The sequence below is a fragment of the Vicia villosa genome, linkage group LG6, assembly GCF_029867415.1.
Source record: "Vicia villosa cultivar HV-30 ecotype Madison, WI linkage group LG6, Vvil1.0, whole genome shotgun sequence".
In the NCBI taxonomy this organism is placed as follows: Eukaryota; Viridiplantae; Streptophyta; class Magnoliopsida; order Fabales; family Fabaceae; genus Vicia; species Vicia villosa.
This window is the reverse complement of record NC_081185.1, coordinates 136,535,980-136,608,068: the sequence shown is the minus strand read 5'-3', so window position 1 is coordinate 136,608,068 and position 72,089 is coordinate 136,535,980. Positions and strand designations below refer to the sequence as shown.

Sequence of the window (72,089 nt, the reverse complement as noted above, 5' to 3'; positions counted from 1 at the left end):
ACTTTTGCTGTCAGTCCGCTGAGCGGAGCTCCAGCGGAGCAAATCAGAGTCTGGATGTAATTTTGAATCTGCTGAACGGAGGGGGTCCGCTAAGCGGACCTGCTAAGACAGCAGCTCGTTAAAAGGGGGCAAAAATCACATTTTTAGGTAATGGGTTGGGTATTTTTGAGTCCAAACACCATCAACTTCATTCTTAGAGTAGAATTGGCTTAGAAAACAACTTCGGAGGTTGCATAAGGATGATCGGGGGTGGATTGAGCGTCGAACGGAGCTCACAAACCGGGAGATTTTCGGTTCATTTCTCTTCTTCTTTGTGTATTTCTCTTTGGTTGGGGTTTGTTTGTATATTTACTTGAATCTTATGTATATTTACCGATTATAATGTTATATTTAACTTGCTTTACAAATCTGTGTTGATGTTATCCTGGATTTTTGCTCTATGCTGGGGATTTGGGGTGCTTTAGAGATAAACTTCTTGAATCCTTATCTAGGATGATAATCTGTTGGTTTTGAACTCTAGAGATAGATTTAGAGCTAGCATTCACCGTTTGTATCTGTTCGTAATGCTTTCATGTTTGAGCGGCGCGCGAGAGATCGCCGACGCGAGAATATGGATGTTCTCGCGACTTCGCGTTAGAGATAACCTTAGTTGTGAGATGATCTCGTTTGTGCTCCAGAGATGGACGCTTATGTGAGAGATACGTGATGACATAGACGAGTATCGTGGGTTGAGTATAACGGGTTGGTAAGTGTATGTTTCTGAAGAGTGAATATATTTACATTCCTGATAAGTTATTTCTCTTCTAAGAATGTGTTTATTCTTTTCTTGTCTATATATTTGTTTACTTTTTGCTCATTCAAACCCGAGCTCGAAACCGTAGAAACTGTTGAATGGCATCTCTCCATCTCTGTGGACGATAATTCCCGGATCAATATTTCCAAATCTTGTTTGTTGCTTGCCCTATACTGCATTCAACAATACAACAATTATTATTTTTCTTAATACGCGTGAAAAGTTTAAAACGACTTATAATAGTAATAATTACAGTTTTTTAAATAAAATAAATGAATAAGAAGAGGCGAATGTATAGGTGGATAGAAGGGAAACAGATTCTTTTGTGGGATTGAGAATTGAAAATTTTAGTGTGGAATAGACATCTTTGAAAGCCGATTCAAACAAATTGGCTAAGCATAAGAAAATTTATTCTAACATTCAACATACTTTCATACAATTTATCGTTAACACTTTTGATTTTCTAGCACGCAGTAGATTTTGCATCTCTTAAGATAATAAGACAATGGATATACTTTTTAAGAGAATTGATTTTGTCATCTAAAAAACAAATTACTATTAGAACTGATTGTGAAGCAATAGTAAAATTTGCAGATACAAAAAATGAAAGAAAATTAACCTCTAATAGATGGCTTAAATTTAGAGAATTTGTCTTAAATAGAGGATTTAAGATAAAATGGGAACAAATTAAAGGAAAAGATAATAAAATACCAGATTTATTATCTAGAAAATTGTTACATAATTAACAATTGTGCCTGGATATTTCAGAAAAATACAGGAAATTCAGACATTACAAATGGCAGGCAAAGTCATTGACTTTGATGTAACCAAATTAAAGACATTTCCTGAAAAGGAGCAATTCAAAACATCTTTGAGAAATCAGCTCAAAGAAGAAGAAACATGTCTTTTAGACAACATTTGGAACTTATCCACCACCTCTCAAGGTAACAGCAAGAAAGTAGCAGTAATAAATGCATTAGCATCTTATTTTGCTACTGGAAGACATTTTAGCAAAAAACCATTTGTTTGCTATACATTATTCACAGGTCCAAAGGCTGGAGTTTATTTAGATTGGGAAGAAATGGCCCAATTAATTGAAGAAATTAAATTATTTCCAAGATATGGTCAACCCTTGTATAAAGGATTCTATGATATACAAGAGGCCATAGACACGGTAACTAAGAATTGTGGAAATGATATTATCATATCACCACGAGTTCTTAAATACCAAAATTATTTAAAACACTTGGAAACCTTTGGTGACCAAGAGTTTTTACACGAAATTCAAAACATTGTTCCTAAAGGCAAAGGAAAAGAAGTTTCCTTAAGACCACAAATTCCACTGAAAGAACAAAAAACTTTCAGTGAAACACTAAATTCTTCAAAAATTCCAAAAATCACCACAAGTTTGGTAAATTTGGGAAAACCATCAATTCAGACACCGCCCAAGACTTCTGTAGAAGAAATGGGAATAAAAACATTTATTTTGTTACAAGAAGCCTTGAGCCAAATTTGTAACAACCAAATTATTCACAACGGAATCTCTACTGAATGGAATTTTGTTCACAATAATTATAAACAATGCCAAAACATGTTTGAAGACTGCCCTGAAAATCAAGAGGGTGAATGTTACTGTCAACTAGATTCTGCCATTAGGAAGGCAAGAATTTCTTTGCCAACTTTTAAAACATTCAAATTCAGAGATTATCCTATATCATTAACTAATTTGCTTAAACATGGACTGGTAAGTGTAATTAATGTTCCACCATTATATGACTTCACTCCTTACTTACCAGCATTTCTAGCAGATACATTAGAAACTATAATTCCAGAATTTCCACAAAATGCAAAACTGGAAATAACATCGTTATATCCAGATTTTCACAATAATTGTCCAAGTCATCACTTAATCTGGCTATATTTCAAGAATTTGGACATTGAATTTGAAGAATTCCAAGTACAAAATTCTGGTCCAAAGACCTTACACTTGGAAGACCTCCCACAGCAGATAGAAATTGCTAGAGCCAAAATAATTTCCAAAGACTTTGGCTGGTCCAAATACAAAATGGACGAAAAGAATCTTCTAAGAGAAGATAAAACAGGGAAAATTTATTGTAATTCAGATATTACAAAAAATTTCTTTTTCCCTTTTGAAGTCAAACATTCAAGGCCGAAATTGGTAGAGGCATATAGGAGAAGAAGCACATCATGGGGAAAAAGATCAGCATCCTCAGAATCCTCACAGGATAATCCTCTAATTGTGTAAATTTCAAAAAGGATACGTCACTGATGACGTAAAATTGGGAGAAATTATTGCCGACAAGAAAAAGGCTAAAAAAGATAATTATTAAGGGAACAGTTACTTGACCCTTCAAAGATATGAAAGGGTAATTCTGACACAAAAGGCTACGAAAGGGGGCATGTCCCTTTCAACTTCTATCATGTACATTACTAATAAGTGAAGTTAGGTGTAAAGTTGTCTTGTTTGTATTAAAGTAAATAGTACTTTAGATAAGGCTAGATATTAGTATCTTATCTTTTCATAATGTACAAATAATAAAGTATTGTTCTCTAGAGACTTCCCCTTTACTTATAAAAGGAAGCTCTCACCATGTTTGTAAACACACCACTACGAATACTACTTCTCATAACTCTTCATATGCAATCAAATATAACCTATGTTTTTCAACATGCTTAGTTTCAATTTCCAGCACTAAATTCCTTATTCCTAATTCTTATTGCTCTCAAAAGGTATGAGTTTTTAAGCAATTAGTTTAACTTGTTTATGTATGTTTATCTTATTACTAGTATTAATTCATGTTTATTTTACAATCAAAAGACGTAAATCCTGTTTGAACCGAATGTGTTCTAGTCTAAAGAAATAATCCGATAGGGAAAATCCAGAGAGAAAAATAGTACCGCTAGGATGAAGTTCTTAGACGATAAGGAACATTGACACAGAGGTTGTCTCTGGAAGAAACTCTGTGGAAGTAGGTTAGGGATGAAAAGGTGAGATTCTTAGATAAACAAGGACTATTTACTATTAATATGAATAAACATACATAAATAAGTTAAACAAGTGTGAAGAACTTATACCTCAAGAGAAACAAGCAATAAGAAGAAGGAATATTTTCATAAAACAAAAACACCTTTTACTCAAAAGAAAATAAATTTACATTATGGAACTAGAAAATAAAAATTCTAATTTCAAAACACAGAGGTATTTTTCAAATTATTTTGGATTTGATTATTCTGAACTTAATTCCACCAAACAATTATCAGGACTCGTTTTTATCCAGAATTTTGATGAAAAAATAACATACTTACTTCAGGCATTCCCATACCCTGATCTAGTTAAAATTATTCTAAAGAAATTAAAATTTTCCTATTTTCAAGAAAAAATAACATTAGAGACATTACAAGACATAATAGAAAAAGATTTTGAAGAACATGAATTGAAATGTCTAGTTAGTAATCTAAATGAATTCACTTCCACTTCACTTCATTTAGACTTTTTTGAAGGACATTTTTATGGAGATCATTCACAGGTATTTTACAGAATGAGAAACCATAGAAAAATTCAACCAAGAGTAACTCTAAATTTTAGGAGGTTTAAACCTACAAATTCGGATGGTTCTATAAATTTTGATGAAGATGGATATGAGACAGACTAAATTATCTCAACATAACTCTGATCACATGTATCTAACATTTACATCACTTTACATTTACAATTTTACCTATCACACTATTTAAGATAATAAGACAATGGATATACTTTTTAAGAGAATTGATTTTGTCATCTAAAAAATTCAATAACATTAATATATATATATATATATATATATATATATATATATATATATATATATATATATATATATATATATATATATATATATATATATATATATATATATATATATATATATATATATATATATATAAATCTTAATTCCTTTAGATCAATTGCTATAGAAAAAAAAGAAGAATCATTCAATAGATCCCTAGCTAGTTGAAGACCCATATAAATTTAAAATAGGCCATGTAAAGTGGCGTGGAATGATTAAAGGAGATGGAATAATCAATAATGGTAAAAACTATGAGACAAAACATTGCTTTGAAATTCAGGTTAATTATATTCCTTATGCAGTGCTAATGTTACTGTTAGTGAAAAAGATTTGGATTTTTGCTGAAATTATGAATTGCTTTCCGGCCCCTACCTTCATGGTAATATATTTTCAATTACTTTTTGACAACAATGTTGGATTTTATGCGATTTGTTGAACGGGATGAATTTTAAAATTGAAACTGATGTTGAAAGCTTTGATCAAACTGTCACCCTAGCCTAGACTTCCGGCCCATGTGATGAAAACTTACAACTCATGAAGTCACTTGTCAAAATAAATTAATAACGATTTAGTTAGAAAATTTAGTGAACGAGAACCTATCAAATTAAAGTTTCAATCAAGTTCATACAAAAACATCAAAACATCACTTATTCTTTTTTTTTTTTTAACCAAACAAATATATTAATTCAAAAAAGTCTCAATACAATCAAGACAATCCAAATGATTCAGCCATAAAAAAAAACTTATATCATAGATTTGCAACGTGCAATCTAATTTTCCTATTCCTCCAATCTCTATAGACTATATTTTCAATAATTCTTTCCAAGGTATTATTTATGTAAGTATCATTGTTAAACACCAAAGCATTTCTAAACAACCATATCTCGTGCGCTGCTTTGGTAATCGCCATCTGAAAGAGACGAGCTCTCCACCCTTTGCCTTTAATTCTAGCCAATATCCACTGCAAATCAATGCTCCAAGCCTGGGGAGTATGACTAACATCAAGCCAATTCAAAACCCCTTGTCAAATTCCTGTAATCTTAACACATGAAAAGAAAATATGATCAACATTTTCCTTCTCCTTTTCACACATACTGCACACAGTTTCACCAATAATGCCAAATCTGAAAAGCATTTCTTTTGTAGGGAGATGCCCATGACATAATAACCACAAAGTAATTCTAGCCCTTGGTCTTGCTAGATTATGTCTCATCAAATTATGCCTCACAGTACCACTAACCTCAATCAATCTTTGGTAAACTTTCCTCATGGAGAACTTACCAGCTGCTATCATATGGTTCCAATCTTGCTACATACTATCCATCAACATCCTCCCCTTGAAGATTTTCTTCATTTTCCAAGTCCAGTTTTGCCCTATATCCATGTTCAGAATATTCCTCCCTTTAATGTAGACCATGTGAATCCATTAAATCCATAGACTATCACTTTTTTTTACAAATATTCCAGAGACATTTCAATAAAGCCACTTGATTTCAAATAGTAAGATTAATTACCCCTAATCCACCTTGGTTAAGAGGGTTGCAGACTTTACTCCAAGCCACAGGGTTTTTCCTGCTCATGTCAGATTTCCCAGTCCACAAAAAGACTCTACATATAGTGTCAATTCTCCTGATCACAACCTTAGGAAGAGGAAAATTCATCATCCAGTATTGAGTGATAGAACCTATAAAAGAATAGTAACACCCCAAAGAAAAAGTTAGATTTCACTTGAAAGAAACCACCATTAACATAAAAACTTGTTTTTAGACGAACCATCAAAAACTCAAACTTCATAAGGAAAAAACATACTCACCTATTTATCTATTCAGACAAAGAATAAGGTTCTCAAGGCAAATAGAGAAAGTACACAATTTTTCAGTGTGCCTTTCAAGATATCATTTGTATGATATAAATATGTTCTTATATTCAACATTCTTCACACTAGTAGAAAATCTAGAAAAACAGATATCAATCTAGGATTTCCAAATAGAACAAACAACAAAGTGTCAAATCATAACCAAACACCACCACACCATAGCCCTACCACATAACTATCTAATGAACAAGAAAATAGAACTAATATTTATAGGAAAAACAAAACTCCACATGGCCACCTAAGGCCACATACCTAACAGTTGCTATCTGATCACAAGTCACAACCAAATAAGTAACTGATTCTAGCCTCCCGCCACACAACAAAAAAATATCACTCTTAAAATATTCAATATTAATATATACTTTATTTAAAATAATAATGTTCTCGATATTACACAGTAATTTGAATGTGATTATATTTATATAGAATTTTGAATTTGGATTCTCATCTTCACTTTTTCCCGCAGCTTGATAAGCTCAATGTTTTCCCGCATTTTAACCAATTCCTACAGAGCTTCAGAAATCACCCGCTCAAGAGTCTCACACTTCTCTTTAGTTTATCCCGCTCCTTAGCAAGGTCACCAGAACCTAATACATCATCTTGGTCGACATCCACCATCGAAACTAAGGATCCTAAACATGGTGCAAGATGACTGCAAGAGATCCCACCTATCAACCGCAAACAGGTTCTGGACAAAAGCTAGGTCCTCAGCAGCCACAACGACGACAAATTTCTCTGGGGTGCTGGGTACTAGAGAGAGAAGAACGTAGGGAGCCAAAAGAAAGGAGTAAGAGCCTCCAACTCAGCATCTTTTGACAAACAAACGTGTTTAGAGGAAACCCCTCGACAGGACTAGATGGGTATTCACTTCGATTCCTATTGATAGGAGAAGAGGATGGTGAAGGCTCACAGACAAATTTTTTGGCTATTGTAGTAGCCAGTCCACCTCAAGAGTTATACCCGGGATGATAGTCGCAACTGTTTATGGGGGGAATAATAATAACTGGTATCTAAACCACCGAAGCAAGAGTAGCAATAGGAGCAACAAAAGTCCTCACCACCTAGCCCGATGAGTCGGTCGTAAGACCCTGATCCTCGGCGAGCACGAGAAATTTCTACAACTAATCCATATTATCTACAAGATAACTTGTTAAAAATGCCTTGTTAATCCATATATATATATATATATATATATATATATATATATATATATATATATATATATATATATATATATATATATATATATATATATATATATATATATATATATATATATATATATGAAACTCTTAGGTGAGGATGGAGAACCAAGGCATTTTTTTAACAAGTTATCTTGCAGATAGATATATCGATCATGCAATATACCAATAATTAAAATTAAATTACATAACCAAATTAATAAATAAATTAATATATCAAATAAAAGGTATATAAATTAAAAAGAGATAATATAAGCATGCTACAATATTATTTCGTTATTTGATTTTAATTATTATGAAAAAATATAAAGAATATTATCTCTATTTTTTATTACATATTATTTTGATATTTTCTCATGTTTCTAAAAGTTTAATTAATTTTATATAAAAAAAATTCCAAGTGATTTTATAAAGGGTTAAATATGTCTGGGGTCCTCATAATATTCTAATATTTAATTTTAGTCCCTCAAAAAATTCCCTCAAAGAATGGTCTTTTTAAAACATTTCCTCCACCGTCTTGGTGGGGTGTTTGCGGCTCGGTTTATGCAGTTTTGAGGTAAAAATCATCCGAACTGCAAGAGAAAAAGTGTGCGGTTCGGTTGGCTTTTAAAATAAAACCAAATCAAACTAACGCGGTTTGGATTGTTCGGTTGGTTCGGTTTTTTATAAAAAATTATTGAGCCATACATATGCATATAGATGACAACATAACTTTTTGTTTAGTCATTTATAAGTTATCAAATAAGATTTCGAAGCATAAAAAAATAAACCAATCCACTATGATATTAACAAGCATCTCCATCAACTATATTTTTTTTAGGATATTCTAACTTCACCCTCCAATGGATCTATTCCATTGCCTATATAAAGAGGATTTCAAAGCTTAGAAAGTGTAATGAATAACAAGAAGATTGAGAGGGAAAACCAGGAAGTGATTCATGCAAAGAGAAAGAGAAAATAGAAAGAAACACTTATCACTTTAATTCATATGTTTCTTAAGTGTAAAATTTGTTTATCAGCTTATTTTAGAAGCAATTTTGTAAACACAAATCTTGTATTGAATAATTGTTAAATTTTTTGAGAGACTGGGGCATAGTCAGGATTTTCAAAGTCTTTGACAAGTTGTCATTGAGGTTGTAACAAAAGCTTTGATTAGTGGATTAAGTCCTTATTAAGAAGGCAAAATCACCTTGGCGGGTGGACTAAAAGTAGCTTCATTAAGAGCAAAGTGAAATCCTTGTGTCTTTTATCATTGTTGAATCTTTATTATTTGTGTTCTTCAGTTACGAAAAAGTTTTAATCTAGAAACCTAATTCAAACCCCTCTTTCTTGTGTTTCTTTGGACCTTCACTCTTTTCTTCTAGTACAAAACTTAAATCCAGAATGTTATACCCATTAAATCTCCTAGTAATATAATCTGGTCCTTTTGCAAGCCAACTAATTTCAGCAGAAATATCAAGATTAACCTTTCTTGCAACCTATAATATTTTGAGAAGAATTATCTCACATGTATATATCATGAATATTTGAGATGAAAAGTTAAATGAAAATCATTACATATCCTTATATAGTCTTGAAATCACTCCTGAAAATGTTTGTGAACGTATTCTTCCATAATTTCAGAAGAGTTTATCTTGCCAAGATGCATCATAGAGACCTCAATTTTGTACTTTCTATATAGTATATTTTTTCATTTACAAATAAAGATGTTGAAGATGGTTAATATAAAAATTAACACAAGTGGGATTATAGAACTTACTCCCAAATTTTTTTTACTACTTCACAATCTTAATCTTAATCTTATATTTAAAGGTATATTTTGATCTAATATTATTTTTAAAATCTACAAATAATATTTTATGGTTAATATCAATAAATTTTTTAATAACTGTTTTACACATATTTTTAGAAAAATGTAGTAATTTAAAATTTATATAAATTAACAAACCATTATATTCTTACTCGATTTATTTTGTTGAAAAATGTATTTCAATAATAATTACTAATTTATATAATTTCTTCTTTTGTTTTTAATGTTATCATCATTGTATTTTAATTATAATTTATTTTTGGAACAATAATCAGCTATGATCATTATAATTATTGCAAAAATTAATAAAATGAATAGTTTTATGAAACAGCCAATAATAATATCATTTTATTATTTTGAAATCGATAAATTTGTCTCACTTTCTACCTTAAATAGATAAACTTTTGTCACTTTTTTCTCACACGTATATTTTAGAATTCGAAGCATAACCTGACAAAACATGGAATATACGTCTCTTGCAATCATCTACTATTCTAGGCCGATTCAAAAAAAAAAAAATGATTTTTGTATCTTTATCTAATATTCTAATCCAAAATCTCTTGGATGGTTTCATCTTTTTTACATCTATTCAAATCTATTTCATGTCCATGTTTTTCCGAATAAATTTTATTTTATCATTTTGATCATATTTAAATTTATTTCATATATATTTTTTGATCATATTCAAATTAATTTATACTCATTCATATTTTGTAATATAATTTCTAATTATAATTTTGCAGGTTTTACAATTTGAATGAGAGTCTAATCGACACAAGCTCCTACAAACAACAATCTTAGCATCAATTTTAAAATATATGTCTCTTGCAATCATCTAGAGAATTTAAATTCTAGAAACAATAATATATATGCTTATGTTAAGATGTTTTTATTTTTTGTATTGATTTTTAATTTTTTAAATTAAATTTTCTTTGTCTATTTTTATTTAAATCCTAGAAACAATAATATATACGCTTATGTTAATATAATTTCTAATTATAATTTTGCAGGTTTTACAGTTTGAATGAGAACCTAATCGGCACAAGCTCCTACAAACAACAATCTTAGAATCAATATTGAAATATACGTCTCTTACAATCATCTAGAGAATCTTAATTCTAGAAACAATAATTTATATGCATATTTTAATATGCTTTTTATTTTTTGTATTGATTTTTAATTTATTTTAATTTAATTTTCTTCCTCCTTCACAATTCTAGAAAGGTATTACTTATGTTTTCTTTAGAATATAAATATATGTTGTTCTTTATTCTTATAATAAAGATGCACATAAACTTATCAGCCTTCCAATTTAAAAGTTTGTAGGCTTCTGAATAACAATTTTTTAATGAATATTAAAATATACGATTTTTGCAATCATTTGGATAAACAAATTTCTATAACAATAATACACATAATTTCGTCCACATATAACCATACCAATTAGATTATTATTTTTGTTTAATTTTCGTCTTCCACTTATTATTTCTTTCGAATATAACCATACCAAATAGATTATGACTTCTTCCACTTATCATTTCTCATTGGATTAATTTCTTTAATCTTACTTTCAATGTTTTTGTGGTATAGCAACATCAAATGGTTGATGTTGTTATTCTTTATAAACAAATTATATTCGTTTATGACAAACTATTTTTAACAAACAAGATTCTTACGATTAGTACATATTGACAATATTTAATTATCATTTTAATTTTTATGAAGTTTTGTTTCTTATTTCTTTCTAACTGTAATACTAATCTACATTCCTATTAAACCATTAACGTCTTATTAAAAATATTAAAATATTTTTCTCACTATTTATGATTATTTATCATTTCAAAGCGTAACTCTAAAAAAAATGAAAACTCCATTTTACTATACTAATGACATTATCAATCAACGAAAACTCTCTATAATAATATTCGAATATTGTAATAAACTCATATATAAAGTAACTAGTGTGTATACCCGTGCGAGGCACGGGTTTAAATTTAGTATGATTGATTTCGATCACTATGACTATAACGAAATTCAAAATAACCATATAATGATTAGTTTGACTCAAGTTTTAAAATTAAGAATTGTTTTTTACAAAGGTACATAAGATTCATATAGTATGAATTTACATTTACATTTATTCATCTTTCTTATAAATATTTAATGCATAATAAAATAATAAAATAAATTAAATATATAATTATCCATTTGTTTTTTCATAAGAAAAAGTTGTGATTTCTATACATCATATTATCATACATTTTTTTGTTAAAACAAATATTATTTCAACTTTTAGTATAAATGTTACCATTTTAGAGGACTCATGCACCATAGAATCTCCACGTTATTTTTTAAATCTTTTTCTTTTGAGTTTGATTTTTTAATTATATTTTATTATAAATAATAATATGTAATATTGGTAATAAAGTAATTTACTATTACAATCATACTTATTTTATTAAATATATGGGTTAATCTGTCAATGTAACACAATTAAATTCAGATCTTTTTATATATAACTGGTAAACTTTAGTTTAAAATTTTTCTCAATTAGGCTAATAAAATAATTATTAATCTCTTTTTACTCATTTTTTTTGGTGTATCATAACAATCGTAAAAAAAATTATTCAATTTTTATTAAATAAAATGAGATCTTTTTGTATCATATATTTTTGATTCTATTAATCAGTATGTTTTTTGTTTAATACTAATTATAAAATTACTATTGTCAAATTTAATACAACATTAACATTAAAAATAATAATATATTTCCTTAAATAAGTGCATTATTTGTTTTTAATTTATATTGATTTATTTTTATGTTTTTTCATTCTATTATCTACTATTTAAATTAAAAAAATAAAATTAACTTCATAATTATTACTACCTTAATCGTTTTTTTATATGACCGCGCAAATAATTATGACTTTTACACGAAAAATGGTTAATCAAAAAAAAGTTTATTTCTTCTATTACCATAGCAAAAACTTTCTCTTAGGGTCCGTTTGGTTGGAAGTAGATGGAGGGGAGGGGAGGGGAGGGGATATTTATAAAAATATGTGTTTGGTTTATTTTTTATAAGGGGGGAGGGGAGGGGAGGAGAGGGGAGCAAAATCCCTCCTAGACTCACCACTTTTTGCTCCCTTCCAATTTGGAGGGATTTGGAGGGGAGGGAAGATTTAGTAATCATAATTATATTATTTTCCCTATTTTAACCTCAATTATTTTTTTAATTCCAAGATTGTCCTTATTGAATTATTAAAGACTAGATGTTTTCTCCGTATTATTTCACGTTTATTTTTTTCTATTGTGCGGTTTCTATTTGTGCGTTGTTCCTCTCAGGTGAGTTTTTTTCTTTTTATTTTGTTGAAATTCCCTTTTTAATATTATGTTATTATTTTTATAATAATAACATACTTATACTTATATCGGTTCTTATATATGATAACAATATACAATATATACAAATATCATATATTTATGTTATAAATAAAAAATTTAACTCTAATACTATTTATTTAATTTTTTTTAATATTCTAACCTTATTTTATTTATTTTTAACTATAGGCATTTTTTTATTAGGTTAGATGGATCATAAGATCAGATAATAGTTTGATTTGTGTTGAATATATATAGTTCAACTAATGTGTGTTATTGTTGTTTACGGTTATATTATGGTTTATGAATGAACAAGTTTTTATTATGAATTATTTTTACTAAGCACAAATAATAATATTTATAAGGATAAAAAGGTAAATTGATTTTAAAATCCCTCCCCTCCCCTTGTGAACCAAACATACTTATGGTTAAAAATCCCTCCCCTCCCCTCCCCTCCCCTTCTTTGAACCAAACATATATTTAGTTAAATTCCCTCCCCTCCCTTCCCCTCCCCTCGATTAAATTTCCTCCCCTCCCCTCCGTTGAACCAAACGGACCCTCCCCTCCCCTTCTTTGAACCAAACATATATTTAGTTAAATTCCCTCCCTTCCATTCCCCCCCCTCGATTAAATTCCCTCCCATCCCCTCCGTTGAACCAAACGGACCCTCCCATCCCCTTCTTTGCCATAAAAATAATTGTTAAATTAGAATTGTAGAAAAATCCTCTCTGTTTGTAACGTGTCGCGTGCCTATTTCCTCTGATTCTTTCCCTTTTTCTCTCTACGATTTAACAATAAAAGCATAAGTAAAATAAGACAACAAAATCGAAGGAAAAAATTTAGGTACGTCTTCTTAATTTCTCCATCTTCTTGATAGTGTTTTTGTGATTTTACCGTTGTTTTGTTGTGCGGATGCGATTGACGGTGTTGTGGTGAGGTTTCCTGCAACAACAAAAAGAGGATTTATGGTGAATGGTTGAGCGGATTTGAATTGGTTGATGGAGAATTTTGATAGAGGTTTGTTATGAGAATTGTAGATGACTTCAAAGAAGTGAAGGTAAGGTTTTATAGCATGAGGAGTGAGTGAATTTAGACAGCTTTGCATTGATTAATTTTTGGCCCAATAAATTTCAAACGTGAGAATCAAAACTGAATGAGCATGTTTGGTCTTCCCAATGTCCAACCACGTGAAAAATAAAAACAAAGTATCATTGATAAGGGATTGTTGAGATTTTCAATAGTGAAACTAATAATAAAAGCATGCATCACGTGTTTCAAACCATTTTTGTTATATAAATAATTAAGTAAATATAACCAAATAGTTAAATAAATAAAATAAAATAAAATAAATAAATAAAAAGTAATAAAATTTACTATAAATAGAATGGAAAGAAATTGTTAGAATGCATAAGGGAGTGACACTTGGCAAACTTGCCAAAGTACTCCTTTTGCTTTATTATATTTGTGAGATATTGGATCGAACTCTAGTATGACCGAAGGGTAGCTTCTTCGTTCGACAAGATTAAGCATGAAGTCGAAGGTTGTTCACATGCTTGTGTCGAAGATGCTAGGGTTGTTAGCATGTTAAATTAGGTTTAGTGTTTAAACCCTAATTTGTTAAGTTAACTTGTTTATTAAGTTGGCTTGTGTAATGGGCCTTGTGGAAAAAGCCCATTAGTTAGTATGTTAGGTTTTATTATAAATAGCATACTAGTCTCTCATCATTGCTAAGCTGCAAATCCTAATTTAGGGTGAGAGAGGTTATTTGTTATTCTTGTAAACTTGTAATCTTGTTTTAAGAGAAAGTAAAAGAATAACGGTTATAACCAATTATTGTGTTCTTCTTCTCCCCTATAATTCCCTATTATACTTTGTTATTGGTATCGTTTTTCACAACAAATTGGTGCGGTGAGCGTGGAGAAGATGCCTTCAACAAAGTATGAGATTGAAAAGTTCACCGGAGTGAATGATTTCGGTCTGTGGCGCTTGAAGATGAAAGCCCTACTGGTTCAGCAGGGTTGTTTGGAAGCGTTGAAGGGAGAGGCAGCCATGAATGCAGAATTGACGGCAGCGGAGAAGACAAATATGATCGAGAAAGCACACAGCGCAATTTTGTTGAGCCTTGGTGATAAGGTTCTCCGGCAGGTATCAAAGGAGACGACGGCATCAGGGTTATGGGTGAAACTTGAAAGTTTGTATATGACCAAATCGCTGGTAAATCGACTCTACCTGAAGCAAGCTTTGTATTCATTCAAGATGATTGAAGACAAAGTATTGGCTGAGCAGTTGGATATGTTCAACAAGCTGATTCTTGATCTTGAAAATATTGATGTGAAGATCGATGATGAAGATCAAGCGCTGTTACTATTGTGTTCTTTGCCTCGATCACATGCTCACTTCAAAGAAACTCTCTTGTATGGAAGGGAGTCCCTGACGTTTGAAGAAGTTCAATCAGCCTTGTACTCTAAGGACTTGAATGAACGAAAGGAGCATAAACCTTCGACTGTTGGCGAAGGTTTGGCCGTTAAAGGAAAACTCTTACGAAAGGATGGTAAGTTCGACAAGAAGAAAGGCAAAAGCCAGTCGAAGACTTACAGTGGCGAAGCATCTGGCATTCGATGCTACCATTGTAAGAAGGAGGGTCACACAAGAAAGGTGTGCCCTGAACGCTTGAAATATCATGGAGGTAAGGATAATGGCAACGCTGCCATTGTTCAAGATGATTTCGAATCATCTGATGTTCTTGTGGTTTCAAGCAGTGACTCTAAGAAGGAGTGGATTATGGATTCAGGTTGCACTTGGCACATGACTCCAAACAAAGACTTGTTCGAGGAATTATGTGATCAAGATGGTGGATCAGTATTGCTGGGAAACAACAAGGCTTGCAAGATTGCAGGTGTTGGATCTGTGAGATTCAAGCTCCATGATGAGTCAATAAGGTTGTTGACTGAAGTCAGGTATGTTCCTGATTTGAAGAGAAATCTGCTTTCTCTTGGTGAATTCGACAAGAAAGGATATGTTTTCCAAGGAGAGAAAAGTATCCTAAGAGTCATGAAGGGTTCGAAGGAAGTCTTGAGAGGCGTGAAGAAACAAGGCTTGTATACCCTTGAGGCTGAAGTTGTAAGTGGTTCGACAAATGTTGCATCCACGAAACCTTTGTCGAAAACAGAAATCTGGCACATGAGATTGGGCCATGTCAGTGAAAGGGGTCTGGTCGAATTAGGGAAACAAAATCTGCTTGGTGGAGACAAAGTCGAAAAGCTGAAGTTTTGTGAACCCTGTGTACTTGGAAAATCTTGCAGAGTGAAGTTCAACAAAGGCAAACAAAGAACACATGGATCCCTTGATTACATCCATGCTGATCTTTGGGGGCCTGCAAGGTGTCCATCACATTCAGGAGCAAGGTATTTTCTATCCATAGTAGATGATTATTCCAGAAAATTATGGGTATTCATCCAGAAGACTAAGGATGAAACTTTTGAGAATTTCAAAAGTTGGAAGACTCTGGTTGAAAATCAGACTGGCAGAAAGGTCAAGAGGTTGAGAACCGACAATGGCCTTGAATTTTGCAATGAGGCATTCGACAGTTTTTGTGCTGCCTCTGGTATTGCAAGGCATAGAACTACTGCAGGTACTCCACAGCAAAATGGTTTGGCTGAAAGGTTTAATCGAACTATTTTGGAGAGAGTCAGATGCATGTTGACTAGTGCGGGGTTAACAAAGGTGTTCTGGGCTGAGGCTGTTTCGACAGCAACATATCTGATAAACAGATGTCCTTCGACAGCGTTAGATATGAAGACACCTGAAGAAGTTTGGTCGGGACATCCACCAGATCTCGACAAACTAAGAGTATTTGGCTGCGTAGCCTATGCTCACATTAGGCAAGACAAGGTCGAACCTAGAGCTCTGAAATGCATGTTCATGGGATACCCTGAAGGAGTCAAAGCTTATAGGCTATGGTGCCTAGAGCCAGGTCACAGGAGGTGTATCACCAGTCAAGATGTAGTTTTCAATGAAGCTGAAATGGCTTTTAAGAAAACTGATGATGTTGGTCGAAGTACAGAAACATCTGACGAAGAGCTGGAACAGGTAGAGATTCCTGTTGAGGTGGAGCATGTTGATACTGAATTGCATATCCCAGATGAAGTCGAAGAAGAAGCAGAAGATGCTGAAGTTGAGGAAACTGATGATGACTACCTATTGTCGAGAGATAGGTCGAGAAGAGTCATCAAGCCACCTCAGAGACTTGGATATGAAGATCTTATAGCTTATGCCTTAATCTCTGCAAGTGAGGTTCTAGACGAAGAACCTAGAGACTATAAGGAAGTTATGAGGAGTCGAAATAAGACTGAATGGCTGAAGGCCATGGATGATGAGATAAAATCTCTTCATGATAATCATACCTGGGAACTGATCAAGAAACCTGCTGGGGCAAGGTTAGTCAGCTGTAAATGGATTTTCAAAGTTAAGGAAGGAATTGAAGGAGTGACGTCGAAAAGATACAAGGCAAGGTTAGTTGCAAGGGGTTTCACTCAGAAAGAAGGTGTCGACTTCAATGATGTGTTTTCTCCTGTTGTGAAGCATAGGTCCATTCGAATGTTGCTTGCCATGGTGGCACAGTTCGATCTTGAACTGGAACAAATGGATGTGAAGACTGCGTTCTTGTATGGTGATTTAGATGAAACGATCCTGATGAGGCAACCTGAAGGGTATGTCGAAAAGGGGAAGGAAGATTATGTGTGCGAGTTAAAGAGATCTTTGTATGGGCTGAAACAATCTCCTCGACAGTGGAATAGGAGATTCGACAAGTTCATGGCACGCATAAGTTTCATTAGAAGTCAGTTCGACCACTGCGTTTACTTCAGATTTCGATCTGGTAATTCATTTGTTATTTTGTTGCTTTATGTGGATGATATTCTCATAGCAAGCAACAATGTTGAAGATGTGACGAGGGTGAAGGCTGAACTCAATAAGGAGTTCGATATGAAGGATCTGGGAGCTGCTTCCAGGATTCTTGGAATTGACATTCGAAGAGATAGAAAGAAGTCGAAGTTATGCTTATCTCAAAAGGCATATCTACGGAAGATTCTTGAAAAGTTTGGTATGTCGAATTCGAAGCCAGTTGTGACTCCAACAAACCCTCAATTCAAGCTGAGTATTGATCAGTGTCCCAGTACTGATGTCGAAAGAGCCTATATGAATAGCATTCCGTATGCTAATATAGTTGGTTCTTTGATGTATGTTATGGTTTGTACTAGACCCGACATAGCTTACGCAGTCAGTCTTGTAAGCAGGTACATGGCGAATCCTGGAAAGGCTCACTGGCAAGCATTGAAGTGGGTTTTAAGGTACATAAATGGGTCTCTGAATAGAGTCCTAATTTATGGTGGAGCCTTGGGTGAAGATAGTAAAGCAGTAATAGAAGGATATGTCGACTCTGATTATGCAGGTTGTATGGATTCCAGAAAATCTATTTCTGGATATGTTTTCACTATGTTTGGCACTGCAATTAGTTGGAAAGCAACACTTCAGAAGGTTGTTGCTCTATCAACCACTGAAGCGGAGTATATTGCCCTAACTGAAGCTGTGAAAGAAGCATTGTGGCTTGAAGGTTTTGCGAAGGAGCTAAAACTTCAAGGTCGGGGTATCACTGTTAAATGTGATAGTCAAAGTGCAATACACCTGTCGAAGAATTCAGCCTATCATGAGCGAACTAAGCACATTGATGTGAGGCTGCATTTCGTCAGAGGAGTAATCGAGCGTGGAGAAGTCCAAGTGTTGAAGGTTTTGACTGAAGACAATGCTGCTGATATGATCACCAAGACATTGCCGAGTTGCAAGTTTTTCCACTGTATGCAGTTGATAAAGCTGCATGAAGAAAGCTAGTTTGTTCCTTGACGTTGTAGAGTTAGGTCCAAGGTGGAGATTTGTGAGATATTGGATCGAACTCTAGTATGACCGAAGGGTAGCTTCTTCGTTCGACAAGATTAAGCATGAAGTCGAAGGTTGTTCACATGCTTGTGTCGAAGATGCTAGGGTTGTTAGCATGTTAAATTAGGTTTAGTGTTTAAACCCTAATTTGTTAAGTTAACTTGTTTATTAAGTTGGCTTGTGTAATGGGCCTTGTGGAAAAAGCCCATTAGTTAGTATGTTAGGTTTTATTATAAATAGCATACTAGTCTCTCATTATTGCTAAGCTGCAAATCCTAATTTAGGGTGAGAGAGGTTATTTGTTATTCTTGTAAACTTGTAATCTTGTTTTAAGAGAAAGTAAAAGAATAACGGTTATAACCAATTATTGTGTTCTTCTTCTCCCCTATAATTCCCTATTATACTTTGTTATTGGTATCGTTTTTCACAACAATATTAAATGATATTTGAATAAACTCATTAAAAAAATCCTATAAACATAATAAAATGATCCTCTATATTATTCTTAAAATTTAACTTTTTCTCAAATATCTGCTTATAAAACTACATATAATAATTACTTAAATAAAATCATTTAAAAAAATTCCACAAACAAATTAATAATCTAAAATTTTAAAATTTAAAATATTATATACAATAATAATAATAATATATTATGGATCAACCGCACAACGTGCGGATTATATACTAGTTAGTTAACATGTAGCAATGAGCTTGTATCTTATCCAAGCGTGAACATATATCAATCTTGATGGCTCTAATAGGCTTATCTAATATGGGAAAATAAATTTTAAAGGTGAGAAAAATGTATATAAGAATGAGAGTTGAATTGTGTATATTAGATTTTACTTCTTTTTCAAACTCCAACTTCAACATCTAATAATAAAGCTCAGATTGTGAACATCAGTTAAAATCTGAAACAAATACACAATTCAATTCACATCAGATGATAAGATGCAGAAGTAAAGAAGATGAATTACAATATATCATGTTTCCTCTAAACTTAGAGTAATCCCCTTATTCTACAAGATTTTCACTATAATTAATCCTGATTAGATCAAAGCTTTAAGTTAGAATAAAACCTTTCAAACTAAAGAACTAAAAACTAGATCAGCTACTAGACACCATCTAACATTATTGGTTTTACGTCATTGTGGTGTGCCAATATAAATGTCCTCCTGTTTTTGATGTCTTGTTATTATATCCCATGATTTTAGGTAAACATTTTTTTTTTTTAATAATCAAGATATTATAAATAATAAGAACCAAAAGTTCTTACAAGTTTACAACAAAGCAAACAAACCCGAAAACCGGAAAGATTAATCACCAAATTCACTTAAGAGGGATACAACATAGGATGTTTGTTGAACTCATATAAATTGTATTTGGTCCGATTAATATTACCAATAAAAGACCACCGCCACAAAAGGATCTTAATGTTCCAAACCGTATCGAGAATATTCCAATCCTCTCCTCTAAAAATGATGCTATTCCTAACATTCCATATCGACCACACTATTGCCAACCACATAACACCTTCTCTTCCTTTTTTCACCCTCTTTGATTTGCAAAATCTATACCATCTCATGTAGCTCTCAATCAAAGATACCTCCTCTCCTATATCAAAACCAATCCAAGTGGCCATATCCCTCCAAATTAAATAAGAAGCCTGACAAGAAAGAAGAAGATGAAACAAAGATTCTTGATTATTCTCACAAAGAACACACAAAGTTGAGTTTGAGAAAGAAATACCTCTACGAGCAAGAAGATCCTTGGTTGGCAATCTATTAAGAAAACACCTCCACCCAAAACTTTTAATTTTTTGAGGAACCAAATTGTACCAAAGAAGAGTAAGAGCTTCCGAATATTCCACCCTTGGGCCAAAAGGAATGTGATATTTGTCACACCCACCGTAACAACTCCTAACCGAAAAAATGCCATCCGGTTCTCCCTCCCACCGCACCGTATCCCTCTCCCCACTTTTACCCCAATCCAACCGGGCCCCCTCCATCACCACTAAAAGCCGCTGCATCTCTTCCTCCAAACCCGGAAAATCACCTCTCCTAACCCCAAAATCTCCCCACTTCCACACATTATTCTCCCATCCACCCATACAAGCAGCAATAGAAACAAATTTCAACTCCGAGCATAAATAAGCTACCGGAAAAGCTTCCTTTAAAGAACAATCATTTAACCAACAAGAATGCCAAAAAGAAATATGAAATCCATCTCCCACCTTGAACCTACACAAGTTAACAAAAACACTCTCATTGAATTCATGTTCTAACTCCAAAATATCCCTCATTGTCAAGGTTTCCAGGCAGGAACAAGTTGGAATTTTTTTTTAAATTATTTATTTTTACTAAGCCTTCAATTTTAAAATTAAAACAAAACTTCTAAATTACTTGCAACAATCCTTAAATGAATTCTTGTAGTGCCATTGAGATTTTTTTTAACTACAGTGAGCTACCTCTCAAATGGCAACTTCAAAAATTGAGACTCAATTCGTTTCTTGACAACTCTTCAAACTAGTAGGCATACATGTTTGTCACCCATATTTCAAACACCACATTGATATATTTTAATTTGGTTATATTTTTAAAGAAAAAAATGTAGGTAAAATTTTGTTATAAAATTAATATATTTTTCATAAGTTTTCAAATAGATACATTTGACTTTTTTTTTTAAACTCTTTTAACTTAAATTCCATTTTAGATAAATGATTATTTTAAAAAATCTCTATATAGTTGCTTTTGCCCCTCGTGTGTATATATATATTAAATTCCATTTTAGATAAATGATTATTTTAAAAAATCTCTATATAGTTGCTTTTGCCCCTCGTGTGTGTGTGTATATATATATATATGTATATATATATATGTATATATATATATATATATATATATATATATATATATATATATATATATATATATATATATATATATATATATATATATATATATATATATATATATATTAGTGATAAAATATTTATATAGTCATTTTTTAAATATTAAAATGAAATTTTTTTCTTTGACTCATTAAGGTGAAGTAAAAATGGCAGAATTACTCTTCATGCCAGTTTGAAAAATAGAATGCATATAAAATGAATAAAGACATATATTTAAATTATCAAAAGACAAATTAAGTCACAAAGTTAGTTGTGTTTGTCTGATGCAATTTATAGCAATATTGTTTTCTGGGTTATGGTTTCTTGCATCATGTGAGTTGTGAGGTTTGCCAAAACGTTTTAATAGAGACTTATAGGTGGTGGACTTAGCACACGGCCTATCATCAGCTACATCCCCTGTGCTTTTGATTGACTTGCACTAGAATCAACTACCTAACTAATAATAAGACATACCACCAAACACTCTAAAACATCCTTAATGAAAAATAAAATTGCCCTTTCTTGTAATTTGCTAAATCAAAATTTTATTCCCACCAATTACATTTAACCATTCCTCCAAGTGGCACACATATTTCCCACTTTCCATTTCTCCATCCATCTCATTTGAAAAGACTAATTTTCCCTTACTTTTCTCTTTCTTCTTCCTCCTCTCTCCCGAAACCCTAGCAATTTCCTCACTTCTCCCACTTTTCTCTTTCTTCCTCCTCATCTCTCTCGAAACCTAGCAGCTCAGAATAACATTTCTCCTTTCAACATCCTCCTTTCTATCACATCAGCTTCGTTCCCCTCGTCGGAGGTGTTGTTACCCTCACTTTTCATGTTTTGAATCTTGTACAATCGGTCTGGTTATAGTGAGTTATAGTTGCGAGTTTCTTTTCCAAACTCTGGTATAATGATGTTCCAGTATCATAAACAAGTATCATTTGTAACAAATTTTTTAGGAACCGAGAAACTAAGCTTTGCTTGTATAAAGTTTTGATTTTTTTATCCTAAAGTTTCAATTTTTATCCCAATTTATCACTTTATGGTTCTTAATTTTTTATTGCAGCTATAGTTTTTAGCATAACTCTAATGGATTATGAGAAAATTTTAATTTTGTTTAATTTTTTCTTTCAAAAAGGTTTATTTTTATGCATTTTAAGTGTTTGATAAAATGTCCATGTTGATGAAGCCAACAACATAGCGGTGACCTGATTTTAAGTGTTTCACAAAACTGATTGTTACAGATCCATCTTTTGCTACAGATAATGTTGTTTCAGAAAATTGTGAGTTTCTTACTTTCAGAAGGTCTTAGATTCTTTGTTCTAAGACATCATTATAAACTGCTCTTTCATTGTCTTGTGACTCAACATTTTCTATTTGATGAAATTTAAAGCTTTGACATTCAATGGTCTTAGAGTTCTTCTGATTGTCAAGGAAGTTGTATGAAGGTCTTCTACTATAACCAGTGTGACGGTATGTTATTGAATATAGAACATCAAATCTTAGCTGCTTAGGATTTGTTTATGTTTTAGAATGGTAAGTCCTATACCTGTATGAATTTTCAAGTAAAAGCGTTTAGTTTCTTTCCTCTTGATAACTTTATCAATTGCCCTAGAAGTATAAAATAAGTAAGAACTCTAGTTTATTATTGTGTTGTGTCCAATAAACTTTTGATTGATTCTTCTGCAATATCTTGACTGTGTTGTGTAGTTTTTATTTCTTATTGTTTCACCATTACTTCCTCCTGTTCTAAATATTAGAGAAAGTTAGATGGGTAAACAATAATGGATGAATTCAAATCCATTTTTTATTCCCTTTGGTCCTTAACAAAATGGGATTTGTAAAACATGTGATGCAGTTGTTGATCTTCATCGTATTGGAGCTGCTTCTGTCATAAAGATCTGTATTAGAAGGGTTATGTTATGTTCCAAATTTTATGCTCTAATTAAATTAAAATGTGTGCTATTTGTCTACAGTATAATGGAGGATTTAACTTTTAGCAGGTTTTGGTATTTTCTATAATATTGCTGAGTACTTGTGGATGAGATTCTCATGAAAATAATATTGTAGGTGATTGCCAAGAGATGACTGGAATCTAAACTAAATACAACACACTTATATTTATCTACTCTATTTGGTGCTAATCAATTTATATAATATTTTATTGGAATGTGACATATGTTACATTGAATACGGACAGAGGACAAGTATCTTTGCAGGCGGTATCAGCTTTCTCATCGGATTAATTCTGAATGTTTCAGCGCCTTATCTAGCTATGCTTATCATAGGTCGAATTATGCTTGGTGTTGGCATTGGTTTTGAAGATCAGGTAGTGAAATTTTTCCTATAACCTTTTGGATTCTTGGCAGATAAAAACTTTATTATGAAAAAGTTTTCCTTTTTTATTCCCTCTTAGCAGTTTTCCTTTACATCATCATGGAATCCCGATAGAGTGACGTTTGCTACCGGAAACCAGGACAAAACCTGGACAGGGGTAAAGTGACGTAATATAGACAATGCACTTAAACGAACAACTTGCTTTATGTATCCTTTTGGGGTAGGTTGTTAATGTATAAATTGACACAAGAATTTAAAGTGTGCAATGAGATATATTTAAGTTAATGAATTATGAAGTTCTTGTATATCCCTAAAGGTGTAAGTCATGTGCTTTTTAGAATATTAAATACTGACAGGTAATAACTGTATAAGTTTAATTTGCCAGGACTATTGTAGAAGCATCTTATTTTTGTTTGTCTTCCATGAAAAAAAATTAAATTTAAAGATGGTTTTTCTTGCTTGCTTTAAAAGTGCTTCTCTAAGGAAGCTTCATAGTTCTTGCATATACACGAAAATGCATTTTCTTTATCATTCATATACTTTTATATTTTGGAAACTTTTTGGGTTGAACCTTCTGAGTCATTTTAATGTGGATATGAAGTTATCTTGCATGTTAGATTTAGTTGCTTCTTCATTTTATCTGTATAATTTAAGACGAATATGCCATTGGACGATGAGGAGGGGATGTACAGTAGGCAGAGGTTATACATAAGAACACAATTTTCTAATTTGTAATTACCAATGATATACTACTCTTAAGGGGGGTGCTTGGAAATGAGAACTTAGCTTATATCTATTAGTTTCAAAAACATATTTTATAAGACCAATAATTTTATTTAAGGAAAGTTTCACTATAGCTTATGATTCTCATGAAAATAATGTGTTTTCAAGGAAAGTTTATTATGTTGCAGGTTGCGACAGCTGTCGTCGTGATCAAGGAAATTTTATAATGTGTATTCGGGATCGAGTCTCCTCCAATCACCAAGTAATCATTTCTATACTGACTTAATGTGATACCTAAATGTTGGTTTTCAAATTTTACTATATTTTATTTATATTTATCTGCTGAAACGTTTTAAGTACTTTTAGATGATTCAGAAGTTGGATTTTTTTTTGTTTTTCCTCTAGATCAGGATTTGACATTACCATTGCAACACATACCCCTTTTCGTTTGGATCAAGTATCTGAATCAGGTATGCAAAAGTTGGATTCTTTTTCGTTTTTCCTTTGGATCAGGTATGGTGAGTTTCCAAGAATGATTATTCAAGTCTCTGTCTTTGCTCATTACATGCTATTGGTCTAATCATGTGTTATTTGGTTAAATGTTACATGGAATTTGAATGCATGTTTTGTGTTTTTACTATGCTCTATTTCTTATGTCCTGCTCTCCGTGCAGATTGTGGCTGTCTATGACAATCTCTGTTGCTTATGTCTTGCTCTCCGTGCTAGCTCAGATCAACCCGTTAAGTGTTACAAGAAATTATTGGATGGTATTTTTATGTCGCGGTCAGGTGACATTTTCAGATTATTTATGTCATTTTTTCTCGATATCAACTTCCTTTGTGGGTTGTTATTACTATTTGACATAACCAATCTGTAGCTTTTATTGGGACAATAGAAGAGAGATATAGAAGTTGAATAGAAAAGGGTATTGCATGAATTATATGACATAACTTCATGCATATTTCTCTATGTCTAACAAGGATTAGCTTCGAACCCACCTTTTGAACATGACTCAAGAATGTCTGCATTGACTCCCATAAAGGGTGAAGAGCACAATTTGAAAATTATTGCAATTTTTTTTAAGTGTGAAGAACACAGTTTGTATGTTAGTATAATCAAAGCCTCTCATATCTTAATTATGGTGTTAATTTGACTTGTAGGGTATGTGGTGCAACATAGAATGTTGGAGAAAGACTTCCACCCGATGACCTAGATATTGATGACTGGCTTGGTCTCGATGAACCAGCTGACATCTATGTCCTCGGGGATACTATGTTTGAGAGGGTGTTTAATGTCGTATATTCAGCTTTGTGTGGAGTTGTGCTTGGGAGAACTGGTGCTCATGGGAAGATGTTAGCTGAAATGGCACTACTGAAAGTTGGGGATGGTGCTCTGATTGAAAGGGTAGTGGAAGGTGCTCGTGTTTTGATTGTCGCAACAACTGTATCAGTTGGTGTTCATGGCTATGGTATAAATATTTGACTAGCAACATGTGAACATAAATTATTTGTTAAATACATGAATAATGTGTAATATTACACATGTATCTGTTTGTATATAAGAAGTGTGTAAAGTTGTAAGTTGTATTGTAGGTTATATGGTTGTCTTAAACAATGCTTTTGATGTAATGAACAAGATATGCTCCTGTAAAAAGATGATATGGTTGTCTTTAGCATAGTGCTTTTGATGTAATATGTAAATAGATATTTGAATTTATATAAATTACTAATATATGATTTGTGATCTTATAATTATCATTTCTTATATATTTAAATTTATATAAATTGCTAATATATGATTTGTGATCTTATAAATTGCTAATATATGATTTGTTATGATAATGTATCAAACAAACAGTTCTAAGCTGAATGAAAGATCATAATCTCTTTATAGAAATTTGAGAAGCAGCTTCCTTTATCATAAAAATAAAAGAAGGAATACTTGATAGAAAAAATGAGAAATAACAGCGTAGAAAAATCAATAGATCGATTTTACTCTATCTGGTTGATCTGTATTTGCTGAACTTACAAAAACTAAAAACTGCTTCTTCTTTTTCACAATGAAGAATAACCTTGCATGAAATATTTTACATATCAAACTAATAATTTAACTGCCATATAATTACAAATTTCTATACTGTTTTTTATTTTCTTGTATGTGTCAGTGCCTAAATTGTGTGCCCAAAACAAGTGTTCCTCACCTATACCCAGTTTAGATCTCTACAAAATATAAGAAGTTTTTATTGTTGTTTAATATGTCATATTTCCATTGTTACATACACTAAACTTAACAATTAGGTTCTTAAAATATATAGTTTATTTAAACTCCACCCATAATAATATTTCCAGATTTACTTTATCTTTAAAATACTTTATATTTCATTCTCACAATAAAATTTTATATTTTGTGTAATTAAGGGTATGTGTGCAGTTATATAGTTGGATAGAGTTACTCATATAGATTAACATTGACAATACATAGACTTTAAATTTGAAACAGATATTTCATTTTGTCACATTTCATATTTCTATATTATAAAATCTCATTTCAAATCTCCTGCAACTTTTGTTGTAAAAGTTTATTAGTCATTGCCTTATATGAATAATAAAAAGGTTAGGGAATGTCGTTTTAGTTGTGTTATTATTTTGTTCATAGTCTGCAAGGTAAGGTGTGCTTGAGATTTATGGAGTGAGTGCCATTAAAATTGAGTTATTATTTTGTTCAAAACCCTCTGAATTAAAAATTCTGATACATTTTTTCTTTTTCAAATCACAATTTTATAGTTTCCCATTTTATAATTTTTAATGCAACTCCTGTGAATTTTACCATTAAAACTATTAATTTATTATTGTATTCTAAGAAAACAATGAGAGTATTATTTGTAAATTTTACCACCAAACATCTACAGCTTAATTTTAAGTTAACATTTTACTAATTTAACTATGTACTAATACATATATATTTTATTTAATTATTATTGTTTAAATAATAAAAAGGGTTTAATATACTTCACCCCCTGCCAATATAGCGAGATTCGGTTTGCCCCCCTGAATGATTTTTTTTACCAAACGCCCCTTATAAAACACAAATCATGGATTTACCACTCCTTGTTACCACACGAGCTGACTGGGCAATGGAAGACTGGACACGCTGGCGCTGACATGGCTGAGTTCTTAGGTTTGAAATGAAATTCATATGTTTACCCCCCCAAATCATACATTTCCAGATTAGGGTTTTTTGGCAAAATTAGAAACGAGAGGTAGAAGACGGGAACGATGGCTGAAGACGGCGGCGCAACGGTGGAATCGGCTGAGGTAAGTGTTCATTTGTTGTTCTTCACCGGTACTTCGTGTATTATGTTGTCTTAAACGATGTTTTGTATGCAGTTGAATGTAAGGTTTGACTGTTTGTTTCACCATGGAGGAGAATTCATGAAGCCTCACGACGGTGAGATGATTTACAGAGGCGGGGTTACGACGCTTATCACCGGTGTATGAAGGATAGAAAAACACTTAGAAAGGGGGGGTTTGAATAAGTGTAGCTTTAAAAACTTGACAGATAAGAATAAATTGCACAGTTATTTTTATCCTGGTTCGTTGTTAACTAAACTACTCCAGTCCACCCCCGCATAGATGATTTACCTCAACTGAGGATTTAATCCACTAATCGCATGGATTACAATGGTTCTCCACTTAGTCAGCAACTAAGTCTTCCAGAGTCTTCTGATCACACACTGATCACTCCAGGAACAACTGCTTAGATACCCTCTAAGACTTTCTAGAGTATACTGATCCACACGATCACTCTAGTTACAACCTGCTTAGATAACCTCTAAGACTTCCTAGAGTATTCTGATCCACACGATCACTCTAGTTCCTTACAACTTAATGTAATCAATTCTAAGAGTATTACAAATGCTTCTTAAAAGCTATAATCACAAACTGTGATATTTATCTTAACGTTTAAGCTTAATCTCACTAATATATTACAACAGCAATGTAGTGAGCTTTGATGAAGATGAAGATTCTGAGTTTTGAATAGAACAGAGTTTCAGCAAGTTAATATGAGTTGTTTTGGTGCAGAATCGTTAACCTTGCTTCTCATCAGAACTTCATATTTATAGGCGTTGGAGAAGATGACCGTTGAGTGCATTTAATGCTTTGCGTGTTCCGTACAGCATCGCATTTAATGTTATACGCTTTTGTCAACTACCTCGAGCCTTGTTCACGCTGTGTCTACTGACGTAGCCTTTAATAGCTTTTAACATTCCTTTTGTCAGTCAGCGTAGCTTGCCACTTGTACTTCCTTCTGATCTGATGTTTGTGAATACAACGTTTGAATATCATCAGAGTCAAACAGCTTGGTGCATAGCATCTTCTGATCTTCTGACCTTGAAGTGCTTCTGAGCGTGATACCATCAGAACTTCAGTGCTTCTGTTCTCTTGTTCTTCTGATGCTTCCATAGACCCATGTTCTGATTCTGCTTCGACCATCTTCTGATGTCTTGCCAGACCATGTTCTGATGTTGCATGCTGAACCCTTGAGACAAAGCTTCTGAGCGCTGAATTATGCATACTCTTTATATATTTCCTGAAAAAGGAAATTGCATTGGATTAGAGTACCATATTATCTTAAGCAAAATTCATATTATTGTTATCATCAAAACTAAGATAATTGATCAGAACAAATCTTGTTCTAACAATCTCCCCCTTTTTGATGATGACAAAAACATATATAAATGATATGAATTTGCGATCAGAAAGAACAGACGGCAAAAGACAAATTACACAGCTATAGCATAAGCATATGAAAATGTCTCCCCCTGAGATTAACAATCTCCCCCTGAGATAAATAATCTCCCCCTGAAATAAATACTCGAAGAACTTTAATAAAAGACTTCCCTGATTATTTCGGTAGAGACGATCACATAAGCTTCTGTCTTTAGAGAATTCATAGCTTCTGACTTCTGCTTCCATTGGACAGCTTCAGAACTAGAATTTCCTTAGATCCCTAGAACACTCACAGCTTCTGATTCCTGCTTCCATCTAGGACAGCTTCAGAACTTGAATTTCTTTGATCTTCTGAACATTCACAGCTTCTGACTTCTGCTTCCTTCTAGGACAGCTTCAGAACTTGAATTTCTTTGATCTTCTGAACATTCACAGCTTCTGATTTCTGCTTCCATTTAGGACAGCTTCAGAACTTGAGTTTTCTGGACCTTTAGAACCTTCACAGCTTCTGATTTCTGCTTCCCTCGGATAGCTTCAGAGCTTGAATTTCTACCAACATCACTTCATGCTAGATTTGTATCAGAACATTGTTGAATGTACCAGAGCATCATCTGAGCATCTCTACATCCTGAAATGTTACAGAACAAAAACTAAACGACAAAAGTCAGCATGAACGAGTCAGAACATAAAATGTATTCTGAACATTCACAGCTTCTGACTTCTGCTTCCTTCTAGGACAGCTTCAGAACTTGAATTTCTTTGATCTTCTGAACATTCACAGCTTCTGATTTCTGCTTCCATTTAGGACAGCTTCAGAACTTGAGTTTTCTGGACCTTTAGAACCTTCACAGCTTCTGATTTCTGCTTCCCTCGGATAGCTTCAGAGCTTGAATTTCTACCAACATCACTTCATGCTAGATTTGTATCAGAACATTGTTGAATGTACCAGAGCATCATCTGAGCATCTCTACATCCTGAAATGTTACAGAACAAAAACTAAACGACAAAAGTCAGCATGAACGAGTCAGAACATAAAATGTATATTCGAACACATTATATGTATCAGAGCCATATAGGCTAAAATAATGTATCAGAGCAAATAGAATTTTGTCAAAGCAAATAGACAAATATGGATCAAATTCTATTATCAGTGCTTCTGATTCATTCCTCTTTCTTGCTTCTGATTTCTGAAGCTTGACAGCACTAAGCTTGCTTCAGTTTCCATGAGTTTATTCTTTTTACAGAATAACACTCCTTATGGTTTTGCTTCTTGTGTTTGCTTTGAAGATTCTCTTCACTTCTTTATACCTGCAAAACACTTAAACCATATAGAACTTGCAGTTCTTGTTAGTGAATGTGTGGGAGCTTTACCCAGCAACTGATAGATTAATCAAATCATTTATCATTTATCACATATTTCTCCCCCTTTTTGTCATATCATCAAAAAGCAAAAAAGATTCAGAGACAAACAAAACGAAACACACGGAGGAAGAAGATGATTTCATTGAAGTTCAAACAGCAGGTACAGAAGTACATGAAGATAAGAAGGATCAGATGCACAAAGACAGATGCAACGAAAAGAAAGAAACAACACAGACTCAATCTAAGATGGCCCTAGCCTTGACAAGATCTTGGCCAGCATCTCTTGAACCTCATTGTTGTGTCCTTCTTGCCTCACCATGAAAGCTCTATACTCATTATTGAGTGAGCTTTGCTCATCCTGTCTCTTCTGAATTTCTTCTAGAGTCCTTGCAAGACGAGAAGATTCATCAGAAGAAGCTTCACAGCTTCTATCCACAGGGATGACATGTTGATCTGCAGCTTCCATAGATAGATCATTTGCAGGGATTTCCTCAACAGGAACAGTTTTAGCAACATGATCTTCAGCATCTGCTTCTTGCATAGAAGCATCTCCATATTCTGCAGCAGGAATTTCCGAGTCTCCATTCTCAAGTGCCTGAAGAATGGCAGCTAGATTCCTGGGAGCAGAAGGACCTTCAACTTCTGGTGGGTCAACAACTTCTGGAATGACCAAGCTTGGGTCTTTCTCAGAAGGATTTTCCCTCAGAAAGTCAAAGAGAGTCTTGAAATCTCCAAGCAGAACAGGATAATCAGGAATAAAGATAACAATATCCCTGCATGGATTTGCTTCCATTTCAGCAGCCAGTCTTGCTACTTCCAATTCATCCACAAAGGGCTTCTCCTCAGCAGCAACACAAACAAACACTGAACAAAATATCAGGTCTAGAAGCAGTCAAATATAGAAGAGATCCAATCATACCTCTGTATAACTTCTGATCTACTTTCTTACTTACCTCATCCTTACCTAGGATGCATGTTGGATGCATAGGAGTTTTGGCTTCTTTGCAGTCTAGAAGATTAAACTTCTTCAGAAGTTCCTTCACATACTTGGTTTGGTGAACATACGTTCCTTCTGATGTTTGATTTATTTGTATTCCAAGGAAATACTTGAGTTCTCCCATCATGCTCATTTCAAACTCAGCCTGCATAGACTCAGCAAACTCCTTTCCAAGTGTAGCATTAGATGTTCCAAAAATAATATCATCTACATATATTTGACAAATTAAAATATCCCTTTTAAAGGTTTTACAAAAGAGAGTAGTGTCCACTTTTCCTCTAGTGAAACCATTATCCAGAAGGAAAGAACTTAAGCGTTCATACCAAGCTTTGGGAGCTTGTTTCAATCCATACAATGATTTCTTTAGTTTAAAAACATGATTAGGAGACATAGAGTCTTCAAAACCAGGAGGTTGATGGACATAAACTTCTTCATCTATATAACCATTTAAGAAGGCACTCTTAACATCCATCTCATAGAGAGTGATGTTATGTTGAGTGGCAAATGAAATTAATAGACGAATAGATTCTAACCTGGCCACTGGTGCAAAGGTTTCTGTATAGTCAATCCCTTCTTGCTGACTATAACCCTGAGCCACCAGTCTGGCTTTGTTCCTTACCACTTCACCTTTCTCACTGAGCTTGTTTCTGAAGACCCATTTTGTACCAATTATATTGAATCCATCTGGTCTAGGAACAAGATCCCAAACATCATTCCTTGTAAACTGATTCAGTTTTTCTTGCATAGCAATTATCCAGTCTGGATCTTCTAGAGCATGATCAACAGAAGTTGGCTCGATCAAAGATACAAGACCTAATTGACAGTTTGCATTGTTCTTAAGGAATGCTCTTGTTCTGATTGGATCATCCTTCTTTCCAAGAATGACATCTTCTGAATGACCAGAGATGAGTCTGGATGATCTTCTGACAGATGGTTCTTCAGATATGCTTAGATTCTCCAGAGAAGCTGATACTTGATCTTCAGATTCTTTGCTTCTGAGAAGCTCTGCTTCTGATGCGTTGCTTCTTGGCTCAACAACTTCTGATATATCAATATCACAATCTGCAAAATTATCAAACTGCTTTGGTTTTTCAGAACCAAGCTTATCATCAAACCTGATATTGATTGATTCTTCTACAATCAATGTTTCAGTATTGTATACTCTGTAGCCTTTTGAGCGTTCAGAATATCCAAGAAGGAAACATTTTTGTGCTTTGGAATCAAACTTACCAAGGTGATCTTTAGTGTTCAGAATAAAGCATACACATCCAAAAGGATGGAAATATGAAATGTTGGGCTTTTTATTCTTCCACAATTCATAAGGAGTCTTATTTAGAATAGGTCTGATAGAGATTCTATTCTGAATATAGCATGCAGTGTTTATTGCTTCTGCCCAGAAATGCTTAGCCATATTGGTTTCATTGATCATGGTTCTGGCCATTTCTTGCAGAGTCCTATTCTTTCGTTCTACAACTCCATTTTGCTGTGGAGTTCTAGGACAAGAGAAATCATGGGCAATACCATTTTCTTTGAAGAATTCTTCAAAGGATCTGTTCTCAAATTCACCACCATGATCACTTCTAACCTTTATGATTTTACACTCTTTTTCAGATTGAATCTGAATGCAGAAATCAAAGAACACTGAATGAGACTCATCCTTGTGTTTCAATAATTTTACCCATGTCCAGCGGCTATAATCATCTACGATGACTAATCCATATTTCTTCCCTCTGACAGATGCTGTTTTGACTGGGCCAAACAGATCAATGTGCAAGAGTTCTAATGGCCTTGAGGTAGAAACAACATTCTTGGACTTGAATGCAGGTTTGGAGAACTTGCCCTTCTGACATGCTTCACAAAGAGCATCTGATTTGAATTTCAGATTAGGGAGTCCTCTGACAAGATCCAGTTTGTTAATCTGAGAAATCTTTCTCAAACTAGCATGACCTAATCTTCTGTGCCAGACCCACTGCTCTTCAGAAACAGACATAAGACAAGTCACCTTCTGACTCATAAGATCTTGCAGATCTGTCTTATAAATGTTGTTCTTCCTCTTGCCTGTAAATAGGATTGAGCCATCCTTCTGATTTACAGCCTTGCAAGACTCTTGATTAAAGATTATATCATAACCATTGTCACTCAATTGACTGATAGATAGGAGGTTATGTGTTAATCCTTCTACAAGAAGTACATTAGAAATGGAAGGAGAGTTACCAGACTTTATAGTTCCAGAGCCAATTATCTTGCCCTTCTGATCTCCTCCAAACTTGACTTCTCCTCCAGATTTAAGCACCAGGTCTTGGAACATAGACCTTCTTCCTGTCATGTGTCGTGAGCATCCAGAGTCCAGGTACCATGACATGTTGTGCTTTGTCCTTTTTGCAGTCAAGGATATCTGCAGTAGGAATAATCTTATCCTTAGGTACCCACATCTTTTTGGGTCCTTTCTTGTTAGATTTTCTCAAGTTCTGATTGAACTTGGGTTTAACATTGTAAGCAATAGGAGGAACAGCATGATAATTTTTAATGTGAGTTTCATGATATTTCCTAGGTTGTGTCACATGCTTTTTGGTGTGTGTTATGTGAAAACTTTGAGCATGTGAAGTGTGCCTAATATCATGGGAGTGGCCATACTTGAACTGATCATACAATGGCTTGTATGTGAATTTCATTTCATCAACAGGTTCAAGTTTGTATGGGGTTTCACCCTCAAAACCAATGCCGACTCTTTTGTTTCCAGACACAGCATATATCATAGAAGCTAGCTGACTTCTGCCAATACTTCTAGATAAGAACTTCCTGAAACTTAAATCATATTCTTTCAGAATATGGTTTAGACTAGGAGTGGATTTTTCTGAATCAGAAGGAGATCCAACATTATTGGATAGTTTTAAAAGTTTTTCTTTTAATTCAGAGTTCTCTAACTCAAGCTTCTTTGTTTCAAATTCAAATAGCTTTTTCAGCTTTTTGTATTTGAGACTGATCTGAGACTTGAGTTCCAGAAGTTCAGTTAGACCGGAAACTAACTCATCTCTAGTAAGTTCAGAAAATACCTCTTCAGAATCTGATTCTGATGTAGATTCTGATCCGTCATCTTCTGTCGCCATCAGCGCACAGTTAGCCTGCTCATCTTCAGAGTCTGAATCATCTTCTGACTCATCCCAGGTTGCCATAAGACCTTTCTTCTTATGAAACTTCTTCTTGGGATTTTCATTCTGAAGTTTTGGACATTCATTCTTGAAGTGTCCAGGCTCATTGCATTCATAGCACATGACCTTCTTCTTGTCAAATCTTCTGTCATCAGAAGATTCTCCACGTTCAAATTTCTTTGAACTTCTGAAGCTTCTGAACTTCCTTTGCTTGTTCTTCCAGAGTTGATTCAGTCTTCTAGAGATCAAGGACAGTTCATCTTCTTCTTCAGATTCTGATTCTTCAGGATCTTCTTCTCTGGCCTAAAAAGCGTTAGTGCATTTCTTGATATTGGATTTTAATGCAATAGACTTACCTTTCTTTTGAGGCTCATTTGCGTCCAGCTCTATTTCATGACTTCTCAAGGCACTGATAAGCTCTTCCAGAGAAACTTCATTCAGATTCTTTGCAATCTTGAATGCAGTCACCATAGGACCCCATCTTCTGGGTAAGCTTCTGATGATCTTCTTTACGTGATCAGCCTTGGTGTATCCCTTGTCAAGAACTCTCAATCCAGCAGTAAGAGTTTGAAATCTTGAGAACATCTTTTCAATGTCTTCATCATCCTCCATCTTGAAGGCTTCATACTTCTGGATTAAAGCTAGAGCTTTAGTCTCCTTGACTTGAGCATTTCCTTCATGAGTCATTTTCAAGGACTCATATATGTCATAGGCCGTTTCCCTGTTAGATATCTTCTCATACTCAGCATGAGAGATAGCATTCAGCAAAACAGTTCTGCATTTATGATGATTCCTGAAAAGCTTTTTCTGATCATCATTCATTTCTTGCCTTGTCAGCTTTACGCCACTGGCATTTACTGGATGTTTGTAACCATCCATCAGAAGATCCCATAGATCACCATCTAGACCAAGAAAGTAACTTTCCAGTTTATCTTTCCAGTATTCAAAGTTTTCACCATCAAATACCGGCGGTCTAGTATAACCATTGTTACCTTGCTCAGCAGAGCCAGATGTAGATGCAGGTGTAGACTTTGCAGTTTCATCAACCATCTTTTACTGAAGCGTTTTTCTCTTCCTGAATCTTTTCTAAACACGGTTAAGTGCTTGCACCTTAGAACCGGCGCTCTGATGCCAATTGAAGGATAGAAAAACACTTAGAAAGGGGGGGGGGGTTTGAATAAGTGTAGCTTTAAAAACTTGACAGATAAGAATAAATTGCACAGTTATTTTTATCCTGGTTCGTTGTTAACTAAACTACTCCAGTCCACCCCCGCAGAGATGATTTACCTCAACTGAGGATTTAATCCACTAATCGCACGGATTACAATGGTTCTCCACTTAGTCAGCAACTAAGTCTTCCAGAGTCTTCTGATCACACACTGATCACTCCAGGAACAACTGCTTAGATACCCTCTAAGACTTTCTAGAGTATACTGATCCACACGATCACTCTAGTTACAACCTGCTTAGATAACCTCTAAGACTTCCTAGAGTATTCTGATCCACACGATCACTCTAGTTCCTTACAACTTAATGTAATCAATTCTAAGAGTATTACAAATGCTTCTTAAAAGCTATAATCACAAACTGTGATATTTCTCTTAACGTTTAAGCTTAATCTCACTAATATATTACAACAGCAATGTAGTGAGCTTTGATGAAGATGAAGATTCTGAGTTTTGAATAGAACAGAGTTTCAGCAAGTTAATATGAGTTGTTTTGGTGCAGAATCGTTAACCTTGCTTCTCATCAGAACTTCATATTTATAGGCGTTGGAGAAGATGACCGTTGAGTGCATTTAATGCTTTGCGTGTTCCGTACAGCATCGCATTTAATGTTATACGCTTTTGTCAACTACCTCGAGCCTTGTTCACGCTGTGTCTACTGACGTAGCCTTTAATAGCTTTTAACGTTCCTTTTGTCAGTCAGCGTAGCTTGCCACTTGTACTTCCTTCTGATCTGATGTTTGTGAATACAACGTTTGAATATCATCAGAGTCAAACAGCTTGGTGCATAGCATCTTCTGATCTTCTGACCTTGAAGTGCTTCTGAGCGTGATACCATCAGAACTTCAGTGCTTCTGTTCTCTTGTTCTTCTGATGCTTCCATAGACCCATGTTCTGATTCTGCTTCGACCATCTTCTGATGTCTTGCCAGACCATGTTCTGATGTTGCATGCTGAACCCTTGAGACAAAGCTTCTGAGCGCTGAATTATGCATACTCTTTATATATTTCCTGAAAAAGGAAATTGCATTGGATTAGAGTACCATATTATCTTAAGCAAAATTCATATTATTGTTATCATCAAAACTAAGATAATTGATCAGAACAAATCTTGTTCTAACAGTGTACACATTGAAAGCTGGACTCAGAGTCACATTCAAAAGGTGGTAAGTGGGTGGGGGTATGTAGCTGGATCGTTTAGGTTATGGACCAAAATTCCTGAAATAGATCCTAATTATTTCCAGATTAAGAGTGATTCTGATGCTTATGATTTAGCAGCGTTTGCTTGTACAATGAGAGTTGATGGGAAATTGTTTGTTGAACACGATGCAGATATACACAGTAGTAAACCTAGGTGTGTGAATGAAAGTGTAGAGTTAGAGGTAAGTGATGAAGAGATCGTAGAAGGGATGAATGATAGTGAGGATGAGAGGGCCACAACTCTTGATGATGGCTTTGGAGCTGTTGATGTTACTTTACCAGTTAGTGAGGGCCCTATTGTAGCTGGTTTGTTGACTTATCCTAGTAAGAGAAAAGGTGAGAGTGAAAATAAAGGTGAGGATGATGAATATATAAGTGAGGATTTACTAAGTTCTGATCCTGATGCATCAGGGGATGAAAAAGAGCCTAGGTTTGAGAAGTTTAAGAAGGAGGAGCTTAATAAGGATTACAAATTTAAATGGGGTATGGAGTTCAATACCCTAGATGATTTTAGAGAGGCCATCCGTGAGTGGACAATATTAAATGGGAGGGAAATTACCTTTGTAAAAAATGAGAGTTATAGAGTGAGGGTTGAGTGCAAGGCCAAATGTGGTTTTTTAATGCTTTCCTCTAAAGTGGGCCATAAGCACAGTTATGCCATAAAGACTATAAAAGATACCCACACATGTGCTAGGGTTTTGGATAACAAAAGTGCAAGTTCTAAGTGGGTGGCTAAGGCTGTGGTCAAAAAGATGAGAACATCTGACAAGGTAAGGATTTGTGACATAATCCAAGACATGAGGCAAAATTTTTCTGTTGGGATCACTGTGTGTAGGGCCTGGAAAGCAAAGTTGATTGCCAAAAAAATCATTGAAGGAGATGCAGACAAGGAGTATGCAAATCTGTGGAGGTATGCATCTGAGTTGCATAGGGTCAATCCTGGAAACACTGTGAAGATAAACATAGAGAGGCCTTTACCTACCATCCAACCAAGGTTTGGATCTTTTTATTTCTGTTTTGATGGATGTAAGAAAGGTTTTACAAATGGTTGTAGACCCTTCATTGGGGTAGATGGATGTCATTTGAAAACAAAGTATGGAGGTCAACTATTGATTGCTGTTGGAAGAGATCCAAATGATCAATACTTCCCTTTGGCCTTTGGAGTGGTGGAAACAGAAACCAAAGAATCATGGAGGTGGTTTATTCAACTGTTAATGGAAGACATTGGGCAGGACAAAAGAATTGTGTTCATCTCAGATCAGCAAAAGGTGGAGTTAATGTTATCCATCATTGTGTTTCATTTTATTTCAATCCTTGGTTCTAATGATTGTTTCTTAATATGTTTCAGGGACTGGTTGCAGTTTTTGAAGAGTTGTTTGAAAGAATTGAACATAGAGTATGCTTGAGGCACTTGTATGCGAATTTTAAGAAGAAGTTTGGTGGAGGAGCATTGATAAGAGACTTGATGATGAGAGCAGCCAAGGCAACCTACCAACAAGCATGGACTTTGAAGATGAATGAGTTGAAGGCTGTAGATTCAAAGGCTTGGGCATGGCTCATGGCAGTTCCTACAAAGTCTTGGTGTAAGCATGCATTTTCATTTTATCCTAAGTGTGATGTGCTTATGAATAACATAGCTGAATCATTCAATGCCACTATTTTGAATGCTAGAGATAAACCTATACTGACCATGTGCGAATGGATTAGAAAATATCTGATGAGTAGGTGTAGTAGTTCTACTTTGAAACTAGACAAGTGGCCACACAAAGTGATGCCTATTCCCAGGAAAAGATTGGACAATGAGGTAGCTATGAGTGGTCACTGGTTGCCAACATGGGCTATGGAAGAGAAATTTCAGGTCACACATGCCTATAACAGGCAAGAGTTCATAGTTGACATTGCTAAAAAGAATTGCACATGTAATTTTTGGGATCTGGTAGGTATTCCATGTAGACATGCTGTGGCTGCATTAGGGTTTAGACAACAGAACCCTGAGGATTTTGTTCATGAGTATTACACTAGAGACAGGTATGCCATGTGCTATGGATTTGCTATTAGTCCAATTAATGGCATTGACATGTGGCCTGAGGTAGAAAGTGAAGAACTTTTACCTCCTAGTTACAAAAAGGGACCTGGAAGGCCTAGGAAGCTAAGGATAAGGGAAAGTGGGGAAGAGGGTGCTAGAAGAAGGTTACCTGGTGTATCTTATAGATGCACCAGGTGTGACAAGGTGGGCCACAATGTTAAGACATGCAAGAGCAAGAGGCAAAATCAGAGTGCCATTAAAAGAAAGGTAATTTATCTACTGCAATTGTTTTTTTTATGTAATATAGTTTCTTTGATTATAATGTATCTGGCTTTTTAAATGCAGAAGAAAATGAGACCAAATGCTAATGAAGAAGGTACTAGCAATGTTGGAAGTCAGTCTGCTCCAAACAATGAAGAAGGTACTAGCAATGTTGAAAGTCAGTCTGCTCCAAACAATGAAGAAGGTACTAGCAATGTTGGAAGTCAGTCTGCTCCAAACAATGAAGAAGGTACTAGCAATGTTGGAAGTCAGTCTGCTCCAAACAATGAAGACCATGAAGATACCAAAACTGATTCATTGTTTGGAGATGTAACTGATGACATGCTAAGCAGCATACCAGACTTCCATTCTCAGGCATCAACAAGCAACAACTACAAGGGCAAGGGAAAGATGATTGACAAACCAGTTGTGAGGAGAAGGGTAAGTGAGAGGATAAAGGAGAACTGGTTCAAGAAACCAAAACCATTCACTGGTCCAGGTTCAAACCCTGAGCAGCCTATTTGTATGGACATTGATGAAGAGAAATCTTCAAAGATTACTCCAAAAAGGGCATCCAAGATTGCTCCAAAAAAGCCATCCAAGCATTCTCCAAAGAAGCCTTCAAAGGGTACTCCAAAGAAGAATACTCCAAAGAAGACTACTCCAAAGAAGGGAACTCCAACAAAGAAGACTTGAATTTTCATTATGTTTAATTTGATTAGCCCTTGTTGTTTATTTTGACTAGCACATGTTTGGTGCACTAATGTAAGGTTAAAGTGTGACAGTTATTTTGAGTAGCACATGTTTGGTGCATCTATGTGCTGCTAAGACAGTTATTTTGAGAAGCTAATGTTTGCTAAGACAATTTTATCATGTGTATTCTGAATTATGCCCTTGATAAGGTGCACTTGTTATGTTAAAGTTTCAGTTTTAGTTCATCAGTTTCAGTTTTAGTTCATCAATTTTATCATGTTAACAGACAGGTTTCATTGATGTAAATTACACATTTCCAATTGACATAAAACATAACTCATTTTATTGCCATAAATTCAACAAGGTTATACATTCAAATGCCACCAACATACACAATGTCAAACAAAGAGTTGTTAACCTAAGTAATACACAATGCCAATAAGCAATAAACAGAGAATCAAAATAGTCTTCTTCAGCCTCATATTAACACTTGTCTGACTTGCATTCTTCTTCTTCAACTTCTCAATTTTGTTTGTTGCGGTCTCTAACTTCACTGATAGTATATCACATCTTTTACATTCTGGTAGTTTCATCCGATGCACATTGATATGGTCTCTGATTTCATCATCCCACAAGAACAATTGACAACTATTCACAGACTGCAAAACACACACACAATGAAGACTTGTTTAGTAAAGACCAACTTTCCACAATTTTCCCAGATGTTGAACAATTTTCCAGATAATAGAGAAGGATACTTACCCCAGCATTGCGACATTTCCAGAACTTGCGATTGCGATTGCGATTTTGAACCGTGTTGGCCACCCACAACTTCATGGGTCTGTCACAGCCACATCTAGGTAAATCTGGATTTTGAAACGAGTTGACACTGCTATACGAGTTGCTCTTCGCCATGACTGAAGAAAATTAATATGGGATTGACGAAGATGGCTGAGTGAAGAAAATGAATATGGGTTTGCAATGATGGAGCAGGGCGCGATGATGGAAGCGGAGCAAGAGAAGGAAGACGATGGAATAGCTTTTCTGGGAAAATTGTGAACGAAGGAAAGAGGGAAAGATGAACCCTAATTTTATGAGGGTGGGTCAGCCATGTCAGCGCCAGCGTGTCCAGTCTTCCATTGCCCAGTCAGCTCGTGTGGTAACAAGGAGTGGTAAATCCATGATTTGGGTTTTATAAGGGGCGTTTGGTAAAAAAAATCATTCAGGGGGGAGCAAACCGAATCTCGCTATATTGGCAGGGGGTGAAGTATATTTAACCCTAATAAAAATTATTCAATCTATTATTAATTAGAATTCTTCATTTTTTTTTTGTAGGTTTTCCTTTTTCTAGAATTCTTCAAAGCTTTTTCACGTGACACTATCACCACAAAACATTTTTTTATTTAAACAACCAACACATTATATATATATATATATATATATATATATTTATAATCATCAGTGATATTTATAAATATTTATAGTTATTAGTCATATTTGTAAATATTTATATTTGTTAGACATATTAAATTTATCATGTTGGTGATTTGATAAATATTTTTTTTTTAAAATATTTTAAGCTATTAGTGATTTTATAATAACAATTGTATATCACCAACAACTTAACCTTATCGAATTACCTAATATACGAATGACTATTTCATTTCCATGTTTTTTTTTACATATCTACTACATATAGATTCATTTCATCTATATTATGTTTCTACTATATAGAGATTCATTTCATCTATATTATGTTTTGTTAATTTTAAATTAACATTCCTCATTTGAATTTTTAAACTTCTTTTTTTGCGTATGTAATACATTTTGCGTTTGTAATACATTATTCATCTTAAGATTTGACTTACCCGTGCAGACGCACGGGTCTTCTACAAGTATTTCTTTATAAAAAACGAAATTGTTTTAAAAATAATTTTTTGTAACATTATATAATACAGATGTGCTATGTTGACACTTGAAATCCCTACACCGTATATACACCACAACTATTTCAAACCATTTTACTATGACACTAAAATCAAAGAAAAAAATGTTATTACAAAATACAAAAGGTAGGCTAAAAGGTAGATATATATGGTATAGTTGTAGGTTTTGGTGTCATTCTAGCATTTCTCTATATAATATGATAGTCAAAAGATAATATAAATCTTAATGTCTTCTTCGAAATATGATAGTCAATATACATCTTTTGACTAAAAGTAAAATTTAAAATATTTATAAAGACCTAAAATATATTTAAAATTTAAAACTTTTTTGTAACATTATATAAATGATAGTCAAAAGATAACATAAATCTTTTGACTAATTAAAATATATTTTTTAAGCATACAATTTTTAGTCCTGTTATTTTTTAAAATTATTTAATTATCTTTTAACTTTTAAATTTTTGAATAATTTTTTTGATACATGTTTAGAGTACTTTAAAATATTTATTTATTAAAGTTTATAATTTTTTAAAATGAGAAGAATTAAATATAAATTTTTTTAATTTTAAAAGATAATGATAAATGTAATGAAAATATCAACTTAAAAATTAAATTTTGAGTTTTTTTTCAAGGAACTTTTTATAACGTCTTAAACATGTCTAAAAAATAATCATTAAAAAAATACACATTGAATAAACTACATGCATAATAATTTTATAGAGACTAAAACATACACTTTTTTTTAAAGGATCAAAAGCAAAATTGAGTAATTTATAGAGAGGGGAAACATATTTAACCATATATATATATATATATATATATATATATATATATATATATATATATATATATATATATATATATATATATATATATATATATATATATATATGCTTTTGATATACGAGAGATAAACACTGATTAGAAAATTATAACATACAAGTATGAATTAGTTTAGTTAAAAAAATTTAGTTAACGAGATCCTATCAATCATAAGGTTTTTTTTAGAATAAGATAATATATAATAAAAGGAAAAAAATTACAAATTATAAAGGGAGACTAAACCAAGACTCTCTAATAAAAGATAAAAAATTTATAGAAAGATAAACCAAATCATATTCTCTACAAATTATACTCTAAAAAACAATGGTAACAAGTTAAAATAAATGGAGTTTGCAACATTAATGTCGAGATTAGCAAGAGAATGAGCACAACTATTCTCTTCTTTATAGATGTGAGAAACAATAAAAGAAATTTTCGAAGTGATAGTTACAAAATTAATTCATCTGCTGAAAATTTGTCATGACACCTTAAAAAGAGGTTTGATGGCTTAAACCACTGCTACATAATTTATTTCCAACCATAAAAGAATTATAACTAGCCATGTAACAAGCAAACATAATGAATGAAATAGAAGAAGGAGAAGCATGGAACTTATCTTTGAATTTGGCACTGTTTTGAGCTATCCATATATGGTTAATGATGGTAACATTAAGCACTAACTTACATTGATCGGACCAGGTTTTGCTGCAAATATTCTTGACGACATTCTAAATTTGAATGCTAGTGTGAATTTTTCAGAGCTGGGACCAACTAAATTTAGATTTTAGAAGCATATTGGCAATAAAAAAGGGTGAGGTGCAGATTCCTCAAAGTGGCCGCAGAGGTTGCATTTAGATGGAAAAGAGAAGCTTCTTCTTTTTAAATGTACATCTATTGGTAGCTTGTCTAGTAAAAGTATCCATACCATAAATGATTTCGAAGGAGGAATATATTTCGACATACCCACCTCCACCAAATTCTTACAGGTCCTCTGATTTCTTATTAAGTTGTATGATAATTTGATAGTTAGAACATCTGAGGGAGAATTTGTCTGACCGAAGACCAAAGGGAACATGATAGTTATGAATTCTAACTTGTAAAGAGTCTAGAGTAGAATGATGAGAACTTCCAATTACGATCAATAATGAAAGAGCTAACAAGAAGATCTTCGGCTAAAATAATGTCTCCTATCTCAAGGACCAAAGTTGCGCCACACCAATTGTCAAACCAAGAACTAATAGAGCTGCCATTTTCGAGAATCCACCAATAATTTTCTCTAATCTTCGAAGTCTCATGCTTGAAACTAGACCAAATAGAAGAGAAGATGTGATGATTAATAATTTTGCTGTTCCTAAAATCATGATGCCTAAGAAGGACCCAGGGCTATTCCAAATGGAAAAGGTCCCAACCAAGTTTTTAATTGGTGGCCTCATTAAGAGTAACCAACGATCTAAGTCTTAAACCGCCTTTAGAAATTGGTATTAGATATGATTCCAAGCCACCGTGACTAATTTGGTTTTAGAAGCTTCTCCACTCCAGATGAAATTTCTAGCAGCATGCTCCAAATCTCTAACAAGAGTAATTGGCCATGCATAAAAAGACATCGAATGAAATAGCATTCAAAGAATTATCGACACAACTAGTTCGACTCTACCGACAAACAATAAGAGATATCATTTCCATGAAGCAAGATTGCTAATTACCTTATCTGTGATAGGTTGAAGAAATCCAGCCTTTGGCCTACCTTTAAAGATAGGCACCCCAAGATAATTAAAAGGGGTGGTGCCTATGCTAAAACATGTTAAGTTTATTAGAATATTAAGTCTAGAAGAAGAAATTGTCCCCTCATAGATAGAAAGCTTGCAAATCAGAGGTTTAAATAAGCTCATAAAAAAAACAAAACATCACCTATTTAACAAAATTGAAAACATACAAAGGAGAAATAGAAGAACGATAACACCAAAAAATAAAGTTAGATTTTAGTTGAAGGAAGCCACCATCAACATAAAAGATTGTTTTAGGAAAACCATAAAAAAACTCACACCTTATAAGGAAAAAATACACTCACCTATTTATGTGCCCAGACAAAGAATAGGATTCTCAAGGCAAGCATAGAAAGTACAGGATTTTTCTGCATGTCTTTCAAGATATCATTTGCATGAGAGGAATATGTTCCTATATTCTAGATTCTTCACATTGGTAGAGGATCTAGAAAAACAATATTGGTCTAGAGCTTCTAAATCGAGCAAACAATAGAGTATCAAATCATAATCAAACACCGTCTCACAATAGCCCTCTAATGAATAGGATAATAGAACTAATATTCATAGGAAGAACAAAGCTCAACCCTAACCATCTAAGGCCACATACCTAATATTTGCTATCAGATCACAAGTCACAGACAAATGAGTAACTGATTCTAGCCTCCCGCCACACAACAAACAAATAGCACTCTCAAAATCATTCAATATTAATATATATTTTATTTAAAAGATTAGCATCCTCGATATTACAAATTAATTTTAATGTGATTATATTTATATAGAATTTTTAATTTGGATTCACATCATCACATTTATATGTGTGTAAGCGAATGTGGATGCGAGTCTTAATATCAAAGGTCATTGGGGCATTGGAATAATATTCAAAGATGAAAATGGGGAGATAATGGCGATGAAAATGAAGGGAGTGAAGTAACAAAGATCTTCTCATGGCTGAAATGGTAGCCGTGAAAACAGCGATTGAGATGACCATAGATTGTGGCTTTCAAAAGAATGAGTTAAAGTCCGATAGTGCTTTGGTTGTCAAAATGATGAACAATAAATCAAAGAATCGTACAGAGTTGGAGATGATATGTAATTGCACGAGGAACAAGATGGAAAGCGCTTTCAGCGCTCTAAGGTTAGTCATACAAACAAGAAGAATAACGTTGTATCTCACCTGTAAACTAGATAAACAAACCAAACCAATTTTGTTGTTTTGATAGAAGAAGGCCTAAGTTATGTATGAAAAAATCAACATAAATTAAATTCATAGTTTTTGTCATATATATATACTAGACGTCCACCCGCACGATGTGCGGATAAGTTTGATTAAATAAATAATAAATATTATAGTTTAAATTAATAGTTTAAAATATAATAATATGAATTAGTAATAGTTCAGTAATTTGTCTATCTTAAAAAATTAACAATGTATTGCGTATTAAACTTCTAAACCCTCTCTAAGAAATTAACTGTTTCAACAATATAATTGAAACATATTTTTTTTATAAAATTAAAACGGTAATATAATTGAAAATAAAAAAATCATTTAAAAACTAAACAATATGTTAAATATGTTTTGTGATGTCAAACTATATACCTTTAAATAAATAATATCTTTAAAAAAAATGTATTTATATATATATATATATATATATATATATATATATATATATATATATATATATATATATATATATATATATAAATAATGTATCAAGTAGGAGGATTTTTAAATAAGAGATAAGAGGATTCAATGGTAACCATTGAATTAATCAAGAGAGAGAAATAATAGTTATATTAATATTTTTATAAATAATTGAATTTCTCTCTCTTGATTAATCATATGGTTAACATTGAATCCTCTTATCTCTTATTTTAAAATTGCTCCTACTTGATATACACCCTCCGGTCACATTTATAAGCAAAAAAAAATGGTTTTCACGATTATTAAGAAATTCAATTAAGTGTAATTAACTTTTTAGATTTTGGAGAAAACATTGATTAAATTTACTATAATATCCTCTTTATTAAATTTAATGAAGTATTGGAAAATGAAATATAGGGGTATCTTAGGAATTACAGCATTAAATGATTTAGTAATAATTGATTTTTGCTTATAATAGTGACCAAGAATTAGACCATTTTTTTTGCTTATAATAGTGATCGGAGGGTGTATATATATATATATATATATATATATATATATATATATATATATATATATATATATATATATATATATATATATATATATATATATATATATGGAGGAAAACAAATTTAAACTAATAAAAAAGAAAATAAAACAATATACAAATATCCAAGAGATAAAAAAAGATTTTTCTGATGTCAACCTACAAACAAAACATAATAAAGAATTCAAAGTTAACCATAATATTAAAAATAAAAGAAAATAAAAAATTGTAAAACAAAAATAAGACAATAGTAAAATAAGGTATAAAATATAAAAGAGAAGATAAAATGAAAAACTTGTGACACTTCATTGTGAGAATTAAATGAAGTAGCATGGACATAAAATTATGAGTCAGAATGAGACGTGGGATTAACATAAATGTTAAGTTATGCTTGACAATAAAATAAGTGGCCGAATTAGTTATGAAAAGAAGATAATGGAGAAGTGGGTGGTTTTTTTAATTGACTAATTTATATAATTTATGAAATAGTATAATTTATTTATTAAATTAATTTATGATTTGTTATTTATTTATTAATAGTATTATATTTATAAATAGTATGATTTATTTATTTATTAAATTAATTTATGATAGATTTTGGCGGGAAAATTTTGGAGGGAAGAAGTTGTAGGATTATAATTTAGTACTAGTCATCCACCCGTGCGATGCACGGACATGAATTTATTAAATTATTGATTTATAATATCATATTTTAAAGCAATTTATAACATAAATTATATGAAAGATTTTTTATATTTAATGTGTTTTTTATATATAAAAATTAGGAAAAAATAAATATGCTGTATCTTTTAATAATAACCATATATATACTGTTCATCTTATATAAGAGTTTGGACATTAAAAATTATATATTAATATGTCTTTTATAAAATGACTCAATTAAATATTAAAAATTACAATGCATGAACAAAATTCACTACTGTGCAACAATAAAATAAAATAAAAAGTTTAAAATGTGTTAAAAAAAGGTTTAAATACTTTTAAATTTTATGAATAATACAAATAAATATTGATTCAAAAATTTATAATGCTATAACTTCATAAAACATCTTCCTAAAATAATAATTTTTTTAATTAACCACAAAGACAAAAGCTAAAATTAAAAAATAAAATAAAATAATAAAGGGTAGAATTTTAACCTGTACACAACTTCAATTAGAAGCAGGAATAAAAAGAGCATGTCTAATTTGAAGAGAAATATAAATATAATGTTAGAAACGAATATAATATAAATATAATGTTAGAAACGAATATAATATAGAGATCTAACAAAATAGGGAAATGAGGCTTTTGGTGAAAGAATATGTAAAATGCAAAATAACTGAACAGAAAAGATGGATTTTGAAGATGTTAGCCAAAACACTTCGTACCAAAATCATTTATATATATACTGCGTTAAGGGTGTAATGTCCTCATTATAGGGGCAGTTTGTGTGGTAGTTTTAAAATTACGTGGGTCATTTACATGGGATATTAAAATTAAAAAACAAATAAAAATATTAAAATCTTAAGACCACGATGAGTTAGTGGAAGTTAAATTACTGGGAGTTATGTTGTTAATCTAAATTTTGTATTTTGTATATTTTAATGTTAATAATTATTTAATTTATTTATTTATTATTATTTATAATTAGAAATATTTATTTAATTAACTTATAATTAGAAAATTTATTTAATTTAATTAATTAATTATTATATGTTTTGGCGGGAAAAATTGGTGGGAAGAAGTTGTAGGATTATAATTTAGTATGAAATTTATTTATTTATTATTATTTATAATTAGAAATATTTATTTAATTAACTTATAATTAGAAAATTTATTTAATTTAATTAATTAATTATTATATGTTTTGGCGGGAAAAATTGGTGGGAAGAAGTTGTAGGATTATAATTTAGTATGATATATATATATATATATATATATATATATATATATATATATATATATATATATATATATATATATATGATGTAAAAAAAATGAAAGAAATTAAGATTCTGATAAGAAAAATGTCAATGATAAAAAATATAAAAGCACTTTGATTTTTTTTAGAATACTCTCTTAGTAATGAATTATAAACTAAAAATTATTATTATTTTTTAGAATAAAGGATAATTAAAATGCATTTTTTATTCCAATTAATTGATAGCACTTTTAAAATATATCTTATTAAATTTTACTTTCTTTGGTATTTTTGACCAATAAATTTATGAGTTTGAATTCATACAATGGATTTTTAGATTTCAGTCAAAGTTTCCTTTTATTTTATTTTGATGAGAGTATCTTTTAGAAATTAAATTTTATATTCCTTTTCTTTTTTTAATTTTTAAATCCTAATGCAGAATTTACCTCCATATCAGTCTTCTCAAAACCAATACAAAGCACTTAGATTAGTCCAATTTCATTTCTTTAAAAACATTTGTGTTATGAAATAAAAAATTCAAAATTCTTTGTTTCTTTCCCTCCTAAACACTCAAATACAGTGAAAAATTAATAAATACCACCTTAAGAGACAAAAGATGTTCTTGAAATATAACTCCATCCATTTTCACTTTCTTCCTCTTCTTTCTTTCTCTCTTTCTCTCCATAATCATATATAAGGCCTAGACCAATAATAAATCGCCAAAATCTCAACACTCGAAAAAATTCATCTTTGTTGTTCATGTAAGTTTTTTCTTTTTGATATAATTGCTATAGCATTGCTTTTTTACCAACTCTATTTGAAAATCGATAATTTCTTTTGGTGAAGGTTAAGGCTCGTACGAAAACATGAATGATGAAACATGCGCTCTTTGCAGAGACGGTGGAGATTTAATTTGTTGTGATAGTTGCCCTTCAGTTTTTCACCTGAGCTGTTTGGATATAAATGTATGTGTTTCAATATATTTTATGATTATTGTTTAGCTGTTTTTCAATATTTGTTATATAATATACATATTATTTTATTTTTTATTATATATGTTAAATTTAGTTTTCATTATTTTTCATAAAATATAGTAAATTTATTTTTGACATTGTTTTTTACAAATAAAATTATAATATATTTAGTACTTGGATATATGGTGAAACTCCTTAGAGACACTGAAAGTTATAAGTTTATTGAACATAATTGAAGTACATATATATGTTATTATCATCAATCATTAGCTTTATATATGATTCATATATATGATTAAGAGAGTACTTTTTATTGGATTTTTCATTAGTCCTTTCATTTTAGAGATCATTATTGACATTTGTTAACTATTATTTTGAGATTTAATATTATCATACTTTTTATTGGATTTTTCATTAGTCCTTTAATTTAATATTATTTTGACATTTGTAAATCATCTTCTCTTTTTCCCTTTCCAGGAAATTCCATCGGGTGACTGGCACTGCATTTTTTGCTGTTGTAAAATCTGTGGATTATTTGAAGAAAGTAAAAAGCAAAATACTATGGCTAACCCAAACTATGGATGTGTGCTTCTCACATGCCAATCATGCAGGAAAAAATGTATTTTTTCTTCTTCTGAATTTTATGACAAATGCATTCTCTTCATTTTTATTAGTTCATTGAATACTAGTTTGTGAAGAGTGATTATTCTTTTCAACCAAAATGAACTAAATTTTTTCTATAAATAATAGGTAAACATAAAACTAAACATCACAATCACCAGTATATAGTCTCTTTACTTTTTTCTTTTTTTTACTAAACTTTATTCTTTTGTAGATCACGAAACTTGTCTTGAAGTCAATATTGATGAGAGTGTTCACGTCAACCATGCATCTGTATGTGGAAAAAGATGTCAACAAGTATGTAAATTTTTATATTTTAGAACCTTATGTAGTATTCTAATTTCTAGTGTTGCAAAGATATTTTGAGATTGATAAATTGAGTATTTATAACTACTATGTATTTATCAAAATTTATGCTTGAGTTTCTGAATATTAATCTAAATAAGGATAGTGTATATTATTTTTTTCTCATTGAAGGCCTTTAATTTTATTGCAACTAAAGCATGTTTTCTTCTTTGTACATTTTTTCAAGCATCACATATTTTATGATCATTGCAATAACAAATAGTTAAAATTGTGATTTCAGATATTTGAGAGGTTTGAAATTCTTCTACGGGGTAAACATGAAGTAGGAGATGGATTTTCCGTCTCTTTATTTTGTAAATCACATGGCATTAACTGGAATGATTCAAAGATGGATGCGGCATTATCGATAATGTATGAATGTTTTCAGCCTACTTTTGTCAATCATAATGCCAATCAGATTGATATGATCCCAAATATTTTATCTAGTCGCTGGTAAGGTATTTTTTTAATAATATATCATTATTTCGAAGTAATCATGTATTTTGTCTATATTTTATCTGTCACAAAATTTGGCCAATACCAAAAATAAGTGTGGAGCACTCCTATTTTTGATTCTCCTATGTACATACTAGGCCAAAAGCTTAGATTGTTAAGAGGAACTAAAAATTTGGAATAAAACTGTTTTTGAAAATGCCATGGATCATGTCACAATGGCTACCTCCTCTTTGGATACTATCCAACAAAGGCTCAATGATGAGGGTCCTACTAATGAGCTTTTAAATCTTGAAAAGCAAACTAAGATGGATCTTGAGATTGCTCAACATGAACTCCAACATGGTGGTTCTCCTACACAAGACCTCCAATGAAGATACTCTTAATATAATCAGGCCCGTTGGAAAGGCAAATTTCAGTTTCAAGATCATCTCCAAAGTCCTTGCTGACAAACTTGCTCATATTCTTTCTGATTTAATTACTTCTGAGCAAAGAGGATTCATTCACTAGAGGCGAATCAAAGATTGTATATGCCTCACTTTTGATGCCATAAGTATGCTATTCAAGACATCTACTCATGGAAATCTTGCTATTAAGATAGACATTGCTAAAGCTTTTGACAATCTGAACTGAAACTTTCTTATAAAAGTTTTAAAAACTGTTGGTTTTTGCCCCAAATTCACCAACTGGATTCTCACAACTCTTCACTCACCAAAGCTCTCTATCTCCATTAATGGCAAGTTAGAGGGCTTTTTCTCTTACTCTAGAGGATTCAGGCAGGGAGACCCTATTTCTCCTCTTCTCTTCTGCATTGCTAAGGAGGTTTTGAGTAGATGGTTTCTCTTTTGGTTTCTCAAAAGAAACTTCAACCCATCAAAGGTTCTAGAAATCTTCATACTCCTTCTCATTCACTATATGCAGATGATATTTTACTTTTTTGCTCAAGAATATCCAATAATACATAGGTGCTCACCTTTACTTTTATGGTAAGGTCATAAACTCTCAAAAGTCTACAATTTATGGAGGCTCCATTTCAAATACCAGATTGTATAATATTGCCTCCTTATTTGGTTTTAATGTTGGTTCTCTTCCTTTCATTTACCTCCATAAGATTCACTTTCAGCCTATTATAGACAAGATCAAGCTAAAGTTGGCTAGTTGGAAAACTAATTATCATGGTTTATTGGTATTAATATCCTCACTATCTTGGTTAGGTCAAGCTCTCCTGCAATTAATTATGCTGGATTTTTTACTCTACTTTTGGAGGAAGGTGGCCATGCGATTAGTGTTGCTACAATCAGGTAAATCTATTTTTAAATTTTTTATAAATGCTCATAAAATTTATAGAGAAATTATTAGGAAAAAATTGATGAAAGTGACTGAAATATGATTACTAACTATGAAATTTATTAATTGGTGAAATAGGATTCATGAAAACCAGTATGCCGAGATGCCATTTATTGGAACACGCTTTATGTATAGAAAAAGAGGAATGTGTCGTCGACTCATGAATGCGATTGAATTCGTGAGTTCATAATTAAAATTATTGTTTTGTTCATATGTATATATGCATGCATTTATCAAATCTTAAATACAAATAAAAAGTCAAATGTACTTGTTCCAAATTTAAACAAAATATATTTGATATTTTGTTTATATGTATATCTAGATTGAGTATAATATTTTGTTTATTTTACTCTATTAGAAGTACCATGTAATATATACCATTAGACAATAATTATTTTTTGTTTTTGACTCAGATACTAAGATACTTAAATGTTGAGATGTTGATCATTCCATCTGCCGAAGAAGTATCACATACTTGGATTTCTTGTTTTGGATTTGAGCCACTTAACATGACCACAAAAACTCAAATTAAGAACAAAAATATGGTGAAATTCTTTGGAGCAGAAATGTTGCAGAAGAAGATAAACAAAGTATGATTCTCAATTTTATTGATGTAAAAGTAAAGTTTTAGCTGAGTTACATGTTGGGACTAAACCTTATGATATTACTAAGAAGAACAATAATAGTGAAGCTCTACTCGAATCATAAAATGTTTATGAAAGAGAGTATTGAATATTAGTTAAGATAAGAATAACTTTAGTATATTATTATTGAAGTTATTAGTTAGTTTTTTTTTTTCCATTTCTTCTAGCATTGTCTCATAACGGGGATATATATATATATATATATATATATATATATATATATATATATATATATATATATATATATATATATATATATATATATATATATATATATATATATATATATATATATATATATATATATAGGGAATGTATCAAGTAGGAGGGATTTTAAAATAAGAGATAGGAGGATTCATTATTAATCATTGGATTTGATAAATGATCTTGATGAAGTTAAGTCCATAAATGTTCATCAAAATCATTTATCAAATCCAATAGTTATTAATGAATCCTCCTATCTCTTACTTAAAATCCCTCCTACTTGATACATCCCCTATATATATATATATATATATATATATATATATATATATATATATATATATATATATATATATATATATATATATATATATATATATATATATATATATATATATATATATATATATATATATATATATATATATATATATATATATCAAGTAGAAGGATTTTTAAAATAAGAGATAAGAGGATTAAATATTAATCATTAGATTTGATAAATGGTCTAGATAAAGTCACATGCAAGCATATACAATAAATGTTCATCAAAACTATTTATCAAATCCAATGATTATCATTGGTTGTGAGCAAAATGGTATAGCCGGGTGTGGAGGCGTTTTCCATTATGCTAATGGTCATTGGTTGTGTGGCTTTACGAAGTTTGTTACCATATGCAGCGCATTTTCGGCTGAAATGTGGGGTGTTTTCGAAGGGCTCAGTATCGAGGTCTCGAAAGGCTATTGTAGATTGCAGGTGAATGTGGATTCGCTTGAAGTTTGTCAAGCTTTAAATGGAGATTTGGTGCAGAATATCGTAGGTAGAAACTTGATTCTACGCATGCATTAAGCACTTGCTGGATTTGTTTGAACATGTGGATGTTAAGCATGTTTATAGGGAAACCAACAGTTGTGTTGACGAGCTCGCTAAAATGGGCAAGAAAGCCCGAGCAGATTTAAGTATCTTTGAGCATATTCCTGAGTCTGTTTTTAAACCCACGCACACACCCGTTGGGTTCAGGTTTTTCACCCAAACCCGCAGCAAAATACATAAAATATATTTTTCCTACAATTTTCCAACAACTTTCCACAATATATATATATATATATATATATATATATATATATATATATATATATATATATATATATATATATATATATATATATATATATATATATATATATATAAGCGGGTGTGGTTTCGGATTTCGGGCGCGGGTCCGCACCCGGAATATCAGGTGACACTCGAACTCGAATCCAAACTCACTCAACTCGGGTTCGAGTGGATCCCGCGGGTTTGGATCTGCCTGTCATCCCTAGTTAGTGGATTGGCTAGATTAATAACTTTAATCAAACGAGATTTTATGGATAACTTACCTAAATGGGATGGGCTTTACTAGATTTGGGTTGACCCCAACCTATCTCGAAAACCGGTCTAAAATTTCCGAAAGGTACACAATTCTTCAAGCATGAGGCCTGTAAGGGCGAGATGTTATGGGAAATGTTTGTTATGTTGACGAATGATGATATCCGACCACGTAGTCATACGATCATCAAGCCGCTTTGAATGCATTTTTTAATTCCTATTTGGGATATTTCTCTCCCACTGATTCAGGGTTGTTTAACTCCTACTCGGTTCTGTCCTTACGGACTGATTGAGGCTTTATGTGAGCTCTTATTGAATCTAGATTAGAACCCGACTCAGGAGATCAGAAAGTATACAATTCCTCAAGCACAAATCCCATATTGGCGAGATGCTTTAAGTGTTGAGACTGGAATGTACAATATTTGTTTTGTTGCCTGGCTGAAAGTGATAGAGAATTAAGTTTTGTGTTTCTTTGTTTGAGACCGGCCATTTATGGGTGTTAATATGCTCTTAAAGTTAAGTATTTATATTGAATAGTATCAACTATCAATCGGATGTGTCGGCCTTGGGCTGACTAGTTCGCTTTGGCCCATTTATGTTGATCAAAATTGGTGTTGCCCCATAAAATGCTTGGAGACTGAGGCAGACTCTCCTGAAGCCAACTATAGGCCCGACTCAAGTTTCCAAACATGTATAAAAAAAAAAAAATCCTTTTCTAATTTTTTTCCAACATTTAGTAGTTACAAATTTCATTCTTAAGCCTTTAATTAATTTTAATCGCTAATTTTATTTTTGTTCCATCAGAATTTGTTTTCTAATCAAATAAACATCCTAGTTCTCAATTCCCACAAAGTAATCAAGGAAAATCAACTTGCTATATATAAAATTATAAAGAACACTTTCTTAATACCTTTCTATAAATAAAAATTGTAAAAACCTTTGTGCTTCACACATAAGTTTTTTTTTTTTATAGTAATAATGAATGCAAGATGGTTTGAAAGCGTGTGAATTCCCAAAATATGCTACACCTTATTGTTTGTTTATAAACACATGGTTTAGCTCCTTGCATAAGATAGAAAATGTATGACAAAGACATTACACCGAATGGCCATGTTTTTCTTGCATGATTACAAAAACAAATTTGGTAATATACATGAGAAGCAGTACTATTAAAGTGTCTATGTTCCAACTTCCAAGCAATCTCTCTTTATAAACATGTCTTATTTTCTTCCAATTTTTCACCTAACAACAATGACCCAAAAGTAGCAGCATATCACCAATATGGGATGGGTTAAATCCCTACTCTCCCCATTGAAGAAGATCTGGGTTCGACTTCATTCTAACAATAAAAGGAGTAAGTATTTAATTTGTTCTAGTATATTCATTTTATTAATACTACTTTATACCAAATAATGATGATCATGTTAATTATTACCTACTATAATTTGTTTTTCTTGTGGAAAATAGGTAGAGGAATATACATCTTATATAAAGATGTGAAGTCATGTCCTTGTGAAGATGTGCAAGTTCTATGGTCAATATTGGTTGAGTCTGGCCCAGCCCCTGCTTCTTTAGCATCAAAATAGACACATTAAAACTTCAGTAAATATGGCAAGAGAGAACATATATTTTGATGTAGTTTCTTTTCAAATACATGTAAATATTCAACATTTTATGTGCTGATTTCTGGCTGTTCTACATGTTTTCTATAGAATGTTTTTTGTTGTAGCGGTTTAGATGGTAAAACTAGCTTTGGATTGGCAGTCCAAACTATTCCTCTTGAAAAACAAAGCAAGCATATATTACATTTCAAGCACTTGTAATATTTGTGGTGTTAATTTACACGGTCAATAAAGGGAAATTCTACGGTGCATTCGCCCGTTTGACTTCAGTGGTGAAGTCACTGTCTGACCAATCAGAATTAAGCCCTAAGCCCTAATAGTGCCACAGTGGACTGAAGCATTAAATGACCTTATTGACACTTACTGTGGTAATTTTATAGTTTATATATTGCAACTTAGTCCCTAACATATTAATATTGTTTTTAAAATGTAATATTTTTATAGACAAAATCAATTAAATTAAAACAAATTAATCAACTCAACAAATTAATCAACTCAACAAATTAATCAACTCATCTCCATCTCCCTCACTTCATCATCGTGAACAGAAATTGAAAATAAAAATTCTTCATCCATCATCTCATCTTGGCATTTTTTCCCAACTACAAACTCAACGCAACAGTTATCGTCTCATCTTGGCATTTTTTCCAAACACTGCAAACTCAACACAACAGTAAGCGTCCCATTCACAGGTTCGTATTGAGCACGCTGCTGCAAAGGTAAATGATAAAATGGTTGTTATATTTGTTTGAATAGTTAAGATTTACTGATTTCAAATTGGGAATTAGGGTTTAGGATTGGGAATTAGGGTTTATGATTGAATTTGTTTTATTTACATGGGATTTATATTTGATGATTACGAAATTTTAATTTTGGTGGGTACCTTTGAATCAGGTCGATTGATTTAATAACGTAATAAGGAATTGTGATTGATGCTTGAAATTGTTTTCTGTACATGGGTTTCCTATTTGATGATTTGGAAATTTCAATTATGTTAAGTATCTTTGATTTGAATAGGAAATTAGGTACTGTGATTTATGTTGATTTTTGGTGTGTTAACAAATGTGTTAATTCAGGTTTACCATGAAAAACACCGACCATTATGATTCGTACGACTATCGATGCCGTGACAGTGGTACATCTGATTCTGAATCCGACAATGGTCGGGATGACAGTAATTCGGTGTCCAGTGCGTACCAAGGTTCAAGTGATGGTGATGGCGATGGCGATGGTGATAGTCACGGTGAAAAATTTGTTGAATTTGATGCAGTTGTAGGTGATAGAACAGTGAAAATTAATGCCCTTACTGCTGATGAAATTCGTGCTATGGAATTCGGTACAGTTGATGAAGCTAATGTGTTTTATTTCAAGTATGCTAAATGTAAAGGGTTTGCCATTAGGAAAAGTGATGTTAGGACAAGATCGACTGAGGATGGACAAACAATTATAATGAGGCAGTTTGTATGCAATAAACACGGTCTAAGAGATACAAAACACTTAAGGAGGCTTGATAGAAAAAGAGAACACAGACCTACGACCCGCACTAATTGTCCCGCTAGGCTTCGTGTGCATTACAACCCCCAGAAGGATAGTTATGTAGTGACATGTTTTGAAGAGGCTCACAACCATGAATTAACACCATCTAGGTTTGTCCACTTACACCCCATTTATCGTGAGATTACTGCAGCAGATAGAGCTCAAATTGACGGTCTACAGTCAAATGGAATTAGAACTTGTCATATAATGGGGTACATGGTTGCTCAGAAGGGTGGACACGATCGTGTTGGGTTTACAAAGAAGGATCTGTACAATTATTTTGATAGTAAAATGCGTGCTAATATTAAAGATGGTGACGTTGCCGCTGCTATAAATTATCTAACTGTGAAGTCATCTACTGATCCCATGTTATATGGTAAATATGCCGTAGACATGGATGGACGAATGAAGTCTCTTTTTTGGGCTGATGGAAGCAGTAGATCTGACTATTTTTGTTTTGGCGATGTGATTGCGTTCGACACGACTTACAAGAAGAACAAATACAACTACCCATTGGTTATATTTTCAGGGTGTAACCACCACTCTCAGACAGTTATTTTTGGTGCTGCGTTGGTGTCAGATGAAACGACAGAGACGTATAAGTGGTTGTTGGAGTGTTTTTTAGAGTGCATGGAAAATAGATACCCAGCAGCAGTTGTAACAGACGGAGATGGGGCGATGAGGGAATCTATAAAACAGGTGTTTCCGGATGCGACACATCGTTTATGCGCTTGGCATTTGAACAAGAATGCGTCTGAGAATGTAAAGAACTCGGCATTTTTGAAAGATTTTCAAAAAGCCATGTACTCTAATTTTACAAAGGATCAATTTGAAGAGTTTTGGTCAAAAATAATTAAAGAAAACGGACTTGAAGGAAATCCTTGGGTTGCAAAAACGTACGAGAACAGGTCACTATGGGCAACTGCATATCTACGTGAGAAGTTTTTTGGACGTATAAGAACTACGTCTCAATGTGAAGCCGTCAATGCAGTCATCAAGAGTTATGTCAGGAAGAAAGGCTGCATTTTTGAATTTATGCACAATTTTGATCAGGCTATGAGATCTTATAGAAACAATGAACTGATTGCCGATTATAAATCAAAGTTTTCAAAACCTGTGATGACTACTCAACTGCGTGCCCTTGAGAGCCATGCTGCGAATGTTTATACTATGGAGATTTTCAAGGAAGTCAGAGATGAAATAGTGAAGGCTGGATCATTGATTGTTAAGGAAAAGTTAATTCGCAACGGATTTAAGACTTATCGATTTACAAAATATTGTTGTGATAACTATGACGTAGAGGTTGTGTATGATGGTGAAACACTTCAATGTGAGTGTAGGTTATGGGATTCTCATGGGATTCCATGTTCTCATATGTTTGGTGTCATGAAGGAAGAACATGTTAGTCTCATTCCCACCGGTTTGATTTTGTCGAGATGGACGAAGGATGCAAAAATTCAGTACTTGAACGTGAATTGTAATGGTTCTGATGATTCTAAAATGATTGAGCTAGCTCGGTTTGGTGCATATTGTTCTGCATTTACTGCCTTTTGCAATGAAGCTTCAAAAAGGGAAGGTGTTTATGGGGAAATAATGGGTGACATTCTGAAGTTACACAAAAAGTATTGCAGTACGGACGATCCTATTTTGGCATCGAACTCAGTTGTAGGTGATCCAAATATTGTGAATAGCAAAGGTGCTCCAAAGAAAAGAAAGAATGACATAAAATCTATTAGGCGATGTTCTAAATGCAACAGTAGAACTCATAATGCAAGGAGTTGTTCGGTAATTTCGAAAGCTATATTCTGTTCGTTTGAGTCAATCTGTTGCTCTTTTGATAAACATAGTAGTTTCTGTTGTATAATTTGCAGGTTGCGGAAAACGCGCCATCTGAACAAAATGTTGGTATGACGTCGCGGCCAGTAACTGATTCATTCAGCCAGGTTGTGAAGGTATTATGTTTTTTTTTAATACAAGCTCTGATATGCTGTATTAATTATAACGTGTTATTATTTGTATCACAAGAATAATTTGTTTGTTAAAACAGAACAAGAATGGAAAAAGAGGTCGCATTGGTGGAAGTAGTGTGCAAAATAAATGTACAGAACCACCGAACTCTCGTGGCGCGAATGTGACAGCGACTTCTCGTGCGGAAGTTGGAAGCACAAGCATACCCATGCCTGCAATGTATGGATTGCAACCCGTGTTGCCAGCGGTACAACCGATGTTGCATCCAATGCATGTACAACCGTTAATCCCACTATATCCAACGACAGTTGCGGAAAATTCGGGTTCGTGTTTCGGTAGGCCACAACGACTGATGAACAATGGTGGTACTTGAACGAGCAAATAAGTAGCTGTAATTTGACCAGGCATGACTTTGGAGGTGATTTTTAGTGGTATGACAAGGTTTAGGTTAGAATACATGCATCTATATAGGTTTTTTGTGTCATAGCATATAGTTTGTAAGTTCAGTGGAGTCAAATCAACACTGATACAGTTTATATGTTCTACTGTCAGTCACCTAATTCTATGAGTGCAGTAGTGGTTATATTACCATCATGCATTAATATTTTTTTTCACCTAAAGTTAATGCCATTGAATGAGGTTTAGGTTAGGTGTAACTATACCTATATAATTTTTCCAATATATATAGTAGTAGTACCACCAAGAGAGGAAAAAATAACATAAGGAAAAAAATCTTGTTATAAAAGTGAATTGTTAAGTGTTCTTGCTCTTGAGAAATGTCCAGTGGTGAATCCCACTCAGTGACTTCAAGTGATACGTAATTATGTTTATCATTTGCTTACATATTTGCGTTTACGTATAATTTCATTGTTTGCTTTGTAATTTTAATAGTTGCATGTTTATCTTTTTGAAGGATGGATGAACAATGGGCTGAGTATTTAGGTAATTACGTTTACGATGAGGTTGAACAGAATGTTGATCTCAGTGACATTGAAAGTGATGAAGGTGAAGAAGAGATGGATGAAAATTTCGGTGATCCCGTGGTTGAAGAAAATGGCATTTCATTCAATTATCGTGTCACTGCTGCTTGTGTAAGAGGAAAGAATGTTTTCGTAAGTAATCTGGACCGGTTATTTTAATCGACATGTTGGTATGTTAGATATGCATGTATTGATAATGATTTTGTGCTATGAAACATATATAAAATGCAGCACTTTCCATCTAATGTTGCTGCCAATTGGTTATTGCCGTTGCAAACTGAGATAGACATTGTCGATGTTCATACCGATGCTGTTTACCCATGTGTGTTGAAGACTGGTAGGAGGCCAGGGGAGAGATATCTTTGCTTAGGTTGGTATGAGTATGTTAAAGCAACTCGTCTGAGGGCTGGTGATGTTCTTGAGTGCACTGTGGCAGATCCTCCTACAAGAATGTTTGTTCGTTTTATGATGTAATACGAATAATTTTAGGCGTATAATTAAACTTGGTTGAAGATGGAAAGTAATTTTCTTTGATGTTTTGTTAAGTAGTTGGTATGTAGTTTGTTTTGATGTTGTCTGTTTTGGTGTTGAAATGAATCAAATGTTGAGTTTCATTATGTACGTTTGCAGTGTAATGAAGTATTGTATCTCTTGTGTATAATATTAAATTAAATCTTAGCATTTTGCATCATTCAGTTAGCAATTTACTCACTACAAATATTTCAGATGAGAAGTTTCTTTTTTCTATAAATGAATAATTTGTTTTCTGATAAATCAAGGCATTAGTAACAAAAGCATAAACAACAACAACAACCATAAATTAGGTCATTAGGAACAGAAACGTGAACAACAACAACCATAAATTAGGTCATTAGTAACAGAAACCTTAATCCGGAAAATACTTTGCATATTCATGCTTTTTCATTTTTGCACCCCCTGAATTTTGAGCATTGCATGGGTTTTTGCATGGATCCTTACTCCGTACAAATACTTTTTGATATAAAAAGTATATAAATCATGCAGATAAACAACAGAATGTGCTATGATTAATACAACCACAAAAAGGGCCCAATCTTAATAAACTGGGGTCAACCATAAAATTTCCCAGCAATAACAATCACTTACATTAAAACTTAACAAACACATACAAAATACCCAATATACTTCACTTCACATCACAACTAACATTGTATCTGGAACATTATAAATAAAACTTAATAAACTTCCATAATTGTTTACAATATAAAATTATAATATTACAAATAGTAACTTTCAAAAAAACCATTGCAACTATGATCCTCCTCGGTGCCCCTATGGGGTTGCAGCCCTACGCTCAACATATACCAATATTTCCTCCACCGGTGGGTATCGGATGACAAAATGGAGTTTGTCACCGACCTTCAAATCAGCTTTCCTTACGTAATCAAACCACGCCCCACACAGATATGTTTCCTTCTTCTCTTCCCTCTTCTTTATCTCACAGTAGTATGGTTCACCCTTATCACAGTCAAGTAAAACAATGTTTGAAATTTGGCGGAGAAGGCAACTATCAATCACATTTGCTGGAAATTGCTGCAAAGGTTTTCACAGAATGTCAGATTCTTTAAAATAAACAACTGACTTCTGCTGTTATAGGAAATCAAATAAAAACAAGACATACCATCACATTCTTGCGCATCTTCTTTGCATCAAACACTTCTCTAACCCAATACTCTTCATCCTGATTCACAATGATCGTAGTGTACACCCTGTACCAAAGCCAAAACATCATATAAACTTTGTTTAGAAACTTCCAACTCAACATCGAAGCAACTTATTTCAATATAATATACGTTCAAAATAGATTTACCTATTGTTGTTGGATGATATACTTGTGAATTCATAGTCGACGCTTTGAGCATCGGGGGCTTCCAAAGAACCTATAGCCTTACCCTTTAGTTTCCCGTTACCTCCGGCATCAACTTCGCGATGACCTCCTCTCTTGCGTTTGCCTTCCATGCCCTCATTGATCACCACACCTTGGGTCGGACGAATTAACCTATCTTCGTTCTGCCAAAGTTTATTCTTTCCTTTCTCCACGGAGAGCCTGTCGTTGATCGTAGACCTGGTAACCTCTTGCACACAACGTTGTCTGGAAACCCCCTCGCCAGCTACACCCTTTCCCTTCGCTTTTCCCGACACCTTACTATGTTTATTACTCCTACCCATGGTCCAATCAAGTAAAGAAACGTTAGTATCATACTTGCTCCCTAATCATATAGGTTTTTATGGTAAAATACGTGTTCATATTCATAAAACACACTTCAGATTTACCTCCTGGATGCAGATGATTGGAGAGAGGCCCTGTAAACAGATGCATGGTAGCTTTTTCTTGAATCGACACCAGTATTGACTGGAGCACTTTGAATGAGCTCCTTGGCAGGTTCCTTTAGTGGATCAAGTCTGTATTTTGCTCGAAGATTACACACTTCCACCTCCACGGAGAGCCTGTCGTTGATCGTAGAACTGGTAACCTCTTGCACACAATGTTGTCTGGAACCACCCTCGCCAGCTTCACCCTTTCCCTTCGCTATTCCCGACACCTTACTGTGTTTATTACTCCTACAAATGGTCCAATGAAGTAAAGAAACGTTATTATCTTACTTGCTCTCTAATCATACAGGTTTTTATGGTAAAATACATGTTCATATTCATAAAACACACTTCAGAGTTACCTCCTGGATGCATCATTTTGGAGAGAGGCTCTGTAAACAGATGCATGGTAACTTTTTCTTGCATCAACACCAGTATTGACTGGAGCACTTTGAATGAGCTCCTTGGCAGGTTCCTTTGGTGGATCAAGTCCGTATTTTGCTCGAAGATTACACACTTCTACCAACTGTTTACAAAATTCTTCGTAGCTATAAAATTTCCTGATGTTTTTTTTCTGGAGCAATCGTTTTTTCAAATACAACTTATGACATAGGTACATCTGTTGAAGTTTCTTTTCATCAAAATGTTGAAGATTGAGTTTATCAGCTCTGCAACATTATAACATGCAACACACATTGTTTATAAAATCCTGAAGATTGTATCAAAAACCCTAAAGTATGTAAAATCTATGATATTTAAATCAGCAAATTTGCGCGGTATTCAAAAACCCTGTCGATTTGGATATCAGAAAAGCAGAGATGAATTAAAAATGAAGAGAACAGATACTAACCTATCTGAAGAAGACATGATGTTGTCTGAAATCGAGTGTTGTTGTTGGAGTGGATGTTACGCAAAGAACGACAGCAAAACGGTGAGAGAGAATGCAAAAGAAAGAGAGATTAAAAACTGAACAGTAAGCATGCAATGTTACCTTTACCAACTAATGATATACCAAATCTTCGGTCAGATGAAAAGTTGCAATGTTACGTTTACCAAGTAATGATATATCGAATCCTTTGTCATAGGCGTGATATGTTTTTTCAATATATTAAATACTTAAAATTAATCAAGATTATCATTTTCTTATTAAAAACAAACACAGGTATTCATTTTCCATTATCAGTTTTCTTTTCTTAAAAAAATAATAAATAAGTTAGATCATTGGTAACTTAAACATAAACCTAGAAATTAAAAACCATAGATTAGGTTATTGTTCCAGAAATTACATTAGATAAATTAATCAGACATTTTAAAATATGCAATGACAATAATAATCCAAGAAAAAAAAAACAAAGTCTTAAAAATCTTGGACATTTTCCCTTCATTTTGCAGTTTCATCTCCATCTGCTCTCCTCTCCTGTCTCGAAGTTCTTTAACAAAGCAATGCAAATCCTTCAAAAGCTCTGAGCAGCTGCAACATATTGACCCACTGTGTGTTGTTGCGTCGTCGTGCGAATCCAGAATTACATTTCTTGCATCCATGGTTATTTTCCGATCATATGGAGGTCGACCATCAAGTTCATCATCCCAAATGAACAAACTACAACATCGCCTTGCCTAAAAAACATCATAATTAACCATATTCACTAATAAATTAACCAAGTCCATTTTATAATACAGATTATAAAAGACGAAATCGTATAGCATATTTTCCAATCAAACTCACCTCCACATTTGCACATTTCCAATATCTCCTTTTAGGGTTATTTCTTGAGTTAGATATAAACAACTTCATTGGTTTATTGCAACCACATTCAGGGATTTGGGGGATTTGGGACACTTCGGAGTTTGCAACATATGAAGATGACATGGTTTAATGGAAAAGGGATTTGGGATGAGAGGGTTTCAAAACGTAACATTCTCGAACTCCATTTAAAGTGGCCAACATTAAAGTGGTATAATAGGGTCCAGCGATGGATGTTGAGGGAGTATATAATCAGCCGTCCAAATTAAATCACCGGTTGATATCTATTAGTGACAAAATGATCACAACCGTGCATGAGATCTATATTTTACCCAAATTGATCAAAGCCATCCACTTTATATTGAGAGAATTGGACCACATAAATAAATCCAATCTATTGAGAAGTTTTTAAGTACTGTGGATTCGATGCTTTAATTGTAACTTTGGTCCCCCTATTTTGTATTTTTTTCGATTTTAGTCCCCCTGTTTTTAAAACAACGATTTTGGTCCCCCTTTTTAGTTTTCTATTGAAAAAAAGTCAGGAATAGGGACTAATTTTACAGATGAACAGATGATGGTCGACTGTGTGTTAACCATGTTACAGATCAACTGATGATGGTCGACTGTGTGTTAACCATGTTACAGATGAACTGATGATGGTCGACTGTTTGTTAACCATGTTACAAATGAACTGATGATGGTTCACTGTGTGTTAACCATGTCAGGGATTCAACAGATGATGGTCGACTTTGTGTTAACCATGTCAGGGAATCAACTGATGATGGTCAACTGTGTGTTAGCCATGTTACAGATGAACTGATGATGGTCGACTGTGTGTTAACCATGTCGGGGATTGAACAAATGCTGGTCGACTGTTTGTTAACCATGTTACAGATGAACAGATGATGGTCGACTGTGTGTTAACCATGTCGGGGATTCAACAGATGATGGTCAACTGTGTGTTAACCATGTCAGGGAATCAACTGATGATGGTCAACTGTGTGTTAACCATGTTACAGATGAATAAATGATGGTCGACTGTATGTTAACCATGTCGGGGATTGAACAGATGATGGTCGACTGTGTGTTAACCATGTTACAGATGAACAGATGATGGTCGACTGTGTGTTAACCATGTTATAAATGAACAGATGATGGTCGACTGTGTGTTAACCATGTAAAAGACGAATAAATGATGGTCGACTGTATGTTAACCATGTTACAGATGAACCGATGATGGTCGACTGTGTGTTAACCATGTTATAAATGAACAGATGATGGTCGACTGTGTGTTAACCATGTTATAAACGAACAGATGATGGTCGACTGTGTGTTAACCATGTCGGGGATTCAACAAATGATGGTCAACTGTGTGTTAACCATGTCAGGGAATCAACTGATGATGGTCAACTGTGTGTTAACCATGTTACAGATGAATAAATGATGGTCGACTGTATGTTAACCATGTCGGGGATTGAACAGATGATGGTCGACTGTGTGTTAACCATGTTACAGATGAACTGATGATGGTCAACTGGGTGTTAACCATGTCGGGGATTGAACAGATGATGGTCGACTGTGTGTTAACCACGTTAAAGATGAACTGATGATGGTCAACTGGGTGTTAACCATGTCAGGGAATCAACTGATGATGGTCAACTGTGTGTTAACCATGTTACAGATGAATAAATGATGGTCGACTGTATGTTAACCATGTCGGGGATTGAACAGATGATGGTCGACTGTGTGTTAACCATGTTACAGATGAACAGATGATGGTCGACTGTGTGTTAACCATGTTATAAATGAACAGATGATGGTCGAATGTGTGTTAACCATGTAAAAGATGAATAAATGATGGTCGACTGTATGTTAACCATGTTACAGATGAACAGATGATGGTCGACTGTGTGTTAACCATGTTATAAATGAACAGATGATGGTCGACTGTGTGTTAACCATGTTATAAACGAACAGATGATGGTCGACTGTGTGTTAACCATGTCGGGGGATTCAACAAATGATGGTCAACTGTGTGTTAACCATGTCAGGGAATCAACTGATGATGGTCAACTGTGTGTTAACCATGTTACAGATGAATAAATGATGGTCGACTGTATGTTAACCATGTCGGGGATTGAACAGATGATGGTCGACTGTGTGTTAACCATGTTACAGATGAACTGATGATGGTCAACTGGGTGTTAACCATGTCGGGGATTGAACAGATGATGGTCGACTGTGTGTTAACCACGTTAAAGATGAACTGATGATGGTCAACTGGGTGTTAACCATGTCGGGGATTCAACATATGATGTTTGACTGTGTGTTAACCATGTTACAGATGAACTGATGATGGTCGACTGGGTGTTAACCATGTTACAGATGAACTGATGATGGTCAACTGTTTCTTAACCATGTTACAGATGAACTGATGATGGTCGACTGGGTATTAACCATGTTATAAATGAACAGATGATAGTCGACTGTGTGTTAACCATGTAAAAGATGAATAAATGATGGTCGACTGTATGTTAACCATGTTACAGATGAACCGATGATGGTCGACTGTGTGTTAACCATGTTATAAATGAACAGATGATGGTCGACTGTGTGTTAACCATGTAAAAGATGAATAAATGATGGTCGACTGTATGTTAACCATGTTACAGATGAACCATGATGATGGTCGACTGTGTGTTAACCATGTTATAAATGAACAAATGATGGTCGACTGTGTGTTAACCATGTTATAAATGAACAGATGATGGTCGACTGTGTGTTAAGCATGTTACAGATGAACTGATGATGGTTCACTGTGTGTTAACCATGTTACAGATGAACTGATGATGGTTCACTGTGTGTTAACCATGTCAGGGATTCAACATATGATGGTCGACTTTGTGTTAACCATGTTACAGATGAACTGATGATGGTCGACTGGGTGTTAACCATGTTACAGATGAACTGATGATGGTCAACTGTTTGTTAACCATGTTACAGATGAACTGATGATGGTCGATTGTGTGTTAACCATGTTACAGATGAACTGATGATGGTCGACTGGGTGTTAACCATGTTACAGATGAACAGATGATGGTCGACTGTGTGTTAACCATGTTATAAATGAACAGATGATGGTCGACTGTGTGTTAACCATGTAAAAGATGAATAAATGATGGTCGACTGTGTGTTAACCATGTTATAAATGAACAGATGATGGTCGACTGTGTGTTAACCATGTTATAAATGAACAGATGATGGTCGACTGTGTGTTAAGCATGTTACAGATGAACTGATGATGGTTCACTGTGTGTTAACCATGTTACAGATGAACTGATGATGGTTCACTGTGTGTTAACCATGTCAGGGATTCAACATATGATGGTCGACTTTGTGTTAACCATGTTACAGATGAACTGATGATGGTCGACTGGGTGTTAACCATGTTACAGATGAACTGATGATGGTCAACTGTTTGTTAACCATGTTACAGATGAACTGATGATGGTCGATTGTGTGTTAACCATGTTACAGATGAACTGATGATGGTCGACTGGGTGTTAACCATGTTACAGATGAACAGATGATGGTCGACTGTGTGTTAACCATGTTATAAATGAACAGATGATGGTCGACTGTGTGTTAACCATGTAAAAGATGAATAAATGATGGTCGACTGTGTGTTAACCATGTTATAAATGAACAGATGATGGTCGACTGTGTGTTAACCATGTTATAAATGAACAGATGATGGTCGACTGTGTGTTAACCATGTCGGGGATTCAACTGATGATGGTTCACTGTGTGTTAACCATGTTACAGATGAACTGATGATGGTTAACTGTTTGTTAACCATGTTACAGATGAACTGATGATGGTCGACTGGGTGTTAACCATGTTACAGATGAACAGATGATGGTCGACTGTGTGTTAACCATGTTATAAATGAACAGATGATGGTCGACTGTGTGTTAACCATGTTACAGATGAACTGATGATGGTCAACTGGGTGTTAACCATGTCGGGGATTGAACAGATGATGGTCGACTGTGTGTTAACCACGTTAAAGATGAACTGATGATGGTCAACTGGGTGTTAACCATGTCGGGGATTCAACATATGATGTTTGACTGTGTGTTAACCATGTTACAGATGAACTGATGATGGTCGACTGGGTGTTAACCATGTTACAGATGAACTGATGATGGTCAACTGTTTCTTAACCATGTTACAGATGAACTGATGATGGTCGACTGGGTATTAACCATGTTATAAATGAACAGATGATAGTCGACTGTGTGTTAACCATGTAAAAGATGAATAAATGATGGTCGACTGTATGTTAACCATGTTACAGATGAACCGATGATGGTCGACTGTGTGTTAACCATGTTATAAATGAACAGATGATGGTCGACTGTGTGTTAACCATGTAAAAGATGAATAAATGATGGTCGACTGTATGTTAACCATGTTACAGATGAACCGATGATGGTCGACTGTGTGTTAACCATGTTATAAATGAACAGATGATGGTCGACTGTGTGTTAACCATGTTATAAATGAACAGATGATGGTCGACTGTGTGTTAAGCATGTTACAGATGAACTGATGATGGTTCACTGTGTGTTAACCATGTTACAGATGAACTGATGATGGTTCACTGTGTGTTAACCATGTCAGGGATTCAACATATGATGGTCGACTTTGTGTTAACCATGTTACAGATGAACTGATGATGGTCGACTGGGTGTTAACCATGTTACAGATGAACTGATGATGGTCAACTGTTTGTTAACCATGTTACAGATGAACTGATGATGGTCGATTGTGTGTTAACCATGTTACAGATGAACTGATGATGGTCGACTGAGTGTTAACCATGTTACAGATGAACAGATGATGGTCGACTGTGTGTTAACCATGTTATAAATGAACAGATGATGGTCGACTGTGTGTTAACCATGTAAAAGATGAATAAATGATGGTCGACTGTGTGTTAACCATGTTATAAATGAACAGATGATGGTCGACTGTGTGTTAACCATGTTATAAATGAACAGATGATGGTCGACTGTGTGTTAAGCATGTTACAGATGAACTGATGATGGTTCACTGTGTGTTAACCATGTTACAGATGAACTGATGATGGTTCACTGTGTGTTAACCATGTCAGGGATTCAACATATGATGGTCGACTTTGTGTTAACCATGTTACAGATGAACTGATGATGGTCGACTGGGTGTTAACCATGTTACAGATGAACTGATGATGGTCAACTGTTTGTTAACCATGTTACAGATGAACTGATGATGGTCGATTGTGTGTTAACCATGTTACAGATGAACTGATGATGGTCGACTGGGTGTTAACCATGTTACAGATGAACAGATGATGGTCGACTGTGTGTTAACCATGTTATAAATGAACAGATGATGGTCGACTGTGTGTTAACCATGTAAAAGATGAATAAATGATGGTCGACTGTGTGTTAACCATGTTATAAATGAACAGATGATGGTCGACTGTGTGTTAACCATGTTATAAATGAACAGATGATGGTCGACTGTGTGTTAACCATGTCGGGGATTCAACTGATGATGGTTCACTGTGTGTTAACCATGTTACAGATGAACTGATGATGGTCAACTGTTTGTTAACCATGTTACAGATGAACTGATGATGGTCGACTGGGTGTTAACCATGTTACAGATGAACAGATGATGGTCGACTGTGTGTTAACCATGTTATAAATGAACAGATGATGGTCGACTGTGTGTTAACCATGTTACAGATGAACTGATGATGGTCAACTGGGTGTTAACCATGTCGGGGATTGAACAGATGATGGTCGACTGTGTGTTAACCACGTTAAAGATGAACTGATGATGGTCAACTGGGTGTTAACCATGTCGGGGATTCAACATATGATGTTTGACTGTGTGTTAACCATGTTACAGATGAACTGATGATGGTCGACTGGGTGTTAACCATGTTACAGATGAACTGATGATGGTCAACTGTTTCTTAACCATGTTACAGATGAACTGATGATGGTCGACTGGGTATTAACCATGTTATAAATGAACAGATGATGGTCGACTGTGTGTTAACCATGTAAAAGATGAATAAATGATGGTCGACTGTATGTTAACCATGTTACAGATGAACCGATGATGGTCGACTGTGTGTTAACCATGTTATAAATGAACAGATGATAGTCGACTGTGTGTTAACCATGTTAGGGAATCAACTGATGATGGTCAACTGTGTGTTAACCATGTCAGGGAATCAACTGATGATGGTCGAATGTGTGTTAACCATGTTACAGATGAACAGATGATGGTCGACTGGGTGTTAACCATGTCGGGGATTCAACAGATGATGGTCAACTGTGTGTTAACCATGTCAGGGAATCAACTGATGATGGTCGATTGTGTGTTAACCATGTTACAGATGAACTGATGATGGTCGACTGGGTGTTAACCTTGTTACAGATGAACAGATGATGGTCGACTGTGTGTTAAGCATGTTACAGATGAACAGATGATGGTCGACTGTGTGTTAATGTTAAGTGCCAAAATGTAGTTATTTTATGTTTGTAAATAGTGGCACTTATCGATACTTTTTGTTAATACCGTTCGAATAATACCCCGTTTTGTGTATAAATACGTATACTTTGTGAATAGATGTATTTTCATATACTTTTATACTTTTTGATAGTTTTCTACTCTTTTTGTAGGTATTCTTGCGTATTTGGAGCATGAGCAATAACGTGTCGAAGACACGGCTTCAAACGCGCGATTTTGAGCGGCGGAATCAATTCATTCGGCG

General features: G+C 33.5%; 4 protein-coding genes and 1 long non-coding RNA gene across 12 annotated transcripts; 4 read left to right on the top strand and 1 right to left on the bottom strand.

The window, feature by feature from the left end:
* The first annotated feature begins 22,265 nt into the window (after window positions 1–22,265).
* LOC131610152 (uncharacterized) lies at window positions 22,266–26,534 on the top strand. 7 transcript variants are annotated; one of them, XR_009286409.1, is made up of 5 exons: window positions 22,266–23,210; window positions 23,938–24,066; window positions 24,157–25,059; window positions 25,203–25,267; window positions 25,471–26,534. It is a non-coding gene; the product is annotated as an uncharacterized LOC131610152 (long non-coding RNA). The 7 variants fall into 7 exon arrangements; XR_009286406.1 differs by having other exon boundaries at window positions 22,268–24,066; window positions 25,471–25,840; window positions 25,958–26,534; XR_009286405.1 differs by having other exon boundaries at window positions 22,270–24,066; window positions 25,471–25,585; window positions 25,958–26,534.
* A 31,220-nt stretch (window positions 26,535–57,754) lies between these two features.
* Window positions 57,755–59,277, top strand: LOC131614771 (protein FAR1-RELATED SEQUENCE 5-like). Its single transcript, XM_058886324.1, has 2 exons — window positions 57,755–59,159; window positions 59,261–59,277. The coding sequence occupies exons 1-2, from the start codon at window positions 57,755–57,757 to the stop codon at window positions 59,275–59,277; spliced, it is 1,422 nt and encodes a 473-aa protein (XP_058742307.1).
* Window positions 59,278–59,339: 62 nt separating this feature from the next.
* On the top strand, window positions 59,340–61,137 carry LOC131612483 (protein FAR-RED ELONGATED HYPOCOTYL 3-like). Of its 2 annotated transcripts, XR_009287392.1 has the most exons (4): window positions 59,340–59,992; window positions 60,079–60,159; window positions 60,255–60,606; window positions 61,089–61,137. XR_009287392.1 is itself a non-coding variant. In XM_058884276.1 (3 exons), exons 1-3 carry the CDS (start codon window positions 59,378–59,380, stop codon window positions 60,546–60,548), a joined length of 990 nt encoding a protein of 329 aa, XP_058740259.1. In that variant the 5' UTR covers window positions 59,340–59,377; the 3' UTR covers window positions 60,549–60,895. The 2 variants fall into 2 exon arrangements, 1 of the variants encoding a protein (XP_058740259.1); XM_058884276.1 differs by lacking the exon at window positions 61,089–61,137 and having other exon boundaries at window positions 60,255–60,895.
* Window positions 60,952–61,779, top strand: LOC131614770 (uncharacterized). The gene is made up of 3 exons (XM_058886323.1): window positions 60,952–60,992; window positions 61,089–61,287; window positions 61,387–61,779. The coding sequence occupies exons 1-3, from the start codon at window positions 60,952–60,954 to the stop codon at window positions 61,627–61,629; spliced, it is 483 nt and encodes a 160-aa protein (XP_058742306.1). The 3' UTR covers window positions 61,630–61,779.
* A 457-nt stretch (window positions 61,780–62,236) lies between these two features.
* On the bottom strand, window positions 62,237–64,546 carry LOC131614769 (uncharacterized). The gene is made up of 7 exons (XM_058886322.1): window positions 64,499–64,546; window positions 64,358–64,382; window positions 63,870–64,175; window positions 63,469–63,756; window positions 63,005–63,355; window positions 62,816–62,903; window positions 62,237–62,727 (listed from the first exon to the last, which is right to left on the bottom strand). The coding sequence occupies exons 2-7, from the start codon at window positions 64,372–64,374 to the stop codon at window positions 62,467–62,469; spliced, it is 1,311 nt and encodes a 436-aa protein (XP_058742305.1). The 5' UTR covers window positions 64,375–64,382; window positions 64,499–64,546; the 3' UTR covers window positions 62,237–62,466.
* Between the last annotated feature and the right edge of the window lie 7,543 nt (window positions 64,547–72,089).

Bases quoted from the DNA above. Each gene is read 5' to 3' on its own strand.
- LOC131614771 (XM_058886324.1), top strand. From the start codon at position 57,755: ATGAAAAACACCGACCATTATGATTCGTACGACTATCGATGCCGTGAC.
- LOC131612483 (XM_058884276.1), top strand. From the start codon at position 59,378: ATGGAGATTTTCAAGGAAGTCAGAGATGAAATAGTGAAGGCTGGATCA. The intron at 59,993-60,078 runs GTAATTTCGAAA...TATAATTTGCAG, and splicing joins ATAATGCAAGGAGTTGTTCG to GTTGCGGAAAACGCGCCATC. The intron at 60,160-60,254 runs GTATTATGTTTT...TTGTTAAAACAG, and splicing joins CATTCAGCCAGGTTGTGAAG to AACAAGAATGGAAAAAGAGG.
- LOC131614770 (XM_058886323.1), top strand. From the start codon at position 60,952: ATGTCCAGTGGTGAATCCCACTCAGTGACTTCAAGTGATAC. The intron at 60,993-61,088 runs GTAATTATGTTT...ATCTTTTTGAAG, and splicing joins TCAGTGACTTCAAGTGATAC to GATGGATGAACAATGGGCTG. The intron at 61,288-61,386 runs GTAAGTAATCTG...TATAAAATGCAG, and splicing joins TAAGAGGAAAGAATGTTTTC to CACTTTCCATCTAATGTTGC.
- LOC131614769 (XM_058886322.1), bottom strand. The intron at 63,757-63,869 runs GTAACTCTGAAG...GACCATTTGTAG, and splicing joins CAAAATGATGCATCCAGGAG to GAGTAATAAACACAGTAAGG. The intron at 62,904-63,004 runs GTAAATCTATTT...GCTTTGGTACAG, and splicing joins ATATCATCCAACAACAATAG to GGTGTACACTACGATCATTG.